A 72,089-nucleotide genomic window follows, 5' to 3' on the forward strand; every position below is an offset into this window, starting at 1 on the left:
TGTCATGGCTTCAGAAGCTTCTGATAGGCAAACTGACATCATTTGAGTCAATTGGAGGTGTACCTGTGGATGTATTTCAAGGCCTACCTTCAAACTCAGTGCCTCTTTGCTTGACATCATGGGAAAATCCAAAGAAATCAGCCAAGACCTCAGAAGAAAAATTGTAGACCTCCTCAAGTCTGGTTCATTCTTGGGAACAATTTCCAAACGCCTGAAGGTACCACGTTCATCTGTACAAACAGTAGTACACAAGTATAAACACCATGGGACCACGCAGCCGTCATACCGCTCAGGAAGGAGACGCGTTCTGTCTCCTAGAGATGAACGTACTTTGGTGCGAAAAGTGCAAATCAATCCCAGAACAAGAGCAAAGGACCTTGTGAAGATGCTGGAAGAAACAGGTACAAAAGTATCTATATCCACAGTAAAACGAGTCCTATATCGACATAACCTGAAAGGGCGCTCAGCAAGGAAGAAGACACTGCTCCAAAACCGCCATGAAAAAGCCAGACTACGGTTTGGAACTGCACATGGGGACAAAGATCCTACTTTTTGGAGAAATGTCCTCTGGTCTGATGAAACAGAAATAGAACTGTTTGGCCATAATGACCATCGTTATGTTTGGAGGAAAACGGGTGGCTTGCAAGCCGAAGAACGACATCCCAACCGTGAAGCACGGGGGTGGAAGCATCATGCTGTGGGGGTGCTTTGCTGCAGGAGGGACTGGTGCACTTCACAAAATAGATGGCATCATGAGGAAGGAAAATTATGTGGATATATTGAAGCAACATCTCAAGACATCAGTCAGGAAGTTAAAGCTTGGTCGCAAATGGGTCTTCCAAATGGACAATGACCCCAAGCATACTTCCAAAGTTGTGGCAAAATGGCTTAAGGACAACAAAGTCAAGGTATTGGAGTGGCCATCACAAAGCCCTGACCTCAACCCTATAGAACATTTGTGGGCAGAACTGAAAAAGCGTGTGCGAGCAAGGAGGCCTACAAACCTGTCTCAGTTACACCAGCTCTGTCAGGAGGAATTAACCAATATTCACCCAACTTATTGTGGGAAGCTTGTGGAAGACTACCCGAAATGTTTGACCCAAGTTAAACAATTGAAAGGCAATGCTACCAAATACTAATTGAGTGTATGTAAACTTCTGACCCACTGGGAATGTGATGAAAGAAATAAAAGCTGAAATAAATCATTCTCTCTACTATTATTGTGACATTTCACATTCTTAAAATAAAGTGGGGATCCTAACTGACCTAAGACAGGGAATTTTTACTAGGATTAAATGTCAGGAATTGTGATAAACAGAGTTTGAATGTATTTGGCTAATCCACATTCCATTCTATTCCGTAGGCAGGCAGGCTGTGGGAAACCATTCTGATCATCAGTTTCTGTTTCTCTTGCCAGACAGGATATATTTATATCACCGCACACAGGTGTGTTATAGAGTTATGAAACATTCACATTAAATGTTAGAGAATAGCAGAAACTTGCTGTCATCTGTCAATTATTCAACCGGTATTGTGACCCAGTCAATTGTGGACCTATGGTCATTTATAACCGTGTTTGACTGTTTCTGTCTGCCTCTTGTACACCTGTCTTTAGAAGAAAACATGCGAGACATCATTTGCTTATCAGGAAAGGATTGAGGAAGTAATGGCAATGCCTCGTACATGTGTTGTTATAGCGACCAACCAGGTGAAATTCCATTATATGTCTTCTTCTTGATTGATGACTAGATAATGTGTTGTCAGACACTGAATTACATGTTTTTCTTGGCACTGGTTGGCGAACAAGTGTAACTGAGGATGGCTAAGATAATCCTGGCAAAAGAGGTCAAACCATTACATGGTTTATGTAAGACAGTTTAAAATATTGTTTTGGGAATCTTGTAGGTACTATACATCTACAGATAGGAGAGCTTACGAGGCAGGCTACAATAGTACATAGGATTCCTTTAAGAATATACATAAGTGGAGTATAATCATAACTCACTCTCATCTCAAATGGAAGAGCGGCTACAGACTTACCATCAGAGTCGACTCACAAGACTTAAGGTGACTATTTTATTTTTCATATTCTAACATTACACACATACACTCACCCGTTCATGAAAATGGATCGCTCCTACAGACAGCGAGTCACGTGGCCATGGCTTGCTATATCAAGCAGGCAGACAGGCATCGAGGCATTCAGTTACTGTTCGATTGAACATTAGAATGGGCGAAACAAGTGACCTAAGCGACTTTGAGCTTGGTATGATCGTCGGTGCCAGGCATGCCGGATCCAGGGCTTTTCATGCACGACAGTGTCTAGGGTTTACCAAGAATGGTGCAACAAACAAAAAACATCCAGTCAGCGGCTGTCCTGTGGGCGAAAACAGCTTGTTGATGAGAGAGGTCGAAGGAGAATGGCAAGAATCTTGCAAGCTAACAGGCGGGCTACAAACAGACAAATAGTGGCGCAGTACAACAGGGTGAGCAGAAGGGATCTCGGAACATGCAACTTGTTGATTCTTGTCATGTATGGGCTATTGCATCAGACGACCACATTGGGTTCCACTCCTATCAGCTAAAAACAAGAAGAAACTGCTCCAGTGGGCACACAATCACCATCACTGGACAATTGAGGAGTGGAAAATTATTGGCAGCTCCGAAAAATCCAGATTCCTGTTGTGTCATGCTGATGGCAGAGTCAGGGTATGGCGTAAGCAGCATGAGTCCATAGACCCATCCTGCATTTTGTCAATGGTACAGGCTGGTAGTGGTGGTGTACCGCCATCCAATCTGCAGAAACTGTGTGTCACCATCGCGTCATCATGGACCAACATCCCTCACGAACATTTACAACTTGTAGAATCCATGCCCCAAAGAATTCAGGCTGTTGTGGAGGCAAATGGGGGTCCAACCTGGGAGGAGATGGGGGTACCTAATAACCTGTCCGATGAGTTTATAATTAGTTAATAATATGCATAATGGTATGCATTGATGCTGTTTTCTTGTTATGACAACATATCTGTCCTATATTGGAATGCAGAATTGTATCTGAACACAATAACTCTTTTCCAGAATAAAGCATTCAGCGACAGAATGATCTCGCTTGTGATTCTCTGCATGCAGTTGGCCACATTATGGGCTCAATTGTCCTGCTAGCAGAGCTGATTCATCAAACCTATCAACACACAACTGTCTATATTCTCCATAAAATAATGCACCATACATAGTCTTATTAGAAGAGGGCTATCCAACCCTGTTCCTGGAGAGCTACCATCCTGTAGGTTTTTATTCTAACCCTAATCTAGCACACCTGATTCTAACAGTTCACTGGTTTATAAGATGGATCAGGTTAGTTACAACTGGGGCAAATATACAGTACAGGAGGGTAGCTCTCCAGAAACAGGGTTGGAGTGAAAACCTACAGGAGGGTCTCTCCAGGAACAGGGTTGGAGTTAAAACCTACAGGAGGGTATCTCTCCAGGAACAGGGTTGGAGTGAAAACCTACAGGAGGGTAGCTCTCCAGGAACAGGATCGGAGAGCCCTGGTGTAAACCTACAAGAGGGTAGCTCTCCAGGAACAGGACTGGAGAGCCCTGGTGTAAACCTACAGGAGGGTAGCTCACCAGGAAAAGGGTTGGAAAACCCTGGTGTAAACAGGAGGATACCTCTAAAGGAACAGGGATGGAGAGCCCTGCATTAGAATATCTCAAAATAGTGACAATGCAGTTGTATGTCACAAAGCACAGGAATATATCACTGATAATGATGATAGTAAGAAATTATCTTCACAGCCCAAAGCCAGTACAACTCTTACTTGGCTGCTGCAGGCCGGGAGAGTGGAAATCCTTACTGGTCTGAGGGACAGAAGCGTTTCATGGCTGTCAGGGTGTGGGAGATCTAGAACAGCTACATCACTGGGTAATGATTATCAGTGTTTATCACAAACATGCCATACTGTAGATACATGTTACAATGGGTCTTAGTAAGATGTTCAGAAATAAACTAATTCCCCCTCCTCCTCTTCCTCTTCCTCTTCACCCTCCTCCTTCCTTCTCCTTCCTCCTCCTCCCCCGCCTACTCCACCTGGTCCTCCTCAGTTTCCAGTTCATGTATGGTTAAGCCTGGAACCGTGTTTATGGCCGCAAATATGCCAACGGGGAGGAAGAGATGGAGCTGTTTGATAGAGAGGCCATCTTCCAGATGTCTGGAAAGTTCCATAGCAGCAACTACGTCCGCCAGGTGTTCTTTGCTACCAGTAGAGGGCGCTTCCTCCAGGCTGGAACCCCACACTGAAAATCCTTCAACTTCTACCCCACCCACAGTGACAGTGAGCTGCTGCTGCTCAGCGGATGCTTCGATGGCAACGGCATCACCTCCATGGAGGCCCACTGGGGAATGGTGCAGGATCCATACCAAACCATGCAGGGCCACGGAAACAACACTACTTCTTAACCTTTTGGTTCAATGATGTTGAATAAATGTTATGAAGGTTTTTATGAATTATGCTGCAATACTCATACATTATGTGATGGCTGGTTTCATAAAGGTGTATTGAATGCCTAATAATATGTAAGACCCCTTCAAATAAAGTATTACCAATGGCAAAGTCTAAGTATTCAAATACTTCTCTGTTGTCATGAGAGCATCAGGAACTACTGCATTTCTCCATCTTCCACGTCAATGGAAATGTCTGTTTTTTAGAGGAAACTTCACTGGTACAGTAGATGGGTTGGGCTAAAACCTCAAATCAGCTTGTTTCCCTATGATTAAACAGCTGATTGCTGCTTTACCGAGGAGCAGTTTTACTTACTATAGTTGTGTGATATTTGGTTGTCTTACCTAGCTACCTTAAGATGAATGCACTAACTGTTAGTCGCTCTGGATAAGACTATGTTTGTGTTGTAACAGACTGCAGCAAACTTCAATGGAGACAGAACATTTAGAATCTCATCTAGCCCTCTAGAATGAAACTGAAATACCTGTACTGAAACACATCTTCTACAATAAAATAGGTATTTGAGCCAATGAACTAACTACCCTATTAATGACCCGATCCACATGTAGTCACAACTAAAGATGGCAAGACTGACTGATTCTAAAATATAATAATAAAAATTCTAATAACATTTTTCCTGTGTACTTACATTGTCCAGCAGACAAATGAAAACTATTGCATACAATCACATTACATTTACATTTACATTTTAGTCATTTAGCAGACGCTCTTCTCCAGAGCGACTTACAGGAGCAATTAGGGTTAAGTGCCTTGCTCAAGGGCACATTTACGTCATTTAGCAGACGCTCTTATCCAGAGCGACTCACAAATTGGTGCATTCACCCTATAGCCAGTGGGATAACAACTTTACAATTTTGGGGGGGGGGGGGTAGAAGGATTACTTTATCCTATCCCAGGTATTCCTTAAAGAGGTGGGGTTTCAAATGTCTCCGGAAGGTGGTGAGTGACTCCGCTGTCCTGGCGTCGTGAGGGAGCTTGTTCCACCATTGGGGTGCCAGAGCAGCAAACAGTTTTGACTGGGCTGAGCGGGAACTATGCTTCCGCAGAGGAAGGGGAGCCAGCAGGCCAGAGGTGGATGAACGCAATGCCCTCGTTTGGGTGTAGGGACTGATCAGAGCCCGAAGGTACAGAGGTGCCGTTCCCCTCACTGCTCCATAGGCAAGCACCATGGTCTTGTAACGGATGCGAGCTTCAACTGGAAGCCAGTGGAGTGTGCGGAGGAGGGGGGTGACGTGAGAGAACTTGGGAAGGTTGAACACCAGACGGGCTGCGGCATTCTGGATGAGTTGTAGGGGTTTAATGGCACAGGCAGGGAGGCCAGCCAACAGCGAGTTGCAGTAATCCAGACGGGAGATGACAAGTGCCTGGATTAGGACCTGTGCCGCTTCCTGTGTAAGGCAGGGTCGTACTCTTTGAATGTTGTAGAGCATGAACCTGCAGGAGCGGGTCACCGCCTTGATGTTAGCGGAGAATGACAGGGTGTTGTCCAGGGTCACGCCAAGGCTCTTCGCACTCTGGGAGGAGGACACAACGGAGTTGTCAACCGTGATGGCGAGATCATGGAACGGGCAGTCCTTCCCCGGGAGGAAGAGCAGCTCCGTCTTGCCAGGGTTCAGCTTGAGGTGGTGATCCGTCATCCATACTGATATGTCTGCCAGACATGCAGAGATGCGATTCGCCACCTGGTTATCAGAAGGGGGAAAGGAGAAGATTAGTTGTGTATCGTCAGCGTAGCAATGATAGGAGAGGCCATGTGAGGATATGACAGAGCCAAGTGACTTGGTGTATAGGGAGAAAAGGAGAGGGCCTAGAACTGAGCCCTGGGGGACAACAGTGGTGAGAGCACGTGGTGCGGAGACAGCTTCTCGCCACGCCACTTGGTAGGAGCGACCGGTCAGGTAGGAGGCAATCCAGGAGTGAGCCGCGCCGGAGATGCCCAGCTCGGAGAGGGTGGAGAGGAGGATCTGATGGTTCACAGTATCAAAGGCAGCAGACAGGTCTAGAAGGACAAGAGCAGAGGAGAGAGAGTTAGCTTTAGCAGTGCGGAGAGCCTCCGTGACACAGAGAAGAGCAGTCTCAGTTGAATGACCAGTCCTGAAACCTGACTGGTTTGGATCAAGAAGGTCATTCTGAGAGAGATAGCAAGAGAGTTGGCTAAAGACGGCACGCTCAATAGTTTTGGAAAGAAAAGAAAGAAGGGATACTGGTCTGTAGTTGTTGACATCAGTGGGATCGAGTGTTGGTTTTTTGAGAAGGGGAGCAACTCTCGCTCTCTTGAAGACGGAAGGGACATGGCCAGCGGTCAAGGATGAGTTGATCAGCGAGGTGAGGTAGGGGAGAAGGTCACCGGAGATGGTCTGGAGAAGAGAGGAGGGGATGGGGTCAAGCGGGCAGGTTGTTGGGCGGCCTGCAGTCACAAGTCGCAGGATTTTATCTGGAGAGAGAGGGGAGAAAGAAGTCAAAGCATAGGGTAGGGCAGTGTGAGTAGGGGGGGGGGATTCAGCAGGGAGGAAAATGTGGCAAAGAGCTTCCTAGGTTTAGAGGCAGATGCTTGGAATTTAGAGTGGTAGAAAGTGGCCTTAGCAGCAGAAACAGATGAAGAAAATGTAGAGAGGAGGGAGTGAAAAGATGCCAGGTCGGCAGGGAGTTTAGTTTTCTTCCATTTCCGCTCCGCTGCCCGGAGCTCTGTTCTGTGAGCTCGCAATGAGTCATCAAGCCACGGAGCTGGAGGGGAGGACCGAGCCGGCCGGGAGGATAGGGGACACAGAGAGTCAAAGGATGCAGAAAGGGAGGAGAGGAGGGTTGAGGAGGCAGAATCAGGAGATTGGAGGGAGAAGGATTGAGCAGAGGGAAGAGATGATAGGATGGAAGAGGAGAGAGTAGTGGGAGAGAGAGAGCGAAGGTTGCGGCGGCGCATTACCATCTGTGTAGGGGCAGAGTGAGTAGTGTTGGAGGAGAGCGAGAGAGAAAAGGAAACAAAGTAGTGGTCGGAGACATGGAGGGGAGTTGCAGTGAGATTAGTAGAAGAGCAGCATCTAGTAAAGATGAGGTCAAGCGTATTGCCTGCCTTGTGAGTAGGGGGGGACGGTGAGAGGGTGAGGTCAAAAGTGGAGAGGAGTGGAAAGAAGGAGGCAGAGAGAAATTAGTCAAATGTGGACATAGGGAGGTTGAAATCCCCCAAAACTGTGAGGGGTGAGCCATCCTCAGGAAAGGAACTTATCAAGGCGTCAAGCTCATTGATGAACTCTCCAAGGGAACCTGGAGGGCGATAGATGACAAGGATATTAAGCTTAAATGGGCTAGTGACTGTGACAGCATGGAATTCAAATGAGGAGATAGACAGGTGGGTTAGGGGAAAAATTGAGAATGTCCACTTGGGAGAGATGAGGATTCCTGTGCCACCACCCCTCTGACCAGATGCTCTCGGGGTATGCGAGAACACATGGTCAGACGAGGAGAGAGCAGTAGGAGTAGCAGTGTTTTCAGTGGTGATCCATGTTTCCGTCAGCGCCAGGAAGTCGAGGGACTGGAGGTTAGCATAGGCTGGGATGAAGTCAGCTTTGTTGGCAGCAGAACGGCAGTTCCAGAGGCTGCCTGAGACCTGGAACTCCAGGTGTGGGGTGCGTGCAGGGACCACCAGGTTAGAGAGGCAGCAGCCACGCGGTGTGAGGCGTTTGTGTAGCCTGTGCAGAGAGGAGAGAACAGGGATAGGCAGAGGCATAGTTGACAGGCTGTAGCAAATGGCTACAATAATGCAGAGGAGATCGGAATGAAATGAACTAAACATCTGGGAGAGGAGAGAGCAGGGCCTCCCTCACCAAAACTTCCACCTCAGAAACTATAATTGTTTCACTGAACCACCCGAACAAAAACTCTCCCAACTTCCACCTTTAGAAATCAGAATTGTTGTGAACCACAGCGGTTCAATGTTTAAAGGAATAGACTCAACCCACTTTATTCAGCTAGCTAACTATGACACCATAGCTAACTAGCATGCTAGCATCCAATAACACACAGTTTAGCACCAACACTTGGTCACAACAAACCACCAATAGTGTGTTAACACACTAAGCAGATAATTTGTGTCCGTGTCTCGTTCCTTTCATAACGCAGCAATAATTAAACGTTGGCTAGCTAGCACAAATATATTGTATTTAGCTGCCACAGTACAGCACACAATGGCTACTGTGTTGACTCTGTTCGAAAAACGGCTAGCTAGCTAGCTTCGTGCTACACCCGGCACCGCCGAAAACAATGCCAACCTACAGTAACTACCCACAACAGCCCACGATGCCTAACTATGACACCATAGCTAACTAGCATGCTAGCATCCAATAACACACAGTTTAGCACCAATACTTGGTTACAACAAACTACCAATAATCACATGACTGTATCTTGCTCTCTGTGCCTAATGCCTGTACAGAGCTGGGTAAAACAGTGTCCAGTTGTCTGGCCCTTCCACTTGGAATTAGCTACAATAGGACTTTAAATTACAGGACCTCGTCTCTTTGAATTACTTTAAAACTAGGGTAAAAACTATGGTGAACAATGAAGTGGGGGGGGATGACCCCTACCTGTAGATGCACTACACCCCTCCAAAGCATCTTGTCTGCTCAATGTGTATATTGATTGTCACGCCCTGGCTCTGGGGACTCTTAAATGTTGAGCCAGGGTGTGGATTTTTCTATGTTTAGTTTTCTATGTTTTTTGTTCTAGATCGTTTAGATCTATGTTGGCCAGGGTGGTTCCTAATCAGAGGCAGCTGTAGCTCGTTGGCTCTGATTGGGGACAATACTTAGGCTGCCTGTTGGCACCAGTTAGTTTGTGGGATCTTGATCCGTAAAGGTTTGGTGTGTGTAACCTCAGGACTTCACGTATCGTTTCGTTTTGTTGTTTTGTTCGTGTGTTGTGTATCAATAAAGATGTACGCTTATCACGCTGCGCCTTGGTTCCACGAGTCTTCCTGTAACGATCTCGACATTTATGTTTTTATATTGTTGTGTTTTGTGTTTTTATGTTGTCAGTGTGTCTTTTTTATGAAACTTTATGTGCTGCTATTTTGGCCAGGTCTGTTTTGAACGTTTTTATTTTAATAAAAAAATATATTTTATCTAATTTGGTCAAATACAGGTAAAAATAATGATATAACGTCTTTTTATACAGTATTTGTTAATGTCTTTAAACTCATGAGCTGTATGTGGGAGAGATTATAAGGACACACCATGTGTTATTTATGTCACTGGTGGGTGCCAGAAGGTCTGCGTGTCAAGATAGCTTGGGGGCCACTTGTGCTAATCTTAGAAGGAGTACGTGATGGAATATCCTGGCTAGGGTGCCACACGATACCATGTAGGGGGATCCTATTGTAGGAGATGAGTGACACTCAATAATGGTTGGCAACTGTTGGATGGAAGTAGCTCGGAAAGCATTATATAAACTGAGAGGTTTTCTATGTAAGTCATTCGGATGACAATAGGCTATGCCCGTACCGCTTGTCATACGAATCTGTACTGTAAATATTAAATAACTATGAATCAACTCTCCATCTAAGTGTTCAACTATTCTCTTACATCCTGAAGTACTCGAAACCAGAGAAACTCGTCATAACAAATAATAATATTTAAACTATATATTTCAAATTCATCTGATTTTGGTATATTTATGTAATTGTTCTTTTATTTAGAGTGTAACCTTTTTAAATTAATATTTCAAATAGTTATATTGTAACAATTAAGAGGAAAGAACATCCTCTAAATACATGTATTTCCTTGACACCCCTTCTCAAAGTAGCGTTGACCAATTAGAAAACAAGCTAATGATATGTTCAGCATATAGAAATGCAGGAGTTCTAAGAGGAAGCAGTACACTAGAAGGACCTGACAGAGAGATGAGAAGCTCTCACATGTTTTCACACAGATCTCAAGCTGTGGGTAAGTACACAACTAACTAAATAGAAAATGTGCAATTGTAACGCGTGATACTGGTCTGGGAGCCCTGCATTAGAATATGTCAAAATAGTGACATTTGACCATTGTAGTTGTATGTCACAAAGCACAGGATAGTAAGAAATTATAACATGTTAATATCATCATCTCTTGGTAATTGGCCATATAATATCCCCCTAGAGTCGATTGATGCACCGGTGCATCCATCTAAGTAGCAAAATAAATAAATAAAACATCAAAATCCGTCAGTTTAAGATAGAGATATTATTTGCATTGGATGCGTCTCAATCCACCACTTCCGCTGATATAGCACTTCCACATCTGCGGTGAAAAGTGGCAGAGTTGTGTTTGTCAGACCATGAGACATCCCAAACATCGGTCTTCTCGCAAAAGTATTATGACCACTCTATTGAAAGATGAGACTCATGAACACGATGGTGGTCTCCGTTTTTCTCTACGGCCCCCACAAGTGGCATGAGACTCGTCTGAAGTCGGTACCATCGATGTGCCAACTTCTGTTTGGTAGAGTCCGAACCGTTTGGTCTACAAACTAATGGGACCCGCTTGTGGAAAAGGGAGATTCTCACGAACACGGTGGTGTTCTCTGTTTTGCTCTATAACACCACAACTGTCACGGGACTCATCTGAAGGTAACCGGTTCCGGTTTTAAAAAAAGTACAGTATGAAGGAAGATTTGTGCCTACCCAGAAAAGGGGTTAAATATGTGTATATATTTATTTCCTACGATTTTTTTATATCTCCTAGATTTAGGACAGACACTTCAAAACCTTGATTCTGATTATTTATTTTTTGACTGTCCTTTTTGCCATTTTTTTATGTGTTATTCAATGCATTTCTATGGGCTTTAGCAGCCAACATCAATATTCTATCAAATAATATACAAATATTTTGGGGGGATACCTAAAGGGGTCCTAAAATTCTAAATCAAATATCTAAAAGATCCATAGTATGACCATCTTAAAACAATTCCATAAGTCAGCTTAGCACCCCCCACCCATCGTCTTAGACTGTAAAGAAATAAACATTTTGGCCCTACTGCCTCTAAATTTACATTCAATGATCGGACATCAATTTTTCAGTAGCTTAGCACTGCAGGAGTGATTGTAGGAAACAAGAGTAGGTACAACTTTTTAAAGATGTTTTATAACATTTCACGTTCAAGTGCGGTTTGTACTTTGTAAAGTCACATTTCACAATTCAAATGTTTATTTTATTTTATTCCCCACAGGAAACAGGGGTTGACCTGACAGGTAAAATGCCTTAGTTGTTTTTGTGAAATACTATAAACACCAGGTAAAAATAATAAAGTTTTACCATTTGAAGTGAAATGGAGTGAGAGTTAAATGGAGTGAAATGAAAGGTCTTAAGTATTGATGCCTCCCTTATGCAGAATGTTCTAAATCCTGTTTGTCAAAGTGTTCTTGGCCAGCTGCTTGGCAATGCGTGAGTAATAAAAATACAATTCTGAATTATAATAATGAATTAATACATTTTGTTTTTCTACTTCAACTTGTCTTTTTCAGTTAGGGCTCGATTCAATCTGTATAGTGGAAGTTCCGCTTTACAGCGCGATTGAAATGTAAAGGCAATGTTCTTGCATTGGCATTCAAGGGAAGAACTGCATAAGTCGGCTCAATAGGAAATTATCTTCAACCCCGCAGCACACACACTTACACACACCAACTGATTAATGTATTTTTTTATCTTGCTTTGTTTGATCTTTTCTATATTATGTGTATCTCTGATAAACTACCCAGGAAAGGGCTGAAAATAGGCTATATTAATATATGTAGCCTTAGAAATAAGATTCATGAAATCAACAACTTGCTAACATCAGATAAGATTAATATATTAGCCATTTTTGAGACTCACTTAGATAATTCATTTGATGATACAGCAGTAGCAATACAAGTATATACCATCTACAGTGGCTTGCGAAAGTATTCATCCCCCTTGGCATTTTTCCTATCCTGGAATTAAAATGGATTTTTGGGGGGTTTGGATCATTTGATTTACACAACATGCCTACCACTTTGAAGATGCAAAATATTTTTTGGGGTGAAACGACCAAGAAATAAGACCAAAAACTGAAAACTTGAGCGTGCATAACTATTCAGCCCCCCCACCCCCCCACCCCCCAAAGTCAATACTTTGTAGATACACCTTTTCCAGTAATTACAGCTGCAAGTCTCTTGGGGTAGGTCTCTATAAACTTGGCACATCTAGCCACTGGGATTTTTTCCCATTCTTCAAGGCAAAACTGCTCCAGCTCCTTCAAGTTGGATGGGTTCCACTGGTGTACAGCAATCTTTAAGTCATACCATAGCTTTTCAATTAGATTGAAGTCTGGGCTTTGACTAGGCCATTCCAAGACATTTAAATGTTTCCCCTTAAACCACTCGAGTGTTGCTTTTGCAGTATGCTTATGGTCATTGTCCTGCTGGAAGGTGAACCTCCGTCCCAGTCTCAAATCTCTGGAAGACTGAAACAAGTTTCCCTCAAGAATTTCCCTGTATTTAGCACCATCCATCATTCCTTCAATTCTGACCAGTTTCCCAGTCCCTGCCAATGAAAAACATCCCCACAGCATGATGCTGCCACTACCATGGTGTTCTCAGGGTGATGAGAGGTGTTGGGTTTGTGTCAGACATAGTGTTTTCCTTGATGGCCAAAAAGCTCAATTTTAGTCTCATCTGACCAGAGTACCTTCTTCCATATGTTTGGGGAGTCTCCCACATGCCTTTTGGCGAACACCAAACGTGTTTGCTTATTTATTTCTTTAAGCAATGGCTTTTTTTCTGGCCACTCTTCCGTAAAGCCCAGCTCTGTGGAGTGTACGGCTTAAAGTGGTCCTATGGACACATACTGTGGAGCTTTGCAGCTCCTTCAGGGTTATCTTTGGTCTCTTGTTACCTCTCTGATTAATGCCCTCCTTGCCTGGTCCGTGAGTTTTGGTGGGCGGCCCTCTCTTGACAAGTTTGTTGTGGAGCCATATTCTTTTAATTTTTAAATAATGTATTTAATGGTGCTCCGTGGGATGTTCAAAGTTTCGGATATTTTTTTATAACCCAACCCTGATTTGTACTTCAACTTTGTCGCTGACCTGTTTGGAGAGCTCCTTGGTCTTCATGGTGCTGCTTGCTTGGTGGTGCCCCTTGCTTAGTGGTGTTGCAGACTCTGGGGCCTTTCAGAACAGGTGTATATATACTGAGATCATGTGACAGATCATTTGACACTTAGATTGCACACAGGTGGACTTTATTTAACTAATTATGTGTCTTCTGGAGGTAATTGGTTGCACCAGATCTTATTTAGGGGCTTCATAGCAAAGGTGGTGAATACATATGCACGCACCACTTTTCCGTTATTAATTTTTTCATTTCACTTCCCCAATTTGGACTATTTTGTGTATGTCCATTACATGAAATCCAAATAAAAATCTATTTAAATTACAGGTTGTAATGCAACAAAATGGAAAAAAGGGGATGAATACTTTTGCAAGGCACTGTATTGCAAATTGAGAAATGATGTGACTAAACTTAACAAAAAGAAGAAGAAACTGTATTATGAAGTCAAGATCAATGATATAAAGAATGATGTAAAAAAAACTTTGGAGTACTTTAAATGAAATTGTGGGCAGAAACACAAATTCAACTCCTTCTTTCATCGAATCAGATGGCTTATTCATCACAAAACCATTTGATGTTGCCAATTGATGACTTTATTGACAAATGATTACTTTATTGGCAAAGTGGGCAAATTTAGGCAGGAAATGCCAACAACAAACAGTGAGCCATCGTACTAATGTATAAAAAAAAACATATAATGAAAGAAAAGCATTGCAAGTTTGAATTTTGTCAAGTTAGTGTGGGAGAGGTGGGAAAAGTATTGTTATCGATAAATAATGACAAACCTCCTGGCATTGACAACTTAGATGGAAAGCTACTGAGAATGGTAGCTGACTCTAGCCAATCCTATCTGTCATATCTTTAGAGAGCCTAGAGGAAAGTCTTTGTCCTCAGGCCTGGAGGGAAGCCACAGTCATTCCCCTACCCAAGAGTGGTAAAGCGGCCTTTACTGGCTCTAAAAGCAGACCTATCAGCTTGCTGCCAGCTCTTAGCAAACTTTTGGAAAACATTGTATTTGACCAAATACAATGCTACTTCTCTGTAAACAAATTATCAACAGACTTCCAGCATGCTTATAGAGAAGGGCACTCAACATGTACTGCACTGACACAAATGACTGATGATTAGTTTAAAGAAATTGATGATAAGAATATTTTGGGTACTGTACTGTTAGATTTCAGTGCAACCTTTGATATTATTAACCATAACCTGTTGTTGAAGAAACGTATGTGTTATGGCTTTTCAACCTCTGCCATATCGTGGATTCAGAGATATCTATCTAATAGAACTCAGAGGGTTTTCTTTAAAGGAAGCTTCTCTTATGTCAAACATGTAAAGTGGTGTGTACCACAGGGCAGCTCTCTAGGCCCTCTACTCTTTTCTATTTTTACCAATGACCTGCCACTGGCATTAAACAAAGCATGTGTGTCCATGTATGCTGATGATTCAACCATATACGCATCAGCAACCACAGCTAATGAAGTCACTGAAACCCTTAACAAAGAGTTGCAGTCTGTTTTGGAATGGGTGGCCAGTAATAAACTGGTCTTGAACATTTCTAAAACTTATTGTATTTGGTACAAATCATTCCCTAAATTCTAGACCTCAGCTGAATCTGGTAATGAATTGTATTGTCACACCCTGATCTGTTTCACCTGTCTTTGTGATTATCTCCACCCCCCTCCAGGTGTCGCCCATCTTCCCCATTATCCCCAGTCTATTTAGACCTGTGTTCTCTGTTTGTCTGTTGCAAGTTTGTTTTGTTTGTCAAGCCTACCAGCGTTTTCCCCCTTGCTCCTGTCTTTTCTAAAGTTCCTGTTTTCTAGTTTTCACGGTTTTGACCATTCTGCCTGCCCTGACCCTGAGCCTGCCTGCCGTTCTGTACCTTGTCCCACCACACTGGATTACTGACCTCTGCCTGCCCTTGACTTGTCGTTTTGCCTGCCCTCTGTTCTAGTAATAAAATGTTGTTACTTCGACACTGTCTGCATCTGGGTCTTCTCTAAAACGTGATAGGTGTGGCTGTTGAACAAGTTGAGGAAACTAAATTACTTGGTGTTACCTTAGATTGTAAACTGTCATGGTCAAAATATGTAGATTCATTGGTTGTAAAGATGGGGAGAGGTCTGTCCGTAATAAAGAGATGCTCTGCTTTTTTGACACCACACTCCACAAAGCAAGTCCTGCAGGCTCTAGTTTTATCTTATCTTGATTATTGTCTAGTCATATTGTCAAGTATTCCAAGGAAAGACCTAGTTAAGCTGCAGCTGGTCCAGAACAGAGCAGCACATCTTGCTCTTCATTGTAATCAGAGGGCTAATATTAATAATATGCATGCCAGTCTCTCTTGGCTAAGAGTTGAGGAAAGACTGACTTCTTGTTTTTATAAGAAACATTAATGTGTTGGAAATTCCAAATTGTTTGCATAGTCAACTTACACACAGCACCGACACACACACTTACCCTACCAGACAATCCACCAGGGGTCTTTTCACAGTCCCCAGGTCCAGAACAAATTCAAGGAAACATACAGTATTATACAGTGCATGGAAGTCCCTTCCATCTTATATAGCGCAAGTAAACAGCAAACCTGGTTTAAAAAAACAAATATAGCAACACCTCACGGCACAACGCCTCTCCCCCATGTGACCTACTTGTTGTGTATATGTACTGACATGTATGTGTAACTGATAGATGCACAAACACACTACGTGTTAATGTTTTTAAATGTATGTTAAGTATTTTGTCTGTAATGTCTTTTTTGTTATATATCGGATCCCAGTAAGACTAGCTGTCGCCATTGCCGTCGGCTAATGGGTATCCGAATAAATCAAATCAAATCAAATCTTTCAATTTCAAACGCTCTAATACGCAGAACTTCTGCTATACGGATTTAATCTGATTGGCTGACAGCTGTGGTATATCAGACCATATACCACGGGTATGACAAAACATAGATTTTGACTGCTCTAATTACTTTGGTAGCCAGTGCATAATAGCAATAAGGCAACTTGGGGGTTTGTGATATATGTCCACTATACCACGGCTAAGGGCTGTGTCCAGGGAATTCGCGTTGCGTCGTGCATAAAAACAGCCCTTAGCAGTGGTATTTTGGCCATATACCACGGCTAAGGGCTGTTTTTATGCACGATGCAATGTGAATTCCCTGGACCATATACCACACCCCCTTGGGCCTTATTGCTTAATTATACTGTACATCATATATTTTTTTACATTTATTAGCTCAGCTGGAAAGTTGAAAGCTTTCAAAGTTTTGAATAAACAAAGCCATTTAAGGCGGTCAAAAGCCTTTTCACAATCAACAGCCTTTATTGATAAATCTATATCTTGTTTTTTAGCGTATTGTATTAAACTGAAACATCTACTTATATTTGTTTGTAAGTGCCTATTTTTCATAAACCCTGTTTGATTCATATGTATCAAGTCTTGTAAGACTTTTGCCATTACAGTGAGGGAAAAAAGTATTTGATCCCCTGCTGATTTTGTACGTTTGCCCACTGACAAAGAAATGATCAGTCTATAATTTTAATGGTAGGTTTATTTGAACAGTGAGAGACATAATAACAACAACAAAATCCAGAAAAACACATGACAAAAATGTTATAAATTGATTTGCATTTTAATGAGGGAAATAAGTATTTGACCCCCTCTCAATCAGAAAGGTTTCTGGCTCCCAGGTGTCTTATATACAGGTAACGAGCTGAGATTAGGAGCACACTCTTAAAGGGAGTGCTCCTAATCTCAGCTTGTTACCTGTATAAAAGACACCTGTCAACAGAAGCAATCAATCAATCAGATTCCAAACTCTCCACCATGGCCAAGACCAAAGAGCTCTCCAAGGATGTCAGGGACAAGATTGTAGAGCTACACAAGGCTAGAATGGGCTACAAGACCATCACACGGCCAAGGCAACAAAGGAGTGGCTCAAGAAGAAGCACATTAAGGTCCTGGAGGGGCCTAGCCAGTCTCCAGACCTTAATCCCATAGAAAATCTGTGGAGGGAGCTGAAGGTTCGAGCTGCCAAATGTCAGCATCGAAACCTTAATGACTTGGAGAAGATCTGCAAAGAGGAGTGGGACAAAATCCCTCCTGAGATGTGTGCAAACCTGGTGGCAAACTACAAGAAACGTCTGACCTCTGTGATTGTCAACAAGGGTTTTGCCACCAAGTACTAAGTCATGTTTTGCAGAGGGGTCAAATACTTATTTCCCTCATTAAAATGCAAATCAATTTATATAACATTTTTGACATGCGTTTTTCTGGATTTTTTTTTGTTATTCTGTCTCTCACTGTTCAAATAAACCTACCATTAAAATTATAGACTGATCATGTCTTTGTCAGTGGGCAAACGTACAAAATCAGCAGGCGATCAAATACTTATTTCCCTCACTGTATATTGCTTATGAGCTTTGTTAATATTTTACTGTCACAAAACTTATGGGTCTGTAATCATCAGGGAACTCTACAGATTTTCCTGTTTTTAATATAATTTAAATAACTGTGTGATACATGGAACTAGGAAGCACTGAATTGAGTGTCATGTGTGTTGTCATTTGTGTAAATAGGGGCATTACCTTGTCCCAAAGAGTTCAATAGAATTCTATAGGAAAGCCGTCCATTCCTGGTGCTTTTCTCCACATGAATGTTTTAACAGTATCTAATATTTATTTTGGGTGATCTCTGTTTTTAATGATTATTTTGTGTCTGCTGATAATTGCTTCAGGGTTGTTGAGTCTAAAAAGGCTGTAGGATCAGTCCAACTTTTAGAAGCTTTTAAAATGGCCAATAATCACTTTGTTGTTTCTAATTAACACACAGTGTATCTTTATCTTTTAAAATTACAACTGGTTTGGCGTGTATTCATTTTGTGAGGGCTACAAGATGTTTACCAGGTTTATTTGCCATTAAGTAGTATGCTTTATTTGAGTTTAACCTGTAGTTGTTGACTCTCTTCAAAAGTAAAAGATCATATTCCTGCTTTATTTTCTTCTTTAGCTTGTAAAGTTTTTTATGGGCTTTTATGCGCCAACCAAAGGGCTTAAACTTTTTGATAAGGTGTTAACTAAGACTAGGTCTGCTCATCTTATGTGAGTGAGTGGTTTACTTTGGTGGCTGTGAGTCATTCAACTGTCTGATTCATTTTGGCACAAGTGGCTGCTCATCTATATGAATGAGAATAATAAGAAATCCTGCGGATAACAGCTCATTTTCAGTGTTGAGGAGAGAAGCTGTGTTTGAGGTCGTGTGAAAATCTCTGTGTTGGGTGGAGAAGGGTTGGCGCACCTTTCCTGGACCGTTACTTGAGTGTAACCTGGTAGGAAGGACGCACCCGGTCTCACACCGAGAGTGAAAGAGTGAAAGAGTGGGAGTGAAAGTGAGTGTGAAAACCTCTGTGTTGGGTGGAGAAAGGTTGGCGCACCTTTCCTGGACCGTTACTTGAGTGTAACCTGGTAGGAAGGACGCACCCGGTCTCACACCGAGAGTGAAAGAGTGAAAGAGTGAGAGTGAAAGTGAGTGTGAAAATCTCTGTGTTGGGTGGAGAAAGGTTGGCGCACCTTTCCTGGACCGTTACTTGAGTGTAACCTGGTAGGAGGGACGCACCCGGTCTCACACCGAGAGTGAAAGAGTGAAAGAGTGAGAGTGAAAGTGAGTGTGAAAATCTCTGTGTTGGGTGGAGAAGGGTTGGCGCACCTTTCCTGGACCGTTACTTGAGTGTAACCTGGTAGGAGGGACGCACCCGGTCTCACACCGAGAGTGAAAGAGTGAAAGAGTGAGAGTGAAAGTGAGTGTGAAAATCTCTGTGTTGGGTGGAGAAAGGTTGGCGCACCTTTCCTGGACCGTTACTTGAGTGTAACCTGGTAGGAGGGACGCACCCGGTCTCACACCGAGAGTGAAAGAGTGAAAGAGTGAGAGTGAAAGTGAGTGTGAAAATCTCTGTGTTGGGTGGAGAAGGGTTGGCACACCTTTCCTGGACCGTTACTTGAGTGTGACCTGGTAGGAGGGACGCACCCGGTCTCACACCGAGAGTGAAAGAGTGAAAGAGTGAGAGTGAAAGTGAGTGTGAAAATCTCTGTGTTGGGTGGAGAAAGGTTGGCGCACCTTTCCTGGACCGTTACTTAAGTGTGACCTGGTAGGAAGGACGCACCCGGTCTCACACCGAGAGTGAAAGAGTGAAAGAGTGAGAGTGAAAGTGAGTGTGAAAATCTCTGTACTAGGGAGGGAAGGATTTATAGGTTGTCCACACAAAAGAAAAGTGGACATTAGGATAAGTCATTTTGTTATTACATAAAGAATATAGCTGAGTGATTTAAAGCTAAGGAAAAACACTAGGAAGGGAATGATTTATAAGTTGTCCACACAAAAGAAAAGTGGACATCAGGATAAGTCATTTTGTTATTACATAAAGAATATAGCTGAGTGATTTAAAGCCAAGGAAAAACAATAGGAAGGGAAGGATTCATAAGTTGTCCACACAAAGGAAAAGTGGACATCAGGATAAGTCATTTTATTATTGCATAAAGAATATAGCTGAGTGATTTAAAGCTAAGGAAAAACACTAGGAAGGGAAGGATTTATAAGTTGTCCACACAAAGGAAAAGTGGACATCAGGATAGGTCATTTTATTATTGCATAAAGAATATAGCTGAGTGATTTAAAGCTAAGGAAAAACACTAGGAAGGGAAGGATTTATAAGTTGTCCACACAAAGGAAAAGTGGACATCAGGTTAAGTCATTTTATTATTACATTAAGAATATAGCTGAGTGATTTAAAGCCAAGGAAAAACACTAGGAAGAGAAAGATTTATGAGGTGTCCACACAAAAGTGGACATCAGGAAATATTATTATGATATAAGGAGACTGTCAAATGCCCATTAATAATAAATAAGTTCTAACCAAACAATAATCAAAGAAGCACAAATAGTCTAACAATAAAAACAAATACTAATATAAGAATAAATAAATAGGAGGAATACTAAAATAGATTAAAAAGGAAGTTAAAAAATATAGGCCATAAATATGAATAAAACGGCGGTAGAAATACTGAGTGCCAGGTATCCCTTGGGCAAGGAAGAAATAGCGAAAACATCTGAAAAATGGGAGAAACGCACCAGGAAAATGGGCACCAGGTGGCCAGAAGGAGGAACATTTGATGTCTCGGTGTGTGAGGAAATGGAAACACTGATAAAGAACCATAAAACAAAAGACACAGGAAAGAAGAGAAGCGTCAAAAAAGAAAGAGAAAAGGAAGTACTCAACATGTTCAAAATGGAAGGAGAAGGATTGCTAAGGAACAGAAGCCAGAAACATGTTGAAAAAAGATGATGAGAAAACAAACAAAAAGAAAGCAGATTGGTCTCTGGGACCCCCACCATATGTTGGTGGACAATATCCCCAGGTGTCCGGAGTAGTATCAATAAAAGGAGAAATAGAAATGGAAGAAGAAAGACCTTTGTTTACATCCTCCCAAAGGATGGAAAAAGACTCAAAGGAAACAGAAGGAATCAAGCGAAGGGCAGAAATCAAGCCAAATAGATTGGACTGCTATGGAGAGCTGAGGGAAGCATTGGGAAGAATGAAAATGACGAAGAGAGATGATGGAGAACTCTCAGATGAAGAAATGGCAGAAATTGAAGCAACAAACAAACAAATAGAGAGAGAAATGGACAGGATGAGGCGAATGTTGAGAGAAAAGGAAGAAAAGAAAAGGGAGCAAAGTGAGGTAAGACAGCATACAGGTAGAGAGCTAGAGGAGGAGGGAGCAGCAGCTGACATATGGGGAGATTGCAATCAAGGCGTAAGAGAAGAAAGATTGCGCAATAGGAGAACATTGAGAAGGCCTGAAAAATATAAGGGACAATATCCAATTCTGATAAAAGGTACCCAGGCTCACTATGCTCCGTGGGGATCACAGGACCTGGAAGGATTGGTTGCCCGTCTGCCAGATTTGCATGATGGGGCGGGAAAATGGATTAGGATTTTTGAGGAACAGACCATGGGGAAACTGCTGGCTGTGGGGGATCTGAAGGCACTGTTGGCAAGGGTGGTTGGAAAGGCAAAGATGGAGGATATACTGGGGAACAGTGACCTGAGTAGAGAAGTGAGTGACCCACAAGGAGATGGGATGGACTTTGATTCACACCGCCCCGAAGTCTGGCAAGCTCTAAGACTGGAATACCCGGCGAGAATTGACCCCAAGTCACTGAAAGGGGGGACACTGGGAGAAACTGAGAATCCAGCTGCCTATCTACATGAACAGATGAAACGATGGAGACTGGAAACGGAACGAGATCCAGAAGGGGACCCACTGATGACAACTCTATTCCGAAACTCCATAATAGAGGCAATGCCCCAATCAGTAAGAAGCAGGCTGGAGGATGTGGTGGGACTAACCTCAAAGACACACAAAGAATTCTGTGACCATGTGATACATGCAGTAGAAAAACACAGAAAGGATGAACAGAGACTTATGGAGCAGGGGAGAGACATTCAGAGGAAACTGACTCAACTCCAATTGGAAGAACTGACAAACAGAGGGAAGAAGAAAATCCAGGCCCCAGTAGCAGCACCTGCGAATGAAACAGGAATGATGGCTGCAGTTACTCCAGGAGGGCCATATCTGCCTCCCGCGCCACAGGCCCAAGTACAACCCACAGTACCAGTAGTGAATGTGTATGCACAACAACCCCGGCAATGGAATAATAACAATAAACAACAAAAATTTCTGCAAAATAATCAAAAAGGAGGAAATCAGGGCCCACAAGGGCAACCTGGAATTTGCTGGGGATGCCAGCAGCAAGGGCATATCAGACGAAACTGCCCCACAAAACCCTGGCAACAACAGGGGAACAAAAACCAAAATAATTGGAAGCAACCTGACGGCTGGCAACAAAATCAGCAACAAATCCAAGGTCCTGTGAATCCATGGGCTGGGCCTAATCAGGGGTACTAGGGGTGCCCAGAGAATCCTACCGGGGAGGGTCAGTTTACAGTACTAACTACACAAGCTGATCAAGAACCTATGCTGCAGGTTCAAATAGAGAACAGAGGCACACCAATGATGGTTGATACTGGAGCCACTTACACTTGTGTAAGTCCAAATTATGCCTCTCACCTCCCCATGTCTGGCAAATATGCCAAAACTATAGGATTCTCGGGACAAACGCAGTTAATTCCAATGACAGCTCCAGTTCGCCTGACAGCGGATGACAAATCCGCAACCCTCCCTATACTTGTATCAGAACACACCCCTGTCAATCTATTGGGAAGAGATGCCCTATGCAAAATGGGTATACAAATTCGATGTTCCTCTGAAGGAGTAATTATAGAAAGGGCAGGGTTGAACTTACAAATGGTAATGAAACAGGATACAGCCAATGTCTATTGGTTAGGGGATATTGAGACAGAAGTAGATAGAGTAGTAAAGAAATGGGGTAGGTTTATTCAGGCTCAGATACCAGAAGCGGAAAGAGGAAAGTCAGAATTTCACTGCACCATGCAATATGATCCCTATCGTGATGATCTTTTAGAGCAACTGTGGTTGTTAAATACAAATGGGAAATCAGTACCTATAATGTCTCAGTACATAATTATAGGAAATCAAGGAGCAGCAATGGAGGTGATGGACATGGATGGCTCAGACTTTGTGGCAAAATGGTATAATGTTTCTAAAGCTGCCCCACACATTACCTTGCTGGTGAACAAGGGAATGGAGGCTAAGGATTTGGGCACCATGATGATGCGAGCAAAAACAATTCAATGGAACAAAACAGAAAATCCACTGATTTATCACTCGGAAGATAAAGCCTTAATCAAAATACACCATACTACAATAATGACTGGGGACCCCAGGGTAGTGGAAGTTACATCCCAACAGCTAACACAGCTAGGGGTGGTGACAGAATTGGAGGACAAGCTAAAACAGGAAATGGAGAAAAACATACCTCAGGAGGTATGGTCACAACATGATACAGATGTTGGATTGGTAAAATCGGCAAGTCCTGTGTTTGTCAAAACAAAGCCACATGTTAAGCCCACTTGGAGGGCTCAATACCATATGAAACCTGAAGCAGAAGAGGGCATCAGTGGCACAATTGAAGGACTGATAAAAGCAGGAGTACTAATAGAAACACAAAGTTGTTGTAATACACCTTTGTTGCCGGTCCTTAAAGCAGATGGGAAAACGTGGAGGCTGGTACATGATTTAAGGGCCATAAATGAAATAGTACAAGATTGGCCTGCTGATGTTCCAAACCCTCATACGCTACTCACCAATGTTCCCCCAGAAGCAAAGTACTTCACAGTGATTGACTTATGTGGAGCATTTTTTAGTGTGCCCCTGGCGGAAGAATGCAGACACTTGTTTGCATTTACCTACAAAGGTAGACAATTTACGTATACTCGAACTCCACAGGGATTTAAGCATTCTCCTCATTTGTTCAATCGGGTGTTAAGAGTAGATCTAGAAGATCTAATACTTGAAGGAACATTGATCCAGTACGTGGATGACCTGTTGATCTGCGCTACCTCCTTAGAACAATGCCATGCTGATTCTATAAAGGTTTTAAAGCGACTGGCAGAAGGAGGACACAAGGTGTCAAAAAAGAAACTTCAGTATTGCCAATCCCAAGTTGAATATCTAGGAAGAACAATTGCACATGGAACAAAGGCAATAGCACCAGGACAATTGGAAGGAATCAGCAGGGCACCACTACCTCAAACAGTTGCTCAGATGATGACGTTCTTAGGGATGACTGGATTCAGCTCAGACTGGATAGAGGAGTATGCAGTTAAAACTGCTCCTCTACGAGAAATCATGAAAGAAGCAGGACAACTAGACCTTAGAGCAAGCCTGGAATGGAACATTGACGCATTGACTGCGTTCGAAACAATAAAGAAGGAAATACAGTCAGCTCCGGCTCTAGCAGCCCCAGATTACACAAAACCATTCTTGTTGTATGTGGCAAATAGATGTGATAGGTATGCAACAGCGGTACTTATGCAAGAGACATGCAGTGGAAGACGAAAACAACCTATTGCGTATTATAGTTCTAAACTAGATTCTGTTGCCCAGGGATATCCACCCTGTTATCAAGGTCTAGCTGCATTACAATATGCATATGACAAAGCGTCCACAATTACTATGGGATACCCGGTAATAATATATACACACCATAAAATAGTGGAACTAATAGAACAAGGGAAGTTTGTCCTTACCAATGCTAGAACTTTGGAATACTTGACTCTATTGACCTATCCAGATGTTTCCATTAAACGATGCAGTACAGTAAACCCAGCTGAAAGAATCCCCTTAGAGTTTGAGGGGCAAGCACATGACTGTGTGGCAGATTCATTGACATTTACTCGACTAAGGCCAGACTTAGAGTCAACCCCGTTGTCCAGCCTAGGGGAAGAGTGCATAGAAGAGTATTTTGTTGATGGATCCTGTTATAAAGATCATGTGGGAAATCATGCAGGCTATGCAGTGGTGCAAAAACAAGGAGAAAGTTTCAAAGAGGTGATAGCAGAGTACTGTCCACAGCCATGCTCAGCCCAGTTGGCTGAACTAAAAGCACTCACTGCAGCTTGCATCCTAGGGAAACGAAAAACTGTTAATATCTATACTGATTCAGCATATGCACATGGGGTGTGTCATCTATTTGGGGCAGTCTGGAAGCAGCGAGGGTTCAAGAAAAGCGATGGTACACCCATACAACACCACGAGCAGATTGTGGAATTAATGATGGCGTTAATGTATCCCACTAAATTGGCGATAGTGAAATGTCAGGCGCATAGAAAAGGAAAAGGATTTATAACTAAAGGAAACAATGCAGCTGATGAAGCTGCAAGAAAGGCATCTAGATGCACCGTCCCAGTGTTAACAGCACCAATGGTCATTATTGAATCCATGCCACAGCCAGACGATATAATAAGGATGCAGGAAAGAGCAGGACCTTATGAACAGACTATGTGGCACAAAAGAGGGGCCACCAAAGATGTGAAGGGATTATGGAGGTCACATGAAGGTACCATAGTAGCACCCATTGTGTTGCTCAACTTACTGATAACTGATGCGCATGGTTTTGACCATTGCGCAAGGGGGGAAATAGTAAGGAAAATTAAAAAACAAGGATACTGGTCTCCATACCTACAGGCAACAATAGATGAGGCATTAGCAAGATGTGAGGTGTGTGCACAAAACAATGTAAGGAAAGGGATAACAACACCTATAGGGCACATACCGGTTCCTGAAGGACCATTTCGACATTTAGTCATGGACTATGTAGATATGATAAAAAAGGTGAATGGAAAAAGGTACATGCTAGTGATCATAGATAGATTCAGTAGATGGGTAGAAGCGGTACCCTCAGCAGATCTAGGATCAGGAACAGTAATCAAATTTCTAACCAGAGAAGTAATACCCAGATTCGGAATACCAACGGAAATCAGTTCAGACAATGGATCAGCGTTTATTCAGAAAACAGTGAAGCAAGTATTACAGCAGCTAAGGATTAAGCAAAGATTAGGGTGTGTGTATCATCCGCAATCTCAGGGGATGGTTGAGAGAATTAATGGCACCCTCAAGGCTAAACTGAATAAAATCTGTGCTAGTGCAAAACTCAATTGGGTGGATGCACTACCACTAGCATTGATGAGTTATCGCATGCAAACTAACAGAAATACGCATCTAACCCCGAATGAAATGCTTACGGGTCGACCCATGCCAGTGCCAGGTCTAAGAGGGCCCTACAAAGGACCCTCATTGGAGCAATTAGAGATGGAACTTAAAGCATATGTAAGACAACTAACTGCTATACATAAAGTGATCTATCTCCAGGAAAAAGGGCGAGAACCGGAACCTGGACCAGAGGAGCCAGGACCGGTGATTCCAGGAGATCAAGTCTACATCCGAGTGTTTCGTAGGAAGTGGAACGAGCCCAGGAGAGAAGGACCATATACGGTGATCCGAGCGACGCCCACAGCAGTACAGGTGGAAGGAAGTACGACGTGGTACCATCTAAACCACTGCACCAGGGTCCCGAAGAGAACCAGTCTGCCATCGGCGAGCCATGGGGAAGAGGAGGATGTCGAGGCACCAGATGGAGTCCAAGAAGAAGAAGCATGCACGAGTCCAAGTGCCAACGTTGAAGGACAACAGGCACTTCCACCTGAAAATCCGGAGAGTCGGGAGGTGGGGCCTGATGATGTGGGGAATACTGCTGATAGGATGCCTGCCATGGCAGATCCCCCAAACACAAGCAGACACACAGGGAGTGGAGGGACAACAGGAGAAGGAGGAAGAAGTGATCTTTCTACCATTGAGGGAAGAGACTCCTCTGCTGTTAAGAAAAGAGACTTTCCCACAATTGACTTCTCTGCCATCACATGATCTCCGACAATTTAAGAACTGTGGAATTGCTCTAACGGTAATAGCAGTTAACCTAGGAGAGATGGTGGTGGGTCTGCCTACTACTATACAATATTCTAGAGATAGTCTTACTGAGCCAGGAAGAATTGCTGTTGTAAACAAAGAACAAGTGTCGTAAACAGGATGGCCTAGATTGGGGAAGTGTCAGATTGAGGGATATGTAATGTTTAGAATAAAATGTCAAAAAAATCATTGTGTAGAAGTTGAGCCAAAAGCAAATAGACATGGAAAAATAATGGATATAAAACAAGCTAGACATCTCATGATTCCATCAGTACTTAAGAAATTGGCCCCTAAAGTTAGATTGAAGAATAGAATAAAAAAGCATGTACCATTGGGGATAGCTCGAACTAGTATTTCTATTCCAGCGCAAGTACTGACAGTTGAAGAAACTCAAAGATCCTTTTCAATACGTAGGATAAAACCTCTGCCGGAGGAATCACTTTGTGGGTGGGCTAAACATCATACAAGAGGAGAAGCAATCTGGGATGAATATGGCTGTCAAATAGAAGTTAACAAAGGAGACATTAGTTGGGAAATTACCTTTAAGGAATTGACTCAAGAAAATAATGCAAAATACATATTGGAAATAGATAGTGTTAAAGGGTTAGAAGGAAATAGTATAACAACAATGGACATTGATCCTATTTCCAAACACCAATCTAGACAGGAGGAAGAACCTGAAATAGTTAAGGTAACTATGACCACTACCCAAGGACCACTAAGTACTATAGCAGTTGAACTAACAAAGACAGGATTAGAAAAGATAGATACAAATGGGTTTTTTCAAAATGTATGGGATTCTTTAACAAACTGGGGAAGTCAGGAAAATAGACAATCTACCTCAGCGCCAACAGTAATACCGAAAGAAATAATAGCATCACAAAAAATAGAAAGGCTATGGGAGGGAGCAATGCAAAATGATTGGTACAAATGGGCACAATATTCAGCTAAAATAATTAATAGAAAAACAGATTGTTTAGTATGTGCTCCTTCTCCATTAAAATAATTGATAGTAATACCAAGTCCACACAGTTACAAGGACTGTGCTAACTTCCAACGAAGCTACTGTCATCTTAAAAGAGGAGAAAGGCCCTACTGTCCTGCAGAATGTTTATCATTTTTGGGAAATCCCTATCATTACAGATTCTATAATCAAACAGGATGGGGAGAGTGGTGTAAAAAATTAGATATCAGAATAGAGCCCAGAAAAATGGAAGCACCGGAAAAATACCGTATAGACTATAATCTAAATTATGAATGCTACAATAAAACAGATGGGGAGCACGATTTGGGAAACTTTAAGGGAAAGTGTGAGACCACATGGCACCTAAATAATGATACGTCCTGGAATGCAGATACCCCTCACAGAGCAATTTATCAGGCAGCAGGATCAAGTACTGGGGTAATAGCTACAAATGGAGGGCCGGGTGACCCTGGGGAATGTGAGAAGCAAACACTGGCAATGCCATTGATTTCTCCTTATGAGGATCAATCGGTGGCAGTGGCAGATTTCTTTTGGGTATGTGGAGGACAAGGTATTAGAGCTACTTTGCTTAAAGGATGGAAGGGAGTATGTGCTAGAGTACAAATGCTTCAGGAGGTGGTTATATCAGAGTGGGAGGTAGACCAAACAACAAATAGGGATGCACAGAATAATAATAAAAGGGTAAAAAGATCATATGAACATGACCCCAGTGTATATTTGGATGCAATAGGTCAACCCAGAGGAATTCCAAATGAATATAAGGCAAGAGATGAAATTAAAGCAGGATTTGAATCAATATTTGTCTGGATTACAACCAACAAAAACCTAGAATGGATCAATTATATTTATTATAATCAACAAAGGTTTATTAATTACACGGACTCTGCATTATCAGCTTTAGGAGAGCAAGTACAGGCTACCAGTAGAATGGCATGGCAGAATAGGCAGGCTCTAAACTGGCTATTAGCGGAGAAAGGTGGAGTTTGTGTTATGTTTGGAGATGAATGTTGTACTTTTATCCCCAATAATACTGCCCCGGATGGTTCTTTCACTGAAGCAATGACTAAACTCAAGGGACTACGAAAAGAGGTTAAGGATAATGCTGGGTATGATGTTCATGTTTGGGACTGGATGGAATTAACTTTGGGAAAATGGGGTGCAATGTTTACAAAAATGGCAATAATGATAGGAATATCACTTGTAGTAATGGGAGTAGTGTTTTGTTGTATACTACCTCTGTTAAAATCACTTTTGATTCAAACCACAGTAAAACAAATGACTGTACAGACAATTGTTACTATTTCAGCCAAAGAAATACACCCAGTTCAGGGAGCTCCAGGACAGTATGTTAATGAATATGGGAAGTCTTGTAATGTTAAAGGAGGACCAATGGACTGTCCATTTGGGAATCCTGAATGTCTGTATGGAGTTGTCCCTGGGGGTGGATGGGCCTGTCATGGTTACAAAGCCCAACAGGAAAATGTGGAGGTTAATTTAGAGGAAAACCTTCCAGACTTGTATCCAATACCTGACTGGGCTATGGGTCCTCATCAGGATGGGTCAAGTAATGAGGAAGATATATTGGTTTAAATATATGCGTGTGAAGTGAAACCAAATATGGCAAGGCTAAGAATAAGTAAATGCACATGCTTACATATATTTTAAAATTAATATTTGTATTATTTGGGACAATATTGGAATGTCCCATAGGGGGGATATATAGGATTATTTTATGTATCATTATGGCACATGTAGGGAGATGCCAAAGGTAAAAATGTAATAAACATGTTTGATATTGTATAATTCAGAAACATGCTTAAATAAGAAATATAGACATTAAGTGTATGCTATGTTTTAAATGAATGCATGTGTTATTTCACAGAGGCTCTTAAACAGTGTGCAGTACATTAGTGTTTTAAGAAGGGGCCCAAGCCACGCAGCCAATAGAATGATAGAATGAGAGGCTGCATATGGAAAAAAAGCATTCATGACATTTTGGAGTGGATAATGTGTAACAGCTGGACGTTGAAAAAGAGGGGTGGTGCAGAGTGCAGAACTAAAAAAAAGTTAGGACTGTATGCATGTTTTTTCCATATGTGTCTATATAAGAGATCTCTTAGCCAGAGGGAGACAGTTGCTCCATGGAGAAAAAACTCAGGCTTTTTGTTATGCAATAAAAGTCAAATTCTTGAATTCACAGGCTCCTGTGTCTTTAGAGATATTTTTTTGAGTTGATTATCTCTTAGTCAAATGTTTCTACTACACCAACTCCATACACACACACCCCATCCCCACACATACACCCTGACCCTACACACCGTACTTACACACAGGCACTGGTGCTGACATGTAACACTGGCAGTACAATATAGTGTTTCTTAACCATTTCTGTGCCAGTGACTTACAAGACATGGTCCTCCTCCTCTTTCTTAACCATCTGATGATTAAAACAAATACAATATGAAAAACCCCACTGGAGATACAACTCACCACTATAACTGGGCCTCTGCTCTAGCCATTTGGTTAGCCTCCCTGTTGTGCTGTCTGTCTGTCTGTCTCAGCATCTTCTCTGCTGTCACTCAGTGCTTCTTCTTGTTCTCTGTCTGTCTGTCTGTCTGTCTGCTTAAGCCTTATACATTATAAAAGCCAAGCTAACGACTTCGGCTATATTGTAAATCACGTGTTCCCCTGAATGAACATCTACCCTAAGTGTTACTATTGCAGAGCTCCAGACTAACATTCTCCTCTGGTGTCACTTGTGGTACAACATTTTACAGTTGGGGACACAAGCCCCGTGTAATCATCTTATGAAGTCATTCTTAGTGCTTTATTAAGAAGTATAAATAATACACTACTGAGGTTTCAAGAAATAAGTTGTTCATCTAACATGTCCAAGCAGGAATGCATGATTCCAGATATTTTGATGTGCAACCTAATCATGAATTTTGGGTTGAAAATAGACTATAGTTCTTATATTTTACTGTCAAAATAGGACTCCAGAATGTCCAGATTTTGTTGTTTTGTTCAATAGAGATGAATTACATACATCTTTATGTGAACTAACTACTGTACACTAAACAAAAAATATAAACACAACATGTAAAGTGTTGGTCCCATGTTTCATGAGCTGAAAAGATCCCAGAAATGTTCCATATGCACAAAAAGTGTATTTCTCTAAAATGTGCACAAATTTGTTTACATCCCTGTTAGTGAGCATTTCTCCTTTGCCAAGATAATCAATCCATGCAACAGGTATGGCATATCAAGAAGCTGATTAAACAGCATGATCATTATACAGGTGCACCTTGCGCTGGGGACAATAAAAGGCCACTCTAAAATGTGCAGTTTTGTCACACAACACAATGTCACTGATGTCTGAAGTTTTGAGGGAGCGTGCAATTGGCATGCTAAATGCAGGAATGTCCACCAGAGCTGTTGCCAGATAATTTAATGTTCATTTCTCTAGATAATTTGGCAGTACGTCCAACCGGTCTCACAACCACAGACCACTTTGCTGATTTAAACGTTGTGAACAGAGTGCACATGGTGGCGGTGGGGTTATGGTATGGGCAGGCATAAGCTATGGACAACGAACACAATTGCATTTTATCAATGGCAATTTGAATGTGCAGAGAGACCGTGATGAGATCCTGAGGCCCATTGTCATGCCGTTCATCCGCCGCCTTCACCTCATGTTTCAGCATGATAATGCACTGCCCCATGTCGCAAGGATCTGTACACAATTCCTGGAAGCTGGAAATGCCCCAGTTCTTCCATGGCCTGCATACTCACCAGACATGTCACCCACTGATTATGTTTGGGATGCTCCGGATCAACGTGTACCACAGCGTGTTCCAGTTCCCGCCAAAATTCAGCAACTCCGCACAGCCATTGCAAAGGAGTGGGACAACATTCCACAGCCCACAATCAACAGCCTGATAAACTCTGTCACATCAGATACTGACTGGTTTTCTGATCCACACCCTTACTCTCTTTTAAAGGTATCCGTGACCAACAGATGCATATCTGTATTCCCAGTCATGTGAAATCCATAGATTAGGGCCTAATTTATTTATTTCAATTGACTGATTTCTTTATGTGAACTGTAACTCAGTAAAATCTTTGTAATTGTTGCATGATGCATTTTATAGTGAGATACTAAAGGTGTTCTTTGCCATGCTCCTTCCGTTTATAGCTGATGGAATGTTCAGCATGTATAAATGCAGTTCTAAGAGGAAGCAGTAGACTAGAAGGACCTGGCAGAGACAGAGAGATAAGAAGCTCTCACAGGTTTTCACACAGATCTCAAGATATCACTGTGGGTGTGTACACAACTAACTAAATAGAAAACGTTCACTTTAACTCATGATACTGGTGTGGGAAATGTTATGACGTTAATACTCATCATCTCTTGGTACATGGGCACAAACACTTTGGCCCTATTGCCTCTAAATGTAAATTTAATTTATCTGACATCATTTTTATTTGACAGTAGCTTAGCACTGCAAGAGAGATTGTAGTAAACAAGAGTAGGTTCAACTTTTTAAAGATGTTTTATAACATTTCACGTTCAAGAATGGTTTGTTTGTTAAGTCACATTTCACAATTCAAAAAAGTGTATTTTCTTGACAGGTAAAATGCCTAACTTGTATGAAAAACATTATTAACAAACTTATTTCAAGTTTAACCATTTGAAGTGAAATGGAGTGAAAGTGAAACTGAGTGAAATGAAAGGTCATATGTAATGATTCCTATCTTTGGCAGAATATTCTCAATCCTGTTTGTCACCACAGGAGGTTGGTGGCACCTTAATTGGGGAGGATGGGCTCGTGGTAATGTCTGGAGCCGAATTAGTGGAATGGTATCAAATACAACAAACACATGATTTCCATGTGTTAGATGCCATTCCAGTTGCTCCATTCCAGCCATTATTGTGAGCTGTCCTCCCCTCAGCAGCCTCCACTGTTTGTCAGTGTTCTTGGCCACTGCTTGGCAATGCGTGAGTAAAAAAAAAAAAAAATTGAATAATAATTCAATCATTAAATAATAGCTTTTGTGCTTTCACCAACTTGTCTTTTTCAGTTAGACTTAGGAGTTCTTCTTTGAGACAACCTCTGATGCATTGCAGAATGTACTTTAGTAAATTAATCTGCACTTTATTCATCATGTAAAGATCTTTGAGAAATGTGTTGGTAAAATTAAAATGATGTAAATATAAATATGTAATATTAATATAGTAAATATAGAAAACATATTGCCCATGTTATTTTAGCCATCAAAGACCCGTACTCGTATTCCTCTGCGGTGGGTCTGGGCACTGGCACCCCATTTGCCTCCTCCGGTGAGGGACGCATCACAGCGGTCAGAGTGTGGGAGAACAACAATGCCTACATCAATGGGTGAGCAGACCCTGACCCATGAACAGACACCACTGACTCAGTCCAACTACACTACCCAACAGACACCACCGAATCAGTCCAACTACACTACCCAACAGACACACTCTTAATTTTTTTTCTTTCTTTCTTTCTTTCTTTCTTTCTTTCTTTCTTTCTTTCTTTCTTTCTTTCTTTCTTTCTTTCTTTCTTTCTTTCTTTCTTTCTTTCTTTCTTTCTTTCTTTCTTTCTTTCTTTCTGTATTTATTTATTGTGTTTATTACATATTCAGTACATGACAAAACAATAGTGTTATCGTATCTAACCCAGAGTACAATGGAAAATGTCAGTCCTTGATATTCTCTGACGCTACCTGCTCTCTCGGTCTGAATGTGCCTTATCAAAACACAACCAACGTGAAAAGCTTCCTCTGTTTTAGGTTCCAGCTGAGATACAGCAACACCTGGTCTCCTGTATTCGGTCGCGAAGTGGGTACAAAGCAGGAGATGGAGCTTTTTAAGGATGAGGCCATCGTCGAGGTGTCTGGGAAGTACAACGCAGGAGACTACATCTACACCTTGGTGTTCACAACCAACATGGGGCGCACTCTGGCGGCCGGCCAGCCTAACCAAGTCTCCTTCAACTTCTACCCAGCCAACATGGGCAATGAGCTGAGGATGCTCAGCGGTCGCTTCAACGGTGCCGGGATCACTTCCATCGGAGCCCACTGGGGATTGGTGTACATGGAAGAGGCTGGAAACAGTACCCCCTCTTAATTGAAAAAATGTTTAAGTATGTCTTTCTCTTTGGGATGGTTTCCCGGATACAGATTAAGCCTAGTGCTGGATTAGTTACTTTCAATGGAGATTCTCCATTCAGCATGCTTTTTAGTCCAGGAGTAAACTTAATCTGGGTCCAGGAAACTGACCCTATATGTTTTGGACGGATGTTTGACATAGACGCTGACAGGACTGTTTTAATATCACGATCATATGGGTGCTTCATGAGAATATAAACTGAATGAATTTGAATGTTTAGAATATTTGGGGAGTATTTCTGTACAGCTTCAAGTGAGGAGATCCCGTTTGAGTGAGTGGGTCACGGACCACATGCGTTGTTACTCAACATTTGAGGTTGTATTTATCACAATAAATGAAAGAATCATATGGGATTTAAAGGATTAATTATATCTTTGATTAATTGAACAATAAAATATTATCGGGAGATAATTGCATTTCAGGGTACTTCACCTTCACTATTTTATACACACTGTATTTTTTTTGTGTGTTCCTTTTCTGCTACATCTGCTTACGGACATTTTAATAAAAAGCATATATTTAATCATTATATTTCATTGTATTCCTTTTGATAAGAAAATACATACAGTAGTTACCAGAAGCTACAATAAACTAATCTGTCATCTTAACAAACTCTACCTCAATGGTGCAATAAGCAACTAAATGTATAACTGCAAGACCGTTACAACACCTATACAGTAGTGATGAAGGGGGGGGGGGGGGGGTCGATAGTTACATATCGGGATATTATTTTCAACGATATCGTATCCCATCGTATTGACAATATCGCACTAATATTTTTGCACTAGTTGGCTGTCCCTGCTCCAAAACTCTATTTTTCCTTCATAGACTGTTCTCCATTTTCATTTTAAATAGGAAGCACATTTGTATTTCCATTACTTTTCTCATGCTCTCTTGTCTCTCTGCCTCAGACATATAGTGTGGCAACATGTTTGAAACATCGAATCACAATAAAATCACAGTATAGAATCGCAATACATGTAGAATCGTGAGAATCGTAATATATATCATATCAGCACCTAAGTATTGTGTTAATATCGTATCATGAGGTCCCTGGCAATTCCAAGCGCTATTATCCAACACACCCATAATGTCTGGAATGTATATCTGCCATACCCATTCATAACATCAAACATGTTGTCTATGAAGTCTGCTCTCCTTCTAGCCTGGCATTGCATGACAAGCTGCATAGTGTTTCAGTTAAAGCTACAGTCTGGGATTTGGGAAGCTGTTCAATGTTCAGCTGCAGTTCCTTGTCTTAGTCCCAGTAAATCCGAGCTACTTTGAGGAACAACCGATTTAAATGGGGCAAGAATTCTATGGATTTTTTCGATTTGCATTTAGGGTAATGTGGATGATACTGCAATGGGATGGTTGCAAATTTTAAGATATTATGTGTGATTTTTTGAATATATATACAGTTGTTGAACCATGAACAGCTCTACATTATACCTTAATCATTGAGCCTAGAGTGTTTGCTTGAATACTGCATATTCAGGCCAGACTCACTAAATAATCTGCAACAATGTATCTCCCTGTATTGGACCCTCAAGGCATCACAAAGCAAAACTTGGGCAGCATTTCAAATGATGTACAGTAGGTGTTTTTGACAAGTTTTCATTCTATCCTATTAGTAAAATATATTATTCGTATATCATTATTTTTTTGAATAATCAAAAAGATAATTGACTGTAATGTCCTTCATAAGCCCTGTTTCTCAGCCTTGTATCTTAGCACCATCTAGTGTGGTACAACATTACTGTCCAATCCATTTTAATATTGGAGTTAAAGCTTTGATCTCCAGCTTCAGAACAATAGAATAGCCACTTTATTAGCTTCAGTCATTTTCATCCAAATGTTTAAAAAAACATTTGAGTTCATAAGAAGTACAAACATCCCTGGGGTTCAGGCTCTGTCATTCCAACAGATGAAACACACCACAACTCATAAATAACAGAAATAGAACAGAAATAAAATTAAAGAGAAATGTATTCCAAAGGGAAGGAGTGGTTGTTGCACTTAACCATCTGTACTTTTCAAGATCCTTCATGTGTACCATAACGGATATACTTTAGATGTTCTTTGTGATTGGTTATTGTTCCTCATTCCCTCGATCGCCACAATTGAAAACTTATATACGTATTTCCTGCATAGCAGAGCGTGACCAGGAAGGCAAAGAACTGAAAAACAGACAGATGAAAACATTGAAATTCAGTACAATAGTAGGTGTGAGTAGAGCAGGGTTAAATAGACCAAATAGATATCATTGGGATGGTACACAGTGGCATCATACCTCTCTTATCTGACTTGTAGGCATATATTTGCATTTTAATATTGTATATTTTAATATCGCTTTAATCATAAATACTCAGTCATATTTGTGGTATATTTTCACAGTTGGCTTGATTTAAATGTATGTCTGGGTGGTCTGAGGTGGTTTTCTTACCGTGGATGCTACCCAGCAGTTGTAGTTATGGCGCCCTTTAACAGCATGGCTGATTGAGGCTGCATCCACTGCTGCTGCCACCACATACATCACTGTAGCACTACTGTTGAAGAACAGGCCCTGTAGAACACCACATACATCACTGTAGCACTACTGTTGAAGAACAGGCCCTGTGGAACACCACATACATCACTGTAGCACTCCTGTTGAAGAACAGGCCCTGTGGAACACCACATACATCACTGTAGCACTACTGTTGATGAACAGGCCCTGTAGAACACCACATACATCACTGTAGCACTACTGTTGAAGAACAGGCCCTGTAGAACACCACATACATCGCTGTAGCACTACTGTTGAAGAACAGGCCCTGTAGAACACCACATACATCACTCTAGCACTACTGTTGAAGAACAGGCCCTGTAGAACACCACATACATCACTGTAGCACCCCTGTTGAAGAACAGGCCCTGTGGAACACCACATACATCACTGTAGCACTACTGTTGAAGAACAGGCCCTGTAGAACACCACATACATCGCTGTAGCACTACTGTTGAAGAACAGGCCCTGTAGAACACCACATACATCACTCTAGCACTACTGTTGAAGAACAGGCCCTGTAGAACACCACATACATCACTGTAGCACCCCTGTTGAAGAACAGGCCCTGTGGAACACCACATACATCACTGTAGCACTACTGTTGAAGAACAGGTCCTGTGGAACATCACATACATCACTGTAGCACTACTGTTGAAGAACAGGCCCTGTAGAACACCACATACATCACTGTAGCACTACTGTTGAAGAACAGGTCCTGTAGAACACCACATACATCACTGTAGCACTACTGTTGAAGAACAGGTCCTGTAGAACACCACATACATCACTGTAGCACTACTGTTGAAGAACAGGTCCTGTAGAACACCACATACATCACTGTAGCACTACTGTTGAAGAACAGGTCCTGTGGAATGACAACAACAGGATTCCTGGCTGGCTGGCTCAGATACTGTAGGCTAGTACACATTATAGAATGGCTTCATTTGATCACATTCATAAAGACATGGTCAGGAGCACACAAAAATCCTCTCTTCCCCAAAACCACCCAGGAAGTTCACTCCATTGCTTTTGAGTTACATAAATAGTCCACAATTATTCAATCACTAGATATATAATAAACAACCCCAATCACTCAAGTTTCAAGTTGGTCAGATAATGTCCTGTTGTATTATGTGTCGTAGTATGTGTCGTACTCGTACCACAACTGTCCAGGGGACCTGAGGGATCCTGTTGTAAGCCATGGTCAGGTAGATGATGAGGAAGATGACTGTCAGGACCCAGTACAAGATGGCCACAAACATGACCCACCCAAAGGCAGACACACGGAAGTAGTTTGTCCCCGCTATCAGCATCCATACCAGCAGACCAAACACCCGAGGGGACAGGGAAGCACATAGCCAGCATTCCAAATGGCACCCTATTCCCTTTATAGTATACTACTTTTGAACAGGGCCCATAGAGCTCATATAGCTCTGGTAAAAAGTAGTGCACTACATAGGGAATAGGGTGCCATTTGGGAATTACACATAGTCAGTGATGGCTGTGCTCTGGTGGTGTCTACTTTATCGTGTATTTAAATGCATTTGCTGTGCTTATCTTGATGGCATACTGTAGAAAGAGATTACAATGAAAGGAAATACTATAGCCTAAGGCAAATCAAATAACAGTTTATTGGCATATGCACAGGATCCATTGAAGTGTAGAGTGATCTGTTTACCTGCAAGCTCTCATCTAAAACAGTACAACAGCTACAGTGGGGAGAACAAGTATTTGATACACTGCCGATTTTGCAGGTTTTCCTACTTACAAAGCATGGATTTAGACGGAATCTAAAACAAAAATTCTGAAAATCACATTCTATGATTTTTAAGTAATTAATTTGCATTTTATTGCATGACATAAGTATTTGATCACTTACCAACCAGTAAGAATTCCGGCTCTCACAGACATGTTAGTTTTTCTTTAAGAAGCCCTCCTGTTCTCCACTCATTACCTGTATTAACTGCACCTGTTTGAACTCGTTACCTGTATAAAAGACACCTGTCCACACACTCAATCAAACAGACTCCAACCTCTCCACAATGGCCAAGACCAGAGAGCTGTGTAAGGACATCAGGGTTAAATTGTAGACCTGCACAAGGCTGGGATGGGCTACAGGACAATAGGCAAGCAGCTTGGTGAGAAGGCAACAACTATTATTAGAAAATGGAAGAAGTTCAAGATGACAGTCAATCACCCTCGGTCTGGGGCTCCATGCAAGATCTCACCTCGTGGGGCATCAATGATCATGAGGAAGGTGAGGGATCAGCCCAGAACTACACGGCAGGACCTGGTCAATGACCTGAAGAGAGCTGGGACCACAGTCTCAAAGAAAACCATAAGTAACACACTACGCCGTCATGGATTAAAATGGGGGGGGGGGGTAAGCGGGGGGGGGGGTAAGCGGGGGGGGGGGGGGGGGGGTAGAAGGATTACTTTATCCTATCCCAGGTATTCCTTAAAGAGGTGGGGTTTCAAATGTCTCCGGAAGGTGGTGAGTGACTCCGCTGTCCTGGCGTCGTGAGGGAGCTTGTTCCACCATTGGGGTGCCAGAGCAGCGAACAGTTTTGACTGGGCTGAGCGGGAAATGTGCTTCCGCAGAGGTAGAGGAGCCAGCAGGCCAGAGGTGGATGAACGCAATGCCCTCGTTTGGGTGTAGGATTTTTTGAGAAGGGGTGCAACTCTCGCTCTCTTGAAGATGGAAGGGACATAGCCAGCGGTCAAGGATGAGTTGATCAGCAAGGTGAGGTAAGGGAGAAGGTCACCGGAGATGGTCTGGAGAAGAGAGGAGGGGATAGGGTCAAGCGGGCAGGTTGTTGGGCGGCCGGCCGTCACAAGATTTTATCTGGAGAGAGTGACTTAGAGTTAGTGAGTGCATACATCATTTTTTATATTGGCCCCCCGAGGGAATCGAACCCATAACCCTGGCGTTGCAAACGCCATGCTCTACCAACTGAGCTACATCCCTGCCGGCCATTCCCTCCCCTACCCTGGACCATTTGTGCGCCGCCCCATGGGTCTCCCGGTCGCGGCCGGCTACGTCAGAGCCTGGATTCGAACCAGGATCTCTAGTGGCACAGCTATCGCAGTGCCTTAGACCACTGCGCCACTCAGGAGACCTCATAGATGCAGTTTGTTATACTGCGTGCTACTGTAAATAATGGGAAGGTTTGTCCACTGTTGCACTCCAAACCTCCCTTCCTGTTATTAAAAGAAAATAATGTTTCATTGGTTGCTTCGTATCACAGGAAGAAAGACTGTCTAGCCTAAGTGGAAGAGGAGAATTTTGGTCACATTCTCCCCTGATGCTGGAAGGAAAAGGGACAATGAAACTGACCTTGTTTTTAAACAACTTCCCTTTCCAGAGAAAACAAAACACTGTACTGAGACCATTGTCTGTCTACACAGAAAGTAGCCTATGTTACAGAAAGTAGTCTAAATTACAGAAAGTAGTCTTATTACAGAAAGTCACCTATATTACTAGCATATATTAGAAGAAGTAGCCTATATTACAGGAAGTAGCCTATATTACAGGAATCAGCCTATATTACATGAAGTAGCCTATATTACAGAAAGTAGCCTGTATTACAGGAAGTTTTCTATATTACAGGAAGTAGCCTATTTTACAGGAAGTAGCCTATATTACAGAAAGTAGTCTATATTACAGGAAGTAGCCTATATTACAGGAAGTAGGTTGACATTATGTTCATTTTCTTCAGTTATATTTCCTTGAACATTTTGAAATAATTGAACCTTCAGTTCAGTGCAGTGTTCAATACGATGTCACGTCACCGTCTGTGAAAAACGGTCATACAGGTCACACAGCATATGTAAAATGTGTATAAAATGCACATAAAATATACAGGTTGAACAGTATGCAAATCTGTTTAAAAGTACTTGGATTCAGCAAATGGCAAATTCTTCCCTTTATCAGAACTAATGTGCCCCTATGACAAGGGTACAATTAGCCATGTGATACAAGGTATGAACAATACAAAATGTCTGATCATTATACTGTGTTTAATTTGTTTAATCAACAAAGCAGATTGATTCCCTCCATTAATTCTGATGGCAGCTATTGTGTGAAAGATGGTGAAAGCCACTGACATACTGATTTCAATAAATTATTGTATCAAACGTGGACACCAATATGTTTGTGTCGCAGTTAGGACATCACCCTCTGCAACTGGATCCTGGACTTCCTGAGGGGCAGACCACAGGCTGTGAGGATTGGCAACAACGCCTCCTCCACACTGACTCTTAACTCAGGGACCCCCCAGGGGTGAGTCCTCCGTCCTCTGCTGTACTCCCTGTTCACCCACAACTGCGTAGCTTTGCACGACACCAACTCCCTCATCAACTTTGCTGACGACACCACGGTTGTAGGCCTGATTACCAACAACAACGAGTCAGCCTATAGGGAGGAGGTAAGTAAACTGGCATTGTGGTGTCATGACAATAACCTCTCCCTCAAAGTCAGCAAAACAAAGGAGTTGATGTTTAACTTCAGGAAGCAGAGGTGGGAACATGCCCCGATCCACATCAACCGGACTGCAGCAGAGAGAGTCACTAGTTTTAAGTTCCTCAGCATCCACATCACCGAGGACGTGTCATGGACCAACAACACCACCACTCTTGTCAAGAGGACACAACAGCATGCCGCCCCAGATCCTCTCCAAATACTAGCCCTGCACCATCAAGAACGTCCTGACCGGTTGCATCACGGCCTGGTACGGGAATTGCTCCATCTACGACCGCAAGGCCCTCCAGCGGGTGGTGAAGACAGCACCCACCCCGCCCGGCCATCTAGATGTATGAAAGTTAGTATATAAGATAATGATCCATCATGTATGGATTGTGGAGTGTGTAAACTTAAATGTTGTATTACCATATCATTTTTGTATGTTCTCTATAGTTATGTACTTGAAAATGTGTCAATTGACAATTTTCGCACATTTGGGCAGACTTCATACAAAATAGTCCAGTATTGCAATGCTTCACTGGATAAATCTGAAACTTTGCACACACACTGCTACCATCAAGTGTCCAAAATCTAAATTGTGCCTAAACTGCAATATTATATTGTGGCCTTTCTCTTGCATTTCAAAGATGATGGAACAAAAATAAAATAGAAAATGCATGTTTTTATGTTTGTATTTTATTTTACCAGATCTAATGTGTTATATTCTCCTACATTAATTTCACATTTCCACAAACTTCAAAGTGTTTCCTTTCAAATGGTATCAAGAACATGCATATCCTTGCTTCAGGTCCTGAGCTACAGGAAGTTAGATTTGGGCCATCAGACTGCTGAACAATTGAACTGGACTGACCACCTGCTCTGATTCTCCTCACCTTAGCACACACACACTCACTCATGCACACACCCACACAGACATACACACACACACACACACATTTACATTCATGCTACACACACATCACAACTGCTGCTACCAGACTCTTATTATACTGTTCAGTTTATACACTGACCCCCATCCCCCCCTTATCCAATACACGTGTAAATATTGGACAATCAAATGTGCCTTCTTGAATAATACTTATGCTACTAAAAAATGTTTATTCAGTTCTACTGAGCCATTTAATTTATGTTCGTTTTCTTATATTTTATTATGTCTTATTGATGTTGCATTGTCGAGAAGGAACCTGCAAGTAAGCATTTCCTTTGGACGACGTATACCATGCGTATCCCGTAGCCTAAAACTTGAAACTTGACTACTTACTATTTCTGCGAAAACGAGGAGTCCCGAAGCAGTGCGAAAAAAGTGCCTGTCGTAAGCCAGAGTAGAGGTGTAAAAGTTTTCCGCGATGCTGCTGGTAGACGTTATCACAGTGGGCGTCGCTGCGCCTTCCATCTTCAATATCGATCTACCGCTTTTGGATCCTGCCCCTCTGAATTAAGGAAAAAATCGTGCTACTCTAATCAACGGAAGGTTGGAAAGAGGGCCATGACGCGTCTTTCCTGTGTAGGCAACAAGACTTCTGCGGAACTCTGTACATTTGTTGTGAAACAACTCGTTTTTGTTTATTGTAGATAATAATATCTGTGACCTGTATGAACGTTATTCTGTCGTCGTATAACAAAGCCTACTGTATGTTCAACAGAATCTGGTCAGTTAGCCCTATACCATTCCCAAAATGTCACTGAGTTGAGAGTGGTTGCATAAATAGGAACTTATTTATGATGATAGTCAAATCGGTGTGCCAGAAACTATTGCCATTTCATGCTCGAATAGATGGTTATGTTTTGCATATGTGCTGTTTTTCCGATGACCCGAGCAGGAGCAATCTACAGCCAAAGACTGAAGAGAGACCTAGCCAGTAGACTGCAGATTGCAGATTTAAAACTGCAGTAAAAGTGCAGTAACTGCTGTTGGCTGTGTTATTTTAGACGCAGTAATTGCTGCATTCTGCAGTTATACTGCACTCGAACTGCTGCGCTCTGACTGCAATCTTTTTTTCGTAAGGGTTATGACAGCAGGTGGGGTCTCACTTCAAAAGGAGTGCACAATGCAGACTAGCTGTGAATTATTAATTTACTAAACTGTAGTCACACTCTTTTCTCAAACAGATACAATACAGTGTGCCTTTCGGTCAAACAGCACAGTGTGTGTTCAGTTAACCACTGTCTGGACCTGCTGGAGCATGTCCAGTAAGAACAGAGCTCCGGGCAGCTGAGCGGAAATGGAAGAAAACTAGACTCCCTGCGGACCTGGCATCTTTTCACTCCCTCCTCTCTACATTTTCTTCATCTGTTTCTGCTGCTAAGGCCACTTTCTACCACTCTAAATTCCAAGCATCTGCCTCTAACCCTAGGAAGCTCTTTGCCACATTCTCCTCCCTGCTGAATCCCCCCCCCCCCCCCACCCCCTTCTCCCTCTCTGTGGATGACTTCGTCAAACATTTTGAAAAGAAGGTTGACGACATCCGATCCTCGTTTGTTAAGTCAAATGACACTGCTGGTCCTGCTCACACTGCCCTACCCTATGCTTTGACTTCTTTCTCCCCTCTCTCTCCAGATAAAATCTTGCGACTTGTGACGGCAGGCCGCCCAACAACCTGCCCGCTTGACCCTATCCCCTCCTCTCTTCTCCAGACCATCTCCGGTGACCTTCTCCCTTACCTCACCTCGCTGATCAACTCATCCTTGACCGCTGGCTATGTCCCTTCCGTCTTCAAGAGAGCGAGAGTTGCACCCCTTCTCAAAAAAACAACACTCGATCCCGCCGATGTCAACAACTACAGACCAGTATCCCTTCATTCTTTTCTCTCCAAAACTATTGAGTGTGCCGTCTTTAGCCAACTCTCTTGCTATCTCTCTCAGAATGACTTTCTTGATCCAAACTAGTCAGGTTTCAAGACTGGTCATTCAACTGAGACTGCTCTTCTCTGTGTCACGGAGGCTCTCCGCACTGGTAAAGCTAACTCTCTCTCCTCTGCTCTTGTCCTTCTAGACCTGTCTGCTGCCTTTGATACTGTGAACCATCAGATCCTCCTCTCCACCCTCTCCGAGCTGGGCATCTCCGGCGCGGCTCACTCTTGGATTGCGTCCTACCTGACCGGTCGCTCCTACCAAGTGGCGTGGCGAGAAGCTGTCTCCGCACCACGTGCTCTCACCACTGGTGTCCCCCAGGGCTCAGTTCTAGGCCCTCTCCTATTCTCGCTATACACCAAGTCACTTGGCTCTGTCATATCCTCACATGGCCTCTCCTATCATTGCTACGCAGACGACACACAACTAATCTTCTCCTTTCCCCCTTCTGATAACCAGGTGGCGAATCGCATCGCTGCATGTCTGGCAGACATATCAGTATGGATGACGGATCACCACCTCAAGCTGAACCTTGGCAAGACGGAGCTGCTCTTCCTCCCGGGGAAGGACTGCCTGTTCCATGATCTCGCCATCACGGTTGACAACTCCGTTGTGTCCTCCTCCCAGAGTGCGAAGAGCCTTGGCGTGACCCTGAACAACACCCTGTCGTTCTCCGCTAACATCAAGGCGGTGACCCGATCCTGTAGGTTCATGCTCTACAACATTTTAAGAGTACGACCCTGCCTTACACAGGAAGCGGCACAGGTCCTAATCCAGGCACTTGTCATCTCCCGTCTGGATTACTGCAACTCGCTGTTGGCTGGGCTCCCTGCCTGTGCCATTAAACCCCTACAACTCATCCAGAATGCTGCAGCCCGTCTGGTGTTCAACCTTCCCAAGTTCTCTCACGTCACCCCGCTCCTCCGCACACTCCACTGGCTTCCAGTTGAAGCTCGCATCTGCTACAAGACCATGATGCTTGCCTACGGAGCTGTGAGGGGAACGGCACCTCCGTACCTTCAGGCTCTGATCAGTCCCTACACCCAAACGAGGGCATTGCGTTCATCCACCTCTGGCCTGCTGGCTCCCCTACCTCTGCGGAAGCATAGTTCTTAGTTCATAGTTCATAGTGACTTGAAATCGATTCAGTAACCTTTTAGCCAAAAACTCAACCAGTGTGACTGAAATAAATACCTGGATACTGGACAGTGCAGGTGAAGTTTCCTAGATTCCTGTTTCTTGTAAGGACCGCAATGGTGGCTTGATAATTTCTCGCTCGTCGGCTTCTCCTCTTTCGTCCGCCATGCTATGTTTTGTTGTCTTGGCGCCTTTGCGCTGCTGCTGGCGCGATGACGTCACGGATAGGCAGACTGAATCGAGTAATGTTTAAAGCCTTTATCATTAAAAGTGCTAAGAAAAAACATCCATATAAACAGGGGTGCACATAACTTTTTCAGTGATTTACTCAGGTGAGTACCAGCAGATGGTGTTTGGTACTCACCACATATGTAGCGTGGTCTTAATAAGTGCAGTCTTCCTCACTGTCCTCCTCAGTGCCGCCACCACTGTCCTCCTCAGTGCTGCCATCACTGTCCTCCTCAGTGCTGCCACCACTGTCCTCCTCAGTGTCGCCACCACTGTCCTCTGCTTCAGCTTCCTGCATGGTAGATGATGAAGATGCTGCAGATGCACCTCTCTGTCCTTGGTTGAGCCTCCAATTAGCTGTCTCCATCCACAGGTCAACAGCAGGCTTTGGGTCAAATGTCTCTGTGGTCTGCTTTGACAGGTGAATGTGCATCAGTGCTGAGAGACGAGCATGTGACAGACAAGATCTGTACTTGGTTTTTATAATGTTGAGATGTGAGAATCCCCTCTCACAAGCGGCACTGCTTAAATGCAGTGTAAGAGACAGCTTAACCACCTTGTTGATGTTGGAGTAAGCATCTGGGTTACTTGTATTTACTATTTGGACCAAGTCATACACAGAAGAGGCTCCCAGGCGTTTTCCTGCCTGCTTTAACCGCTTCCATTCTGTCACAGTGGTATCTTTGTCAAGTTGCAAGGTGGCCTCATATTTCTTGAGAATGCTGCAAACTGTTGTGTTTCCAAAACTGTGGAGGTCTTGCATTTCCTGAGGCCATGTTGAAGGATCAAATACTAAGAAATGATCACATGACTTGAGGGAGTCATATCTGATTTCAAACTCTTCAATTAACCCCCTGAGTATTGTCTCTGTCAGCATCAGCATTGGAAACAGTGTGTGCCCTGTGGCTTTCACCATCAAGCAGAAGTGTGAACTGTCCAATGGCCACCATGAGTTCATCCTTACATTCTCCAATGGTCAGCTTTTCCTTCTGAAACCTAATGGATGTGGTGTTCAAAATGTTGCAAATGTCAAGCATGTTTGACAGAAAGCACTGAAAACGCTCTGTGCAGATATGCTGCAAGTCACTGTTATCACTCGTAACCAGTTGCATTTTAATGGCTGGCAATAGTTTTGATATTTTTTTTTTACAGTGTTTCATGCCTCCATGCAGACCATCTGATATTATGAAACTTACCCAGTTTCACAAAGGAGATCCCATTTTCTTCACATAGCTTATTCGTTTTTTTTGCTCCACCTTTTTGTAAATAAAACTGCAGCAGCTTGACCACAGAGCGATTAAATGTCTCACAGTAAGGAACGTTGCGATCAGCTGATTTCGCGCAATTCTCCAGTGTGTGTGCGGTGCACAGAATGTGCACAAGGGAGTCTCCAACCGCAGCAAGTTGCCGGAGTTTTGGCACAACGCCGTTGTAGATACCCACGTTGACAGCAGCCCCGTCTGTGCACACAGCGACCAACTTTGTTGTCCAGTCATCCAAGCCTGTGTCCTGGAAAAGTCTCACAAGTCCGTCTGTTATGGCCTGTGCGGTTCGGTCAGCACCCAATTCAATCAGTCCAATAAAGTCCGAAGTAAACTCTCCGTTGCTGGACACAGACACACTGTAAACGATTTCCTGCTCAGTTTTTGTGATGTCCTCAGATCCATCAAAAAGCAGCCCCCAAAATTCAGCAGACTGCAACTTGGCTCGTAACTCCCCGCTGATGGTGTGAGCGATGCTCTGCATGATCCGTGTGCCCTCTTCACGTGAATTATATGCACCTCCGACATTTACTCCTAGCCGCTTCAGTAAAGGAACATCCTCAGAATAGGAAGACATGGGACGTGCGTGTTTAGCTTTATGGAAGGCGAGGAGAAAAATATTAAACAGAGCTTGCCGCTGTTCTTCATTCAGCTTGTCTCGCCATCTGGCAAGTGGGCGACTGGACATTTATTCTCGGCTAGCTTGTTTAGCAATGGCTTGCGCTACATTCGTGTGCTCCTTGCTCTTTTCATGTTTGTCAAATAAAGGATGGTTGAAATTCTTTGAGCCTTTATAAAATGCACCTGTTTTGTCTGCTAGATGTGGATTTGAGTGGCAAATCTTGCACCTAATTTCAGTGCGCTCATCGTTAGCTTCAAGCCACTGCACATCTTGGAGCCACTTTTCCGAAAAAAGTATTTTCTTCGGCTCTGGCTCCAGTTGGCGTTTCTTTGTAGGTGGCGAAACGCCAAAGAAGCTGCTTAATGTCTGTTGCTTTTTGGACATCCCTGACAGTAGTTGACAAGCAACATGTCATGTGTAAGGTTAGATGAGAAGATCGGTCAAGTACGCAAAGGCGCGTAGTAACAAAAGTGGCATTACGCATTCCTGATTTTTGTCGCGCTTGCGTACCTGCGTACCAGTTATGTGCACCCCTGCATATAAAGTCTGACGTGCTTAAATCCAATGGGTTATTTCCTAGTATCGATACAATCGATTTATTACATTTTAAAACGATGTTAGATCGATATATGTTGTCCAAAAGGCCAACTCGCCGAGCACAGATCGATGTAGTTGGATCATAGAAATATAAATCGATACATCGATGTAGTAGATGGATCGTTACACCCCTAAGAGCTACCGTTGCTTTACGTCGTTTGGTGAGCTGTTGTTCTTCCCTGCGTGGAGGGTTTGTTATGGTTGACTTTTGTTTAGTAAATCCATTAATTTTCTCAGTTCTGTGTCCTGCGCCTGATTCCGTTTCACCATTTCACCCAGACGTTGACAGAATCACGCATCACTTATGGAGTCAGCAGGCACGTCCGATCCCAGCGCCTCAGTGGTGGAACGCATCCAGCAGCACTCGACCATGCTGCAGGCTTTAGGTTCGGCTATGGATCGAGTGGTGAACACCATGGATCGACGGGAGAGAAGTGGGTTTCCTACACTTCCTCCTCCTCAGATTTCTCCTCCATCAAGACCATCAAACCCTGGATCCAGTGGAATTCGGCTCTCGCTCCCGAGGGAATATTATGGGACAGCTGCCGGGTTTAAGGGTTTCTTGCTCCAGGTGGAGCTCTACCTGGCAAGCATCCACCCGGCTCCCTCGGGATACGAGAGCGTGTCCGCCCTCATCTCCTGTCTGTCGGGCAGAGCGCTGGAATGGGCCAACACGGAGTGGGGTGGAATAGATGCTGAGTCCGTACGTTACGAGGATTTCACCCGCCGTTTCCGGGCAGTTTTTGATCATCCGCCGGAGGGGAGAGCGGCGGGGGAGCATCTGTTTCACCTCAGACAGGGGAGGAGGAGCGCACAGGACTTCGCCCTGGATTTCAGGACACTGGCAGCCAGCGTGGGATGGAATGAGAGGGCCCTGATTGACCACTACCGATGCAGTCTATGGGAGGATGTTCGTAGGGAGCTGGCCAGCAGGGACACAAATCTAAACCTGGACCAGCTGGTAGATTTATCGATCTGGCTGGATAACCTGTTGGCCACCCGCGGACGTCCGGATCAGGGTCCGTCCAGTCCATCCCCCAGCACTTCCGACTCCACTCCTATGGAGCTTGGAGGTGCTGATGTGGGGAGACCCAGCAAGGGGGTGGTCTCCTGCACCAACTGTGGCCGCAGAGGACACACTGCGGGCCGGTGCAGGAGAGGACCCTCATGGAATCGAGGCAGCAGGCAGGGCCCTGGTGGACCATCCCAGGTGAGTAGGCACTCACCTCACCCAGAGCTCCCTGTTGCTCACATGACGGTCAATGTACATTTCCCTGGGTTTTCCCCACATTCCCAGCATAAGGCACTCGTAGATTCCGGCGCAGCTGGGAATTTTATGGATAGGCTGGTTGCGCATAAATTAGGGATTCCTATATTGCCTGTAGATGTGCCCTTCCCCATACGTGCCCTAGATAGTCGCCCTTTAGGGTAGGGTATAGTTAGGGAGGTCACAGTTCCACTCCGGATGGAGACGCAGGGGGGTCATGAGGACGGGGAATGAGTCTCTTCCTTATCGATTCTCCTGCGTTTCCCGTGGTGCTGGGGCTTCCCTGGCTAGCCAACCATGACCCCAGGATTTCGTGGCAACAGAGGGCTCTTAAGGGATGGTCAACTCAGTGCTCGGGAAGGTGTGTAGGTGTTTCCGTAGGGGCAACTACGGTGGAGAGTCCAAACCATGTTCGGCCCTCCACTTCCCCTGCCTCCTCAAGTTTCTTTTTTGTGAAGAAGGATGGAGGTTTACGCCCGTGCATTGACTATCGAGGTCTAAATCAGATAACCGTAAAATACAGCTATCCTCTACCTCTCATAGCTAGTATGACGGAGTCATTGCACGGGGCACGCTTCTTCACAAAATTGGACCTCAGGAGCGTGTACAATCTGGTTCGTATCCTGGAAGGGGACGAGTGGAAGACGGCATTTAGTACCACCTCTGGTCACTATGAGTACCTCATCATGCCGTACGGGTTGATGAATGCTCCCTCAGTCTTTCAATCCTTTGTCATTGAGATTTTCAGGGATCTGCACGGACAGGATGTAGTGGTGTATATAGATGATATTCTCATCTACTCCCCTACACGCGATGAGCATGTGTCCCTGGTGCGCAAGGTGCTTGGTAGACTGTTGGAGCATGACCTGTACGTTAAGGCTGAGAAATGTCTGTTCTTCAAACAGTCCGTCTCTTTCTTAGGATACCGCCTGTCAGAGTCAGGGGTCGAGATGGAGTGTGACCGCATTTCAGCCGTGCGTAATTGGCCGACTCCTACCACGGTAAAGGAGGTTCAGCGATTTTTGGGGTTTGCCAACTTCTACCGGAGATTTATCCGGGGCTTTGGTGAGGTAGCAGCTCCCATAACCTCTTTGCTGAAGGGTGGACCAGTGCGCCTGCAGTGGTCAGCTGAGGCGGACAGGGCTTTTAGTCAGCTGAAGGCGCAGTTCACCTCCCGTGCTGGCTCATCCGGAGCCTTCCTTGCAATTCACAGTCGAGGTGGACGCGTCCGAGGCTGGGATAGGAGCTGTACTGTCTCAGCGCTCGGGTACACCTCCCAAACTCCGCCCCTGTGCTTTCTTTTCGAAGAAGCTCAGCCCGGCGAAGCAAAACTATGATGTGGGGGACCGGGAGCTGTTAGCTGTTGTGAAAGCTCTTAAGGTGTGGAGACATTGGCTTGAGGGGGCAAAACACCCTTTTCTCATTTTGACTGACCACCGCAATCTGGAGTACATACGGGCAGCGATGAGACTGAACCCTCGTCAGGCAAGGTGGGCCATGTTTTTCACGCATTTTGTGTTCACCCTATCGTACAGACCAGGTTCCCAGAATGCTAAGGCAGACGCTCTGTCCCGGCTGTATGACTCAGAGGAGCGGACCAGGGAGCCCACTCCCATACTTCCGGCTTCTTGTCTGGTGGCACCGGTGGTATGGGAGGTTGACGCGGACATCGAGCGGGCGTTATGCACGGAGCCCACTCCCCCCCAGTTTCCAGTGGGTCGTGTGTACGTTCCGTCTGAGGTTCGCGATCGTTTGATCTATTGGGCTCACACGTCACCCTCTTCTGGCCATCCTGGCATCGGTCGGACTGTGTGCTGTCTTAGTGGGAAGTACTGGTGGCCTACCTTAGCTCAGGACGTGAGGGTTTATGTTTCTTCCTGTTCGGTGTGCGCCCAGTGCAAGGCACCTAAACACCTGCCCAGAGGGAAATTACAACCTCTCCCCATTCCGCAACGGCCGTGGTCACACCTATCGGTGGACTTTGTTACGGATCTTCCTCTGTCACAAGGTAACGCCACGATCCTGGTCGTTGTGGATCGGTTTTCTAAGTCCTGTCTCATTCCTTTGACCGGTCTCCCTACTGCCCTACAGACCGCGGAGGCCCTGTTTACACACGTCTTCCGGCACTACGGGGTACCTGAGGATATAGTGTCTGATCAGGGTCCCCAGTTTACATCAAGGGTCTGGAAGGCGTTCATGGACCATCTGGGGGTCTCGGTCAGCCTGACCTCAGGGTTTAACCCCGAAAGTAATGGGCAGGTGGAAAGAGTAAACCAGGATGTGGGTAGGTTTCTGAGGTCATATTGCCAGGACCGGCAGGGGGATTGGTCAGTTTACATCCCCTGGGCAGAGATGGCACAAAATTCCCTCCGCCACTCCTCCACTTACCTGTCTCCCTTTCAGTGTGTACTAGGTTACAAGCCGGTCCTGGCACCATGGCATCAGAGCCAGATCGAGGCACCTGCGGTGGATGAATGGTTTCGGCGCTCGGAGGAGACATGGAACGCTGCCCATGTACGCCTGCAAAGGGCTATCAGGAGACAGAAGGCGAGTGCCGACCGCCACCACAGTGAGGCTCCGGTGTATGCACCGGGGGACCGTGTCTGGCTCTCGACCCGAAACCTGCCCCTTCGCCTGCCCTGCCGGAAGCTGGGTCAGCGGTTTGTGGGGCCCTTTAAAGTCCTGAGGAGGTTGAACAAGGTTTGTTATAGGTTACAACTCCCCCCTGATTACCGTATTAACCCCTCGTTCCATGTGTCTCTCCTCAGGCCGGTGGTAGCTGGTCCGCTCCAGGAGTCTGAGGTGTGGGAGGTTCCTCCGCCCCCTTTGGACATCGAGGGGGCACCGGCGTACTCGGTCCGTTCCATTCTGGATTTGAGGCGTCGGGTGGGAGGCCTGCAGTATCTCGTGTAGTGGGAGGGGTACGGAACGAAGCTGGGTTCCCAGGAGGGACATCCTCGACCCCTCCTTGTTAAGGGATTTCCATCGTCGTCATCTGACTCGCCCTGCTCCGCGTCCCAGTGTAACTAACCTGATCTATCTTATAAACCAGTGAACTGTTAGAATCAGGGGTGCTAGATTAGGGTTAGAATAAAAACCTACAGGATGGTAGCTCTCCAGGAACAGGGTTGGAGAGCCCTCTTCTAATAAGACTATGTATGGTGCATTATTTTATGGAGAATATAGACATTTAGTTGTGTGTTGATAGGTTTAATGAATCAGCTCTGCTAGCAGGACAATTGAGCCCATAATGTGGCCAACTGCATGCAGAGAATCACAAGCGAGATCTTTCTGTCGCTGAATGCTTTATTCTGGAAAATAGTTAATGTGTTCAGATACAATTCTGCATTCCAATATAGGACAGATATGTTGTCATAACAAGAAAACAGCATCAATGCATACCATTATGCATATTATTAACTAATTATAAACTCATCGGACAGTTTATTAGGTACCCCCATCTCCTCCCAGGTTGGACCCCCATTTGCCTCCACAACAGCCTGAATTCTTTGGGGCATGGATTCTACAAGTTGTAAATGTTCGTGAGGGATGTTGGTCCATGATGACGCGATGGCGTCACACAGTTTCTGCAGATTGGATGGCGGTATGTAGTGTATTAAGATTATGACTATTCTAGAGGAACAAAGAGGGGATGTTTATCTTAGTTCAAAAGTAGCCATTTGTAGGGTGACGCCCCAGGGGTGACAGGTGATTGGACAGCAGAGGGAGCAACCCCTATTTTTGCATTCCTTATAAGTATGGGCTAGACAAAGAGTGGGTTAGAAACAGACAGATTATTTTGGGACACTGTTTCTCCAGCCCTGCAGGGTCTGTAACTTATGCTGACATCTTGTGATATAAATAAAACTTGTAATCAAAGTGCAGCCTAAGCGGACTCTTTGTTTGACAGCAATAAGTACCAGCATCGACGCGATAGACTACAAATGGAGGCTCCGCTGAGATTGGTCTGCAACTTCCCTTTGTTTCATTCATGAGCAGCGAGGTGACTACCGCTCAAGCCGGCTATAAGGTGAGATTCCTCACAAATTATTGGGCGTTAGTTGTTTGGCTGGCTTGTGGATGTGCGCTGGTGAAGGTGTACCATGTAAATTACTTGGGTTTGTGCTGATGTGGTGTTATTGCGGTCGACTAAGGGTCTGTCATAATTATTCAAAAATTGTACAGCAATTGATGGTAGTGAATAAAGGCAGATGAATAAGGCAGATATACGTACAATTAGGGCATTGTGAATCTGAAAAGACCTCGAAACGAGGCCATCATAGGATGGGCCATAAAATCCTCTAACGCATTAGGTGTTGGAGGTCAGTCTGAGACTGGGGTTTTTGGAATATATTCAATTGCATGTTACCGCTCAGCGGGTGGTTGACGAAGCATTTTGTTTGATGTAACCTCTCATAGGATATCCATGAACTTACGGCAGCATAAAGTTAGTGGTAAAGGAAAAATAATTTAGGCACAATGCAGGTTCTTGTTACATGTTGCACGCCACATGATAAATGCTAATGCTGATTGTGTTTCATGCCACATTGTACATAAAGGCTAATGCTAATGCTAATGCTAAATGCTGATTGTGTTGCATGCTACATGCTAACGTGTGACCTTAGAGGGCCATTGCGATGGAATAAAGCCTCTTAAATTATGTTTGTGTGTGTAGAATTCAAGTTCTATACGTTGTGAGCTCTGTTAAGTGTTATTGTTTGACTATAAGGAGTAAAAGAGAGGAGCTGTGGCAGAATGCTAACGTTCTATTGTCTGGAAATCGTATTGTTGAATGTATTGCGCATGCGTTTAATTTTACGACACTACACTACAACACGTTGGAGTTTACGGCACTAGATTATGACACGTTTGTTTTACGGCACTAGACTACAACACGTTGTTTACTAAAACTACAACACGGGGGATTGTGGGTAAATTGGTCATACTTCTGTTGGACTGTGCTGCAGGGGGAGACAGAGAAACAGACACAGACAAAGAGAAGAGATTTGAATGGAATCTTCTAGTTGTTAAAGCGGCTGTTGGTTAAAGATGAAACTGGTTTTGTGACCTATTGAATTGATAAATGAGAGAGATATATGTTGACTGATTAAAATAAATAAAATAAAATGACGGATTAAAATAAAATACAATTTTTATTGAGCTATCTATATTTCTTCCTGAGTTGATTCTTAGAGCGAATGTGAACGAAGGAATATTGAATGCTGGAAATAACTCAGTGATTGCATAAACTGCTAAATTCTTTTTCTGTTTCTATGCTCTTTTGTCATATGAGAGGAACGATAGGACGAGAGGAGAGAAAGAGGAAGAGATACAGGAAGTGCTGACGTATACATCACGGGAAAGGTGTGACGCGACAGAGGATCGAGTCATATCAGGCTGGTTCTGTTTACAAAATCTTCCCCTACCGGATATTTGATGTTATGACAATTTCACAGAGGCTTGGCAAATACTGATTCATTAAAAATTGCATTTTGGAGTTTCTGTGCATCACTTGGGTTGATTAGGGTTGTGTTGGAAATCAAGTACTGACATTATTCTGTAAAATTAAGATAATTAGGTGCTTATAAAGCAAGGGGGTTTATGGGTATTGTAGTCTGAGGTTGACTACTTGTATTTACTTTCCGTATGGGTTGTGGTAAGATAGCCACTAATTGATAAATTGGTAAGATAGGATATAGAAATACAAAATTGGTTTTAATTATTCATAATGTTTAATTGATTTTTTAATTGATTTTTTATTTTAATAGAAAATATTTTTTGAATCAAATTTTTTAATTGAATTTTTTTATATTCATATTTTTATTGATTTTTTTTTTTGGGGTTGTTTATTTTATATTAATAATTAAAGGGGGGAAGCCATAGGCTATATAGTCTAAAATAAAATAATTCACAATAAAGGAATATAAAAGAGTTGGTACAAGGGGAAAAACGACATCAAGGCTATGAAGGTGATTACACCTGTTGATATAGTACAAAATAGTAATCCTTTAACTAAAGTATTGCTAGGTTATCCGGCAAATGAAACAAAAGTTGCCCTTCATTCTCAAACAAAAACTGATAAAAGATTCCAGCAATAAGATAAACAAAGGTATAGAGAAAATGCTAAAGGAAGAGAAGGCGACAGAAAAACTAAGGGCAGAAGTCAGTATACCTTTCTCACATACGGATTCAGCGAAAAGACCCCCACCTTATGAGAAGGAAGTAGAGCTTAGGGATGTTTATCCTCAGCTTCCAGTGATCATCCAGGAGGGTGATTATTGCATCAGAGATGAAGATGAACGAATAATAGATAGAGGACAAGCAGAAACGACAATAAAAATGAATCCAAAACTCCAGAAGTAAGAAAAAAACGAGATGTCTGGAAACTAAGAGAAGAATTAGGTTCGGAAAGATGAAGATACAGAAGAGAAGAAAAACTGCTGAGAAAAGAATCCGAAGAATACATTGAGGCCAAGGAAAAAGGCCACTAGTAAGAAGATGATGGAAGATGATATTTCGGGGACAGAACTTAGAATATAAGCTGTTGAAGAATACTGATATGTCAACAACAAGAAAGAACAGGACCAAGAAACTCTCAGAAAACTAAAATACAACTTACAACTGGTGGAGAAGAAGAAGGAGAAGAGAAGCTTTGGTTATGAAGAATCAGAGTGCACCAAATCAACAATCACTGCCACAGCTTCAACAGGACCAGTTCCAACCGCAATTGTACCAGCCACCAATGGGGGTACCAGTTGTTTCATATCCACAGCCAGTTTCTGGACAGACACAGAATTGGAGAGGAAGAGGACGAGAAGGCTTAGAAGGAGGAGGAAGATTTCAGCTACACTTCCAGCAACTTTCAGAAGAGTGTTATAATTGTGGACAGGTTGGTTACTTTACCTGTGATTGCAATGCGCCAGGAGGAAACAACAGAGGAAATTTCTGAGGAAGATAAAGGAGCAAGTGAAGATCACCTGTTCTCTAGGTAAACCCTTCAAGGATTCTAGAGTGCCTAGAAGATACGAAGGGGGGTGTCAGCTGATAGCACCGATTAGAGAAGAAGAGAAAATATCTAACAATTGAAGTAAAAACAAAGGACTAGGAGAGGTGAATAGTGGAAAAGCTTTTTTCTGTGTTGAGCCTAAAGAGGTTAAACATCTCACTATGTAAAATTAACTAATTAGAATAGGGATTTGAGGTAATAAAACAGCTAATTACTCTTAAGGAACCAATTGAGCTCTTCTATAAAAATCAAAGAGAAATTAAAATAGACATACTAATATTAGAACATATACCTATTGCATTGTTGGGAAGAGATGCATTGTGTAAATTGAACTGTACAATAAGATGTACACTAAACGGCTGTCTGGTAGAATATTTTTAAAGAGTAGGGTTTTTGGGAATCTATTAGACTGCCTATTAGACAATCTGTCTGAAGAATAAAGTTAAAAGGGGTGACTGTTATTCTTGGTTACATTCCTACACCAAGAGATTTCAAACTAGGCTAAAAGGTGTTTAGTCGTTTGCCAAGTCTGTGTGTAAAGAAGTCAGAAGCAGGTGGGGAATTCCCAATCACATATTCTAAAAATTGGTGGTAAAGGATTTTGTGAATAAATCAGTGGAAAAAGGTTTTTAAAGGTTAGGAGAAAAGATTAGATTACAAAAGTTAGGAGAACTTGGGTTGAAGGAACTCTTAAGACAGTAAGCTAAGTTTCAAAGTTAGTAGTAAGAGAGAGAGAACAGTGGTGAAGGACATGTTAGAGTTTAGTGGGAAGATAGATATGGTAGGAGTTTAGATCTGTTAGGAGCAGATGCGTTGCTGAATGATAAGAGAAGATTAGGGAGAATATATGTGTACTTATCTAGTGCAAGCATTAAAATTTGTTCCGGTTAAGAATTATTGGTTAAAAGGCTATGTAATTCGTAAAGTGACGCTTATAATGGAAGAGTTGAAATCTGTTGAAGCTTCCACAGTCACCAAAGGAGTTCAGGAGACGTATATTACAGTAGCCACTCCAACAGTAAATAATACACAGAGGATATTGGTAGCTTTCCCACTAGAAGTAGTTAAGGGTGTTAATACATCAACTAAATCAACTACTTTAATGGTAACTTTGGAAGGGATTAATGATGCGACGGCAATGACAAATGTAGAAAGTATGACACCGACACCGACAACAACTTTTCTGAAATTAAAGGGGGTAGCAAGAGGGACTCAGGAGTTTATGGTATGGATGGAGAGTGCTGTCAATGATAGTAAGGATAGGGTTAAAATAGGAGAGCAGATAGTGGTAGAGAACAATATAGATTCATCTGAAATAGTGAAGGATACTATCATGGAGGTACAGGATGAGGTCTTTGATTTTAATGACAGACAAGGAGAGGTATCTGATCAGTACCGCTCGTTAGGGAAGAGAGAAACTAAATGGAAGGCATATGGTTTGATTCTTCTGTTGTGAAAATTAAAGATGGATGGGCAGGTAGGAATCTTTGGTTCCAGCAGCTAGCTCATTCTGTAAGATCAGTGAGGAATCTTGAGGGTCCATGTCTGTTGAGAATTCCAGAACAGATAAAATAATGTCGTTGTTAAAACATTTGTTTAAGCCTAGGTTTAGGTGTTCTTGGTTAAATGAATTACCCTATGGGAATTTGTTAGATGGGAAGGAAAATCAGGTAACAGCGAACCCTGAAGCATTGGAGGTGAAAGCAGTGAGGGCTAAAAGTTGTTTTTGTTCTAATAAAACATATGATGGAAAGGGTATGTTCATGGGAATATCAGATTGTGATGATTATATGATGACTTTGGGTAAGCATGAACATAAGGTTAGAGATGACAAATATAATGTAACTTTTTATGTACCAGTTAGTAAGAAGAGCAGTACTTTGATGGTGAAAGATCAGCTTTTGCCTGGCAATGTGACTATTGGGAATTTTAGAGATATTTGGTGGGTTTGTGGTGATAAAGCATATATATTCTTACCCTATGGATGGACAGGATGTTGTTACATGTCAACGTTGAAGCTTCCATATGAGGCTTTTACCATTGAAAGAGGGATAGCACCGGACACAGATAAATCTGAAGCTAGGGTTGAAAATAGGGTGAAAAGAGACATGGCGACATTTCATAGTCTTGAAGCCTACCATTGGAGGATAAGTCTAGGAGAGAAGTGGGGACTGGGACTTTTTCCATGGTATGGTGTAACATTTTTGGCAGATCATATTGATAATATTACCTATACTTTGCAGGGGTTTGCGAATGAAACAATAAGAGGGTTTAACCTTCTGTCAAATACTCAAAGAAGTCACAGACTGACGCTGTTGAAACATGACATGGCTCTTGACTATATTTTAGCAAAACAAGGTGGCTTATGTTTGGCTATGAATCTGACGGGGGATGATTGTTATACTTTGATCCCAGATAGTTCCGATAATATCACGAGTGTTATAGATGCGTTGAAGAATATAAGGGATGCGTTTGGTAGATCTGAAGGAGCTGGATGGTCAGCGAAGACTTGGTTGCAAGATCAGATAGGCCCAGTAGGAGCAGTGATGGATTAGATTTTAATGGCAGTTTTGATAGCACTGTGTGTGATGTTTGTGATTTGTTACTGACCTTTGAGAAAGCTATGATATTGAGATAGGTTGGAGTTGTGATGCCTGGAGACAACACTCAGATGCCGTTGTTGACTGTTCCTGATCTGGATGAAGATGGACAAGGGGGTCTGGATGGAGTATTAATGGATAAATATCCTTTTTGATTATTTGATCATCTTTCAATTTTTATTTTTTTTATTTTTTTTTATATTAGTGTGATTTTAGTATGATGTTATGAATCAAAGGGGGGAAATAGGATAATGTGATTCATACATCATTTATATATCATTTTTATATTCTTAGTTGATATTGATGTTTTAATTTGAAAGTGTTTGTTTTGCAAAAGATACTGTTTGGTCTTTTCTTTTCTTCCAGAAGCGTTTGGGGGGAAATGTAAAGATTGAAATACTCAAACAAGGACAATATGAAGGGACAATATGAAAGGAGAATGACTGGAGGAGATGGAACAAGGAAGGTGTGGAAAGGTTCCCATTCCATCATCAATGATGCATTGGAAGAGGAGACTACGGGGGAGATGAAGTGTAGTGGACTACATTCCAGTGTCTGCAATGAAATATAGACATATTTGCATGTGTAAATACATAATTTGTGTCATATTCTTAGGTATTACTTTTTGTAGAATGATATTTGATGTTATTGGATACATGTGGGGATCTTAGATGTTTTTGTTTATTTCATGAATGCTTAGGGACAGGGAGTCTAGGCAGGGATAGAGATTCACTATAGGGTCCGATGGGTTGACCAGCCTTAGAGTGGACATTTTGGATAGTATTTTGTTTGCTGGGGCTTTCATGTGTATTTAATTGCATCATAGTTTCAAATGCATTTATAAAGATTTATGAATTCATCGGGAGTACCTAGGTGGTTGCCTGGGGCAGAGGGACCGTGAGAGAATTTTACTGTCTTGATTGATGGATGGATATCTGGAAAGATGGCTGCCAGACAGTTTTTCGCTCTCACACTCCATAAAGATTTGTTCATATTTCATAGTAATGTATTCACACTCCATAAAGATTTGTTCATATTTCATAGTAATGTATTCACACTTCATAAACATTTATTCATATTTCATAGAAAGGTATTTACACTCTAGAGGAAAATGTTTTTGGTTTAATGTTAAAGATACTCAATAAGATAAATTGTTACTTGTCATAATCCTATTCTGTTTGTTTTCGAAACTTTTAGTTCGTCTCGAAGGGGGGAATGTAGTGTATTAAGATTATGACTATTCTAGAGGAACAAAGAGGGGATGTTTATCTTAGTTCAAAAGTAGCCATTTGTAGGGTGACGCCCCAGGGGAGACAGGTGATTGGACAGCAGAGGGAGCAACCCCTATTTTTGCATTCCTTATAAGTATGGGCTAGACAAAGAGTGGGTTAGAAACAGACAGATTATTTTGGGACACTGTTTCTCCAGCCCTGCAGGGTCTGTAACTTATGCTGACATCTTGTGATATAAATAAAACTTGTAATCAAAGTGCAGCCTAAGCGGACTCTTTGTTTGACAGCAATAAGTACCAGCATCGACGCGATAGACTACAGGTACACCACCACTACCAGCCTGTACCGTTGACAAAATGCAGGATGGGTCCATGGACTCATGCTGCTTACGCCATACCCTGACTCTGCCATCAGCATGACACAACAGGAATCTGTATTCTTCGGAGCTGCCAGTGTTTTTCCACTCCTCAATTGTCCAGTGATGGTGATTGTATGCCCACTGGAGCAGTTTCTTCTTGTTTTTAGCTGATAGGAGTGGAACCCAATGTGGTCGTCTGATGCAATAGCCCATACATGACAAGAATCAACAAGTTGCGTGTTCCGAGATCCCTTCTGCTCACCCTGTTGTACTGCGCCATTATTTGTCTGTTTGTAGCCCGCCTGTTAGCTTGCAAGATTCTTGCCATTCTCCTTCGACCTCTCTCATCAACAAGCTGTTTTCTCCCACAGGACAGCCGCTGACTGGATGTTTTTTGTTTGTTGTACCATTCTTGGTAAACCCTAGACACTGTCGTGCATGAAAAGCCCTGGATCCGGCGTGCCTGGCACCGACGATCATACCAAGCTCAAAGTCGCTTAGGTCACTTGTTTCGCCCATTCTAATGTTCAATCGAACAGTAACCGAATGCCTCGATGCCTGTCTGCCTGCTTGATATAGCAAGCCATGGCCACGTGACTCGCTGTCTGTAGGAGCAATCCATTTTCATGAACGGGGTGAGTGTATGTGTGTAATGTTAGAATATGAAAAATAAAATAGTCACCTTAAGTCTTGTGAGTCGACTCTGATGGTGAGTCTGTAGCCGCTCTTCCATTTGAGATGAGAGTGAGTTATGATTATACTCCACTTATGTATATTCTTAAAGGAATCCTATGTACTATTGTAGCCTGCCTCTTAAGCTCTCCTATCTGTAGATGTATAGTACCTACAAGATTCCCAAAACAATATTTTTAACTGTCTTACATAAACCATGTACTGGTTTGACCTCTTTTGCCAGGATTATCTTAGCCATCCTCAGTTAAACTTGTTGGCCAACTAGTGCCAAGAAAAACATGTAATTCAGTGTCTGACAACACATTATCTAGTCATCAATCAAGAAGAAGACTTATAATGGAATTTTACCTGGTTGGTCGCTATAACAACACATGTACGAGGCATTGCCATTACTTCCTCAATCCTTTCCTGATAAGCAAATGATGTCTCACATGTTTTCTTCTAAAGACAGGTGTACAAGAGGCAGACAGAAACAGTCAAACACTGTTATAAATGACCATAGGTCCACAATTGACTGGGTCACAATACCGGTTGAATAATTGACAGATGACAGCAAGTTTCTGCTATTCTCTAACATTTAATGTGAATGTTTCATAACTCTAAAACACACCTGTGTGCGGCGATATAAATATCTCCTGTCTGGCAAGAGAAACAGAAACTTATGATCAGAATGGTTTCCCACAGCCTGCCTGCCTGCGGAATAGAATGGAATGTGGATATACAGTTGAAGTCAGAAGTTTACATACACCTTAGCCAAATACATTCAAACTCTGTTTTTCACAATTCCTGACATTTAATCCTAGTAAAAATTCCCTGTCTTAGGTCAGTTAGGATCCCCACTTTATTTTAAGAATGTGAAATGTCACAATAATAGTAGAGAGAATGATTTATTTTAGCTTTTATTTCTTTCATCACATTCCCAGTGGGTCAGAAGTTTACATACACTCAATTAGTATTTGGTAGCATTGCCTTTCAATTGTTTAACTTGGGTCAAACGTTTCGGGTAGTCTTCCACAAGCTTCCCACAATAAGTTGGGTGAATGTTGGTTCATTCCTCCTGACAGAGCTGGTGTAACTGAGACAGGTTTGTAGGCCTCCTTGCTCGCACACGCTTTTTCAGTTCTGCCCACAAATTTTCTATAGGCTTGAGGTCAGGGCTTTGTGATGGCCACTCCAATACCTTGACTTTGTTGTCCTTAAGCCATTTTGTCACAACTTTGGAAGTATGCTTGGGGTCATTGTCCATTAGGAAGACCCATTTGCGACCAAGCTTTAACTTCCTGACTGATGTCTTGAGATCTTGCTTCCATATATCCAAATAATTCTCAAAAAAGTAGGATCTTTGTCCCCATGTGCAGTTCCAAACCGTAGTCTGGCTTTTTCATGGCGGTTTTGGAGCAGTGTCTTCTTCCTTGCTGAGCGCCCTTTCAGGTTATGTCGATATAGGACTCGTTTTACTGTGGATATAGATACTTTTGTACCTGTTTCTTCCAGCATCTTCACAAGGTCCTTTGCTCTTGTTCTGGGATTGATTTGCACTTTTCGCACCAAAGTACGTTCATCTCTAGGAGACAGAACGCGTCTCCTTCCTGAGCGGTATGACGGCTGCGTGGTCCCATGGTGTATATACTTGTGTACTACTGTTTGTACAGATGAACGTGGTACCTTCAGGCGTTTGGAAATTGTTCCCAAGAATGAACCAGACTTGAGGAGGTCTACAATTTCTCTTCTGAGGTCTTGGCTGATTTCTTTGGATTTTCCCATGATGTCAAGCAAAGAGGCACTGAGTTTGAAGGTAGGCCTTGAAATACATCCACAGGTACACCTCCAATTGACTCAAATGATGTCAGTTTGCCTATCAGAAGCTTCTGAAGCCATGACATCATTTTCTGGAATTTTCCAAGCTGTTTAAAGGCACAGTCAACTTCTGACCCACTGGAATTGTGATACAGTGAATTATAAGTGAAATAATTTGTCTGTAAACAATTGTTGGAAAAATTACTTGTGTTATGCACAAAGTAGATATCCTAACCGACTTGCCAAAACTATAGTTTGTTAACAAGAAATGTGTGGAGTGGTTGAAAAACGAGTTTTAATGACTCCAATCTAAGTGTATGTAACCTTCCGACTTCAACTGTATCAGTCTGTCACTGAACTTCAATTTCATAACAATAGGAAAGTCCACCCCAGAGGCAGAAAGTGACGCCTAAGTTCATGAAGTCACTGCAGTCTCCAGCCTGTTGGACTGCTGTATGGAGCAGAAAAAATGCTTGGCATTGTTTTTAGGGGGAATATTTTGATAAGCACAAAAAAGCTACAGTACTTTTGTCATTGACACAAAGTTCAATAAAGGCCCCAATAGATGCTGCAAATTAATCCAAATCTAGGAGGGGTATAAGACATAAATTATGTATCTCTATTAAATATTAAAGTGTGGTGAGACACACTTAGAAACCTTGCCTTAAACATAATGATTTAAAACACAGTACACTCCACACACACACACACAAAGGAATGAGGATATGCTAAAAACTCTGCCACACAAAACTATGAACAGCAATCCACTAAAGAGGCAAATAATATGCGTAACATTATCTACACAGGGTTTCAAAGTTGTCCAAGAAGAAAAGAACCGCAAGTGTTCTGAAGTGTCTCCAGTCTAGGCTATCAGGCTTCTCTGCCCACAGTGCAGACTAAGAGAGCAGTACACTGATTCACAACGTGTTAACAGGAATACCATACCCATACCAGAACAATGCACAGCAGAGACAAATGAAAAGAGAGAAATGAAAAGAGACTAATTAAAGTATTTCAAAAGCACCAAGTCTTCCCTACAAAGAAAATTGGTTTAGGCTTGATGATGATACACTATCAGAGAAACTATCACAACTATGAAACACAGAGAGACGAAAGATACATTATGTTATATATTTATTTCTCTTTTTATTGGTGAATTTTTTGGGGAAGCCTGGCTTCCCTTGCCATTCATGAATATACGCCACTGATAGGAATTTAAAAAAGATATACACTAAACAACTTTCATGAATATACCAAAATCAGATTAATTCGAAATTCAACACATTGACAGCCCCCCCCCCCCCCCCCCCCCCCACTTCATTGTTCACCATAGTTTTTACCCTAGTTTTAAAGTAATTCAAAGAGACGAGGTCCTGTAATTTAAAGTCCTATTGTAGCTAATTCCAAGTGGAAGGGCCAGACAACTGGACACTGTTTTACCCAGCTCTGTACAGGCATTAGGCACAGAGAGCAAGATACAGTCATGTGATTGTAAGCAATCGTTTTCATTTGTCTCCTGGAGAATGTAGGTACACAGGAAAAATGTTATTAGAATTTAAATTATTATATTTTAGAATCAGTCAGTCTCCCCATCTTTAGTTGTTTCCGACGCAGAATTTTTTAGAACTATGAAACCATGTAGATGTTTTTTGTGTGTCTTTTCTTGTGTGGTAATTGAGTTTCTTGAGTTCAGGTCAAGGTAGCTATATTCGTTCATAGACTTCTATAGTCTTTCATCCTATATTCGTCTGTTCCATAATAATTAATTCCCTTGGTGTTGGCTGCTTTTTCAGCCCTTCAATGCTTCTTCCTAACGGCTTACTTGTTCTGATCGAGAACCGGACGCGGAGCAAGAAAGCGGAAATAAAAGCGATTCCAGACCCATCCTTTCTCTCCATCCTCTCTTCTAAATCAGCTGCTCCAGAGACCATAAAATACCTTCTGCTCGTGATACAAAATATAATTCTGCTAGTTTAATTTTATTTTTCAATTATACTCCAAAAACGTTATTGTTCCTCTCCAAATACTTTATTGTTCTATTATTATAAATTACATGGTTGAGAAGTGCAAGAGGAGCACGTACATGTACTCTGTGCCAGCCCCTTCCTTCCGTTGACCCAAATCACACGTCACTAGAATTCAAGTTCATTGCCTTACATACAAGTATAGCCTTACACCAACATATGTAAAGTAATATCTAATGTAAAGCAATGCACGCATCATGTAACATATCATTGTTTAATTGTGGAGAAGGGTAATTCATATTTTATATATAGTTGTATAGTGAGTGATGGATGTACTGAATAACTAAACAATTATATTGTGAATAATTAATAACCAATAATGATCAAAACTGAAGTTCTAGGTTAACAGGGGTATGACCTGTACTATAGCGTTGCTATTGCTATTGTTTTAGTATGATTACATAAAACACTGTACATTACATATTATAACTAAAACCTATTCTACAATGCACCTTTATAATGCAGTTGTAGCAACTAATCCAGGCATCATCAAGATGTCTCTTGCTGGGCAAATAGGACATCAGGAGAATGCTTAAAACATGCTTTTAAAACCTATAAGTTCCTCTGGACCTCTGTGATTCTACCAAGGCTTTATAGTATTCATCTGAAAAATAGAGACTTATAACAACAGCCAGACAATGGACGAAATACCTAAGAATTATTGTGTTAAATCTAGAATGGATTCTCAGGCAGGATTAAGTATTGACTAATGCAAAGCCTGTTTACTGCAGGTAATTACTATGAGATCAATGTGTCTCTGTTGAATTCACAAAATTACTATGAGTTTATTTATCAGGCTGCATCCCTGACGCATCACTTTACTGTACATCTATAAATCATAATACCTCTTAAAAGGTGCATTACTTAGGATATTGTAACTGCTTGTTTTAACTTAAATATATACCTCAATTTCTATTATACACAGCCCATCTGTAATTAGCCCACCCAACTACCTCATCCCCATACTGTTATTTACATTGTTATTTATTTTGCTCATTTGCACCCCAGTATCTCTATTTGCACATCATCTTCTGCACATCTATCACTCCAGTGTTAATACTATATTGTAATTATTTTGCACTATGGCCTATTTATTGCCTTACCACCATAACTTACTACATTTGCACACACTGTATATAGATTTTCTATTGTGTTTTTGACTGTACATTTAGTTTATTCCATATGTAACTCTGTGTTGTTGTTGTTTTTATCGCACTGCTTTGCTTTATCTTGGCCAGGTCCCAGTTGTAAATGAGAACTTGTTCTCAACTGGCTTACCTGGTTAAATAAAGGTTAAATAAAATAAAACAATTAAAAGTAAGTATGTAATTTAAGGGATAGGTGGTAATATCAGTAATTTAAGGGAAAGGGGGTAATATCAGTAATTTAAGAGAAAGGGGGTAATATCACTTGATGAAGCAATGGATTGCAGACAAATAAATAATTAAAGGTCCATTATTTTTATTCACTACCACACTGAATGATAACATTACTCTTCCTGCTAATTGTCTAGAAACCACCATAAAAAATGTTAAAAGAGAAAATCAATGTTTACTCCTCAAATGAATCAGGGAATCTCATGTTGCTGTATGTCTGAGGAGAGATAGATGGACTGTGTGTTCCTTTCCCACCTGTCTGGAAAATATAGGCCTACTAATGGCAACAGAATGGCTGCCAACAATAAAATGCTTTATTAACGTTTGCACCTTTATTTAGTTAAGTGACAATGCCCGAGAAGCCGGTGTTTGGAGGATATATTGACATGGGTGTTGTTAGGCCCGAGTCGAAGTCGAGGGCCGGCAAACCGTGTCAATATATCCTCCAAACACCGGCTTCGAGGGCATTATCACTTTTATACAATGGTTTACCAACATATTCAAATAATGATTGACATATTTTCTTTAAAAAAGTTATTTTCTATTGATTTATTCATACTATTTCATCCTTCCACAAGATATAGTCCCGACACAAATCTAGGGTTGCTACCCAAGCCGGCTGGTCTTTCGTTCTATCGGTTCCGTTGCCAGAGACGCGACCCAGTCGTTCAGTCTTTTTGTTCTGTATCTACTGATGTCGTTCGATCTAAATGTTGTATTGCCATACTGGCTGGATCCCTTGCGCGCTAGCTAGCCAACTATGGCTAACTTACAGTCACATCAAACAGTGCAGCCAGAAAACAACAAAGTAGCTGCATTTGCATTTGTTTACGCTGTTTTCTAGTGACATTTATTTGGATACATCCATAACAATGAGCTAATAAGCCGCGATTTCAGCTGGCATAGGAAATGTGCTCTCTCGTCAGGACACTGTTGTTCAGAGGAGCTAGCCAACAACACAGCTAACACAGTCACTTCAAACTGAAGCTGGAAAGACTTCAAACTATCTGCACTTCGTTTCGTTTTACCTGCTTTCTATTTACATTTCTTTGTATATATCCATAAAAATAATGCCGGCTGATTCATGATTTAGACTGGCTGAGAAACGCTGCCTTTCTCCTCCCGACATGTTCATTACTATGGGACATGTGGAGATCGAATTTGAATTTTGAAACAACGTTGCAAATGTCGGAGAGACAGACCGCAAGGTTTATTCAAATCTCCACTGTTGAAAACTAAATGTTAGTCTAAAAGAAATGTCAGATAATGTCTAGATGCCTTTTATAGTGGAGATCAAGTTCATAAATTGCCTGGCTGGGCTGATGAGACAGTGGATTGCGCAGTCAGATCGAACAGAGTAAATAGGCATTTTAACGTCACAGATTTAGCCGGTGGTAACTTGTGGAATAGACACCGGCTACAATGCAGTTTTGACCAATCAGCATTCAGGATTACACCCACCCGTTGTATAATCATAAATAAACAATGCAAACAACAAAGTGGATGTGAGTTTGATGAAGGTTACTATGGAGTGTCACGGTGATATTGTGGCTTCCATACCCTGTGGGTGTATAGCGGACTTAAAACAAAAAAATAACATCACAAAATGCAGCACAGTCAAACACAAGTCACTTATGAATTAATTGATGAAGTCCTGTTTTGCATTTATTTATTCGTGATGAGGAGGGTTCTTAGATAGGAGCCTAGTATTAACACACAATGCCTCTCCCCACTGCTCTCTATCCCTGTCCCTGGCCTTCAGTTTGTTACAGGGTGAACTTAAGTGTCAATACTTACATTTCTTAGCAATATTAACACATGTATAATATGTACTTTTGTTTTGATGTAATTACATAGCCTATTTCGAGTATTGTTAAGTTGGTTGTTAAGACTATACAAAAGTTGTAGTTAAGTTTCAAGCTGTTTTCACATTTTCCTTTGCCTTCCCCCATGATCTTTGTCTGTCTATATGCTGCCATCTGCTGGTATAGTTTAGACACCACCACAGAACACATTTATTGCTGTCACACTGAGGACATGATGATGGATATCGAGTTTCCAACTGGAGAGAGTAGTAACTAATCAATGATTGAAAACGACATCAACAACTGTCTGATTTAGCAAAGGTACATTAGGCCAGAATTATGGTCCTTATTGGACATTTACCAGCAGGTCCAGACAGTGGTAGGGTCCTTATTGGACATTTACCAGCAGGTCCAGACAGTGGTAGGACTACGGTCCTTATTGGACATTTACCAGCAGGTCCAGACAGTGGTAGGACTACGGTCCTTATTGGACATGCCCCAGCAGGTCCAGACAGTGGTTAACTGAACACACACTGTGCTGTTTGACCAAAAGGCACAATGTATTGTATCTGTTTGAGAAAAGGGTGCGACTACATTTACATTACATTTCAGTCATTTAGCAGACGCTCTTATCCAGAGCGACTTACATGAGCAATATAGGATGCGAATATAGGATGCGACACATTTTACGGTGTTAGACTTATGTGGTGCATTTTTTAGTGTTCCACTTAGTGTAGAAAGTCAGGGTTTATTTGGGTTCACATATAAGGGACAGTTCTATGAGTACAATCGTTTGCCACAGGGTTTCCGGCACAGCCCTCACATTTTCAATAAAGTATTGAAGGAAGATTTGGTAGGGATAGATCAGATACTGCAAAGCACTGTCATTCAGTATGTAGATTATATAATTATCTGCTCACAGGATAAGGAAACATGTCATAGAGACTCAATTAAATTGCTACAGGTATTGGCAGAAAAGGGACATAAGGTTTCACAGAAAAAGTTGCAATATTGCCAGGAGAAGGTTGTTTATTTGGGTCAGAAAATAACGCATGGAAACAGAAGCATTTCGGATAGTCAATTGGAAGCTATTCGTAAGGCTCCGAAGCCTAGAACTGTCAGAGAGATGATGACATTTCTTGGTATTGCTGGATATTCTTCAGCTTGGGTTGAGAGCTATGCTAGTTTGACAGGACCTTTGAGAGCTATGGTTAAGGATACTGGAAATGGTCAACTCCATAGCAATCTTTCCTGGACACAGGAAGGCCTTGTGGCATTTGAAACGATCAAACAGAGGTTGCAGGAGGCACCTGCACTCACATTACCAGACTACTCTAAGAATGTTTTGCTATATGTGTCTACTTCTACTGGAGGTAAATATGCATGTGCAGTTCTTTGTCAGCCGACAGGCACAGGGATGAATCCTCAGCCTATTTCCTACTACTCTACTGCCTATTCAGAAGTAGAACTAGGACTACCACTGTGCTACAGAGCAATGGTGGGAGTATATTCAATGTATAACAAAGCATCATCTGTTACAATGGGTTACCCAGTAACAATTCTTACCCATCATAGTCTCAGAAATCTTCTGAACTTTGGGAAATATACATTGACTATGCCTAGGCTCAGAGACTATCACAGGCTCTTAGAGCAGGAAGATGTCACCCTAGTGAGGTGTGATACGGTGAATCCAGCCGAGAATTTGCCAACTTCAGAGGATGGTGAGCCACATGATTGTGTCCAAGAAGCAGAGAAATACTCAAGGCTTAGATCAGATTTGCAAGCCTTTCCATTACGTGAGGCAGACCTGGAGTATTGGACTGATGGGTCTTGTTATCGTGTGGGAGATAAATTGTGCGCTGGCTATGCAGTAGTCAAAGCCCAAGGAACTGGATTTGTCGTCGAAAAGGCTGAAGTAATACCACAGCCTGCGTCTGCACAACTTGCTGAACTTGTGGGGCTAACAGAAGCATGTTTGTTAGCGGAAGGAAAGCGAGTGACGATATACACTGATTCAGCATATGCACATAGTGTATGTCATCTGTTTGGAGCAGTGTGGAAAGGTCGAGGGTTTAAGAAAACGGATGGTTCTCCGATACAACATCATGCGCAAATAATGAAACTGTTGCATGCTATGATGAAGCCTAAAGAGATAGCGATAGCTAAGTGTGCAGCTCATAAGACAGATGTGTCAAAAGTCACACAAGGGAACAAAGCTGCTGATGAAGTTGCAAAAGCCGTCACAGGAGCGGACAAATTGGGCAAAGTTTTTCTGGTCACTCATGCAGTGGACTTGGAAGACAAAATTACGCTTAAGGATGTGATTTTGATGCAGGAAGCTGCTTCTACGATCGCCAAACAATTATGGCTTGACCGTGGTGCCGTCAAAGATGCTACTGGTCTTTGGAGAAACCATGAGGGGTTAATAGTAGCGCCTCTAGACCTATTAGGTCTGATGATTCAGGAAGCACATGGGTTAGCTCATGTTGCAAGGGGGGAGGTTAAGAGAAAGATCACAAAGGAGTATGGTTTTTGGGCACCATATTTGCTTGAACAAGTTGACTATGTCATAGGCAGGTGCACAATTTGTCTGAAAAACAATGTTCGCAGGGGTGTGACTGTTCTTCCTGGCCACATTCCTACACCGAGAGGTCCTATGCGTGAGTTGGTTATCGACTTTGTATATATGATAAAACCAGTTGATGGGAAAAGATACATGTTGGTGGTTGTAGATAGATTTTCACGATGGCCGGAGGCCTGTCCAACCAAGCGAAAAGATGCTCAGTCGGTTGCTAAGTTCTTGTGCAAAGAAGTCATAAGCAGGTGGGGACTTCCCGATCGAATATCCTCAGACAATGGGAAAGAATTTGTGGATAAATCAGTGAAATTTATGTTGCAAAAATTGGGAATTAAGCAACGTCTTGGAGCAGTTTATCACCCACAAAGTCAAGGGATTTGTGAAAAAATGAACGGTGTCTTGAAAAATCGCATTGTCAAAATTTGCCAGCATACGGGTCTAAACTGGATAGCAGCGCTTCCTTTAGCATTAATGGTGTGTCGCTCAAGTGAGTTGCGTGATCTACGTATGACACCCCATGAACTGGTCACAGGAAGAAGGATGCCTACGCCTTGTTTGCGAACAAGCGGAAAGGGTCCAAGCTTGGCTCTCTTGGAAGATGAAATGAGAGCGTACGTTACATATATGGCCAATTTTCATAAAAAGCTGTCCACATATGTTTCTGACAGGCAAAGAAAAGAAGAGGTGCAGGAGAAGCTTGATGAGCAAAAAAGGAGTACAGTGCAACCGGGGGACAAGGTGTTCGTGAAGGTATTTAGAAGGAAGTGGTATAACGAACGTCGTGAGGGACCATTTGAAGTTGTTCGTAGTACTGGAACAGCTGTCCAGGTTAAAGGATCTCCAACGTGGTATCATTTGTCACATTGTGTTAAAGCGCCTGGAGAAGTGGTGCCACGCACAGAGAGACAGGATGTTGAAGGCTCAAGAGAGCAGGATGAAGATAGGGAAGAACAGGTGGAAGGAGAGATGCCTGACAATATCCAGAGTCAAAACCCAGAAGGAGAGATTGTTCATGTTGTGGACAACATTGATGATCATGTGTACACTTCTGATGATGCCAGAGATGACTCTGCAATGGATGGAAAGGAAAAAAGATTTGGGGACATTGATTTTCAATACGTCCCAGACACAACAGGGAATATTTCAGTGGAATGTGAAACCGCGGAGATCACCAAGGGCAACTCTGTTACAGGAGAAGCTGATGATTCAGTTAGACAAAGTAGGCCCAGACCAGCTAGGAGAAAAGTCAGACCAAAACGTTACGAAAACTAGGGTTGAAGTAACCCTAGGAAAGTCAGCTCAGCTTCCATGCCAGTGCACGAGAGAGAACAGTGGTGAAGGGAAATTTAGAGTTCAGTGGGAAGATAACTATGGC

General features: G+C 42.6%; 1 protein-coding gene and 1 pseudogene across 2 annotated transcripts; one reads left to right on the top strand and one right to left on the bottom strand.

Annotated features, from left to right (window-relative positions):
* Positions 1-11,864: 11,864 nt before the first annotated feature.
* Positions 11,865-34,206, top strand: LOC311139307 (zymogen granule membrane protein 16-like; annotated as a pseudogene). Its single transcript has 3 exons — positions 11,865-11,934; positions 33,328-33,454; positions 33,870-34,206. The product of its transcript is annotated as a zymogen granule membrane protein 16-like (transcript).
* A 2,144-nt stretch (positions 34,207-36,350) lies between these two features.
* LOC311139308 (CKLF-like MARVEL transmembrane domain-containing protein 8) lies at positions 36,351-42,675 on the bottom strand (the record flags this gene model as incomplete). Its single annotated transcript, XM_084174187.1, has 4 exons — positions 36,351-36,428; positions 36,695-36,814; positions 37,960-38,133; positions 42,544-42,675. 4 exons carry the CDS (start codon positions 42,673-42,675, stop codon positions 36,351-36,353), a joined length of 504 nt encoding a protein of 167 aa, XP_084030313.1.
* Between the last annotated feature and the right edge of the window lie 29,414 nt (positions 42,676-72,089).

This window comes from Coregonus lavaretus (assembly GCF_964263955.1).
Source record: "Coregonus lavaretus genome assembly, chromosome: 13".
Lineage (NCBI taxonomy): Eukaryota > Metazoa > Chordata > Actinopteri > Salmoniformes > Salmonidae > Coregonus > Coregonus lavaretus.